Source organism: Pyrgilauda ruficollis, unplaced genomic scaffold, assembly GCF_017590135.1.
Source record: "Pyrgilauda ruficollis isolate IOZ18807 unplaced genomic scaffold, ASM1759013v1 scaffold14, whole genome shotgun sequence".
Taxonomy (NCBI): domain Eukaryota; kingdom Metazoa; phylum Chordata; class Aves; order Passeriformes; family Passeridae; genus Pyrgilauda; species Pyrgilauda ruficollis.
The window spans coordinates 11,030,031-11,101,934 of NW_024512543.1; the positions used below are offsets into that span (position 1 = coordinate 11,030,031).

General features: G+C 45.5%; 1 protein-coding gene across 2 annotated transcripts; it reads right to left on the reverse strand.

The window, feature by feature from the left end:
- Positions 1-19,341: 19,341 nt before the first annotated feature.
- Positions 19,342-57,804, reverse strand: CD82 (CD82 molecule). 2 transcript variants are annotated; one of them, XM_041460105.1, is made up of 9 exons: positions 57,728-57,804; positions 38,842-38,923; positions 33,620-33,692; positions 30,173-30,297; positions 28,955-29,029; positions 24,207-24,314; positions 22,364-22,555; positions 21,986-22,069; positions 19,342-21,497 (listed from the first exon to the last, which is right to left on the reverse strand). In XM_041460105.1, exons 2-9 carry the CDS (start codon positions 38,902-38,904, stop codon positions 21,420-21,422), a joined length of 798 nt encoding a protein of 265 aa, XP_041316039.1. In that variant the 5' UTR covers positions 38,905-38,923; positions 57,728-57,804; the 3' UTR covers positions 19,342-21,419. The 2 variants fall into 2 exon arrangements, with proteins under 2 accessions (XP_041316039.1, XP_041316040.1); XM_041460106.1 differs by lacking the exon at positions 57,728-57,804 and adding an exon at positions 45,376-45,510.
- Between the last annotated feature and the right edge of the window lie 14,100 nt (positions 57,805-71,904).

Here is a 71,904-nt window from a genome sequence, read left to right on the forward strand (position 1 = left end):
TTAACAATCATAGAATCATAGAATGCTAAGAGGCTGGAATGGACCTTAAGGATCATCTAGTCTCACCTGCCCTGCCATGGGCAGGGACATCTCCCAGGCTGTGCATAAGACTCAAGGCCTTATCCAAACAAGTTCACTCTTGAGGCATGTAGAATAATGGACCATAGCTAGATAACTCCACTGTTAAATGGTCCCAATGGCTAAGAAGGAGATTATCAGAAAACAAATTATAGCTGTGTACTGCAGTCACTGGGCAAAGCTCAGCGGGTGCCAGCTTTTCAAGAGGAACTGGGAAAAATCAAGGAAATACCCAAGGCTTTTGATATGTAGTCCTATGTTGCAAGGCCAGAGCAGGGAGGCACCAGGCAGGGAACATCCATGTCCGCACTCTGCTGACTTCTACTGCTGCCCAGGGGGACAGCTGAGGGTCTGTAGCAGTGTGGATACAGTAAAACCAGTGGCTTTGGTGAACTGGGAGGCATCTGAAGTGCCTGATTTCATACTACGTGTCTGTTTGCAGTGTTAAACAAATGAAATACTCACCGCATAATAAACTTTCTTCTTCACTGATGCACTTCTAACTGCTTCTTGAGTTGCTGGTCCTGCTGCATCTGTATGGAACTTCAAGCTTCTCCCAGGTTCATGCTCTTGGTATTTAGACCTTCCTTGTAGATACAGGCATGGACCTTATAATTGCAGTCACACAGAGCCACTCACCCAGACTCTGCTGCATAGAAGAGGGGCTACAGAGACAGAAGTTCTGTGCCTCTCCCCACGTACTTATTTTGGCAAGATACATATTAGGCTGTGCCTTTGAGCTCCCATCAGTACTTTTCCCCAGTCCTGTTTTGACTGTAGAGAATACCCTCAGTGACCAAATAAGAATGGATAAGCTATCACACAGAAAAAGGAGATATTTTCCCACCTTTTATTCCAAATATCTATGATATGGATGTCATGCACAGCAGATTACATCTGTGCCTAAAAGCAGCAGGCCACTCTAGTGGAAATTGCACTAATTAGGTATACAGGCTGATTGCTGTCTCACTTAGTTCCTGTCAGTTCTGCCCTGAAACAGGACACAAAGAAGAGACTGTGGAGACTTCAAGAAGCGTGGATGAGTTTTTCCCACAGTTTAGGATACTTGCATGTTGGAAAGTCAGGAATCAGTTCAGTTGCTGTATTCTTCCTCCCTTACCTGCTTCATCTTAGAAGTCAGGGCCTGTTACTCCAAGCACAGTCCATTCAGTCAGTGTGGCGGGAACACTTGGCAGTCAAGAGAATCTCTGAGCAGCAGGAGTTCAGTCATCCCCAGGTAGCAAGCTACCCCATTTGCTGATTGGAAAAGGACACACAGATTGCCCCAGTGGTGCTAGCATCAGAATCTGGGAGATTAGGTGGAATGCAGAATATGATAAGGGCTTTGGAAGCAAGAAAGGGAATCACAGCCAGAAAATCCCTCCTCACATAGCCTCCTTCTATCTCCTCCAGTGGCCTGTAAGATGCTTTTGTTTCAGCCTCTGTTTTCAGTCTCTTTGGTCAGAAAAAGAGCAGCAGCTGGAAAATACTTTTCTAAAGGCTGTGGTAAAGTAAGTTCAGCCCAGCTCATATGAAAGACAACCAGAGTAATTCCTATTTTTTGCTGGAAGGCTTCTCTCACATGAACTGCAAGATCTCTAAAGTGCTGTCAGTGTTATTTGGAAATAAAAACTATAAGGAAGTTCTATTTTAAAACACTCCATGTGAATACACATGCAGAACACTGTGAGATTGTACAGTTTGTATTGTACAGTTTGCATCACTCATTAATGCATTGGGGCTGGGACTGCTGTTAACTGACTTCCCATAAACTGAATACATTTAAACAATCCCACAAAGGACACATATGACCTCTCAAAATACTTTATCATATGGAATTATTTTGAAACAAATCATGTGCTACTGGTGCTAGCTGGTGGACTTTGAAATTGTGATATTATGTATGAAAAGCCGATCTTGTCTTTCAAATGTCTCCCTCCATCTGATGTAGGCTTTTCCTTTCCCTGGAAGCTTGAACACCACCAAAAAAGCTTGCCTTAGTACAAAGGAGGTGATCAGTATTCCAAATCAGACCTTTAACCTCTTGGATGCGTTCCAAAAATACAGTGTGGTGAGGGATGCTGGTTTCATTAGTACAAGCCTGGGATGCCCTGCGTATCTCAGTGGTAGCTCTGCCAGATGCAAGGTGTCAGAGCAGCAGGAGAGGCTGCTCTGCAAGGGCTGAGGGTGACAGCAGGGCAGTGCTCCCACCCACAAGTGCAGGGCAGCAGAGCATGTCCAGTGGCTTTAATCAGGGCTGGACTCAGGCCAGCAGTTGCCACACAAGTCCAAAGGCAAGGCAGCTCTCAAGCCAGGCTATGAATTCCAGTCTCTGGGTCAGGGACCAGGGGGTAGAACATGGTCAGGCATATCTACAGCATAGCTGCAGTATGGACAAAGGGCCCGAGCTCAGCAGTGCCTCTCACCACTCTGCCAGGCCTCTCCAGGGGGGGCCCTGCCAAGGCTCCACACAGATCTCACACAGCTTGTTTCACAGCATCTCACCCCAGGTTACAGCTCACACCGCAGGCCTGCTCCTGGGCACAGGCAGCCAAAACCCTTGCTAGGGGTAGGGAGTGGTGCAGAGCCTGTTGGTGCACTCTGACATAGGAAGACAGCTCTTCCTAATCTCAGGAAGTGTTAAATGTGAAATCAGTGGATTCTATACCTCCACCAACTAGTGTCCAGTGCCTGAGGATGAGCTATTTTATAACAATCTGGAAAACAATACAAAGCTGAACTGAACAAAATGTCCAGAATAAGTAAGCAAGCAGAAAAACATCTGTAGCATGTTATGGAGACACTCACAGAGTCACCCACATCCACACCCATTCACACAACACAGCTGAGGTCATTACAGAATCCTATTTGTTTCTGCAAAAGAGAAAGAGAAAAATGTGTGAAGTTTCCTTCTTGATGCATGTTTAGCATCTCTGACTCAACTTCCTCCCACTCTCCATTTGGTTTGACTCAACTCAGTAAACCTTTCTCCTGCATCAACCATTTAAGTAGCATAACAGCCTCTGCCACTTCAGCACACTCATCCAGGACACCTAAGAGCTACTAAGAAAGCTCCTGTAGCAAACCTGAAATCAGAGACGGCCTCCTGATACCAACACGATAAAATACAGGAGATATTCCAATACACCCTGGACACTAACCCTGGGAAAAATTGTAACTAGATGCAGGCTGGATGCTCAAGAGTATCTTCTTTGCAGCAGGAAGAAAATAAAACACAGCCCTTACAGAGTATATCCAATCATTCTCAAGCAAAACCATCTGGCTGAGTCCTTGTCATTGTGCAGACAGGACTTCAGGAGTGTACATCAGCACTGGTATCCAGATTCAGAATATTTGCCACTCCTGTGACACCATGCAGGCAATATCTCTCAGGTGATGGCACAGACAGACACTGAGAAGATGAGGAAGTTAATTAGTGACAAGCATTAATGCTGTTTTGTCACAGTCCCTTTGCAGACTCAGATTCAGATACCAAACAAACTCAAAGTCAAGTGAGACTTGGAGATAAGCATCTCCCTGTGTTATTGATGTGTTTCACATTCAAACCAATAAAACTGAAACACTCAGCACTCCAGACACATAGCAGATTTCTAGGCTGAAGAAAAAAACCTGAAGGGAGTCACAAAATTAATCTCTTGTCAGAAATGAGAAATGTTATCAATTTTGTCAGTGGAAAAACCCATCTAATGCCTGCTCAAACAGCATTTGACTCTAGCTTGTTCCTTCCAAAATTTTGAGATAATCTTGAAACTATGCAAAAGAAAAGGCATCAAGAAAGAGAAGTGGGAAGCAGAGCAGTGGTACAAATTTAATCTTTTGGTGAATAATATCTCTGTGCAAACTCTGACTCCACGGCTGGTGAAGTAGCACACTATGGCAAGAGGAAAAGGGACTAGAAAAACAAGAGAAGGAAAACAAATAGTCCTATCTCACTCAACACCACCAGAGACTATAAAAAAAGGGAAGAGGGTTCTCCTGAGCTTGGTACATCCCTCTGTAGTGGGAAGGTCACAGGACAGCTTTTGAAAGTTCCTGACCTGGAGGCCTTCCTGCTCTTTGAGGGCCTCTCTTTCCACATTGTGCTATTCCAGAAAACAGAGGCCATGTCTCATGGTTGCCTTAAACACTAAGATCAGGGCATTAGAAAAGCTGTTAAATGTTAACAAGAAAAAATGTTTAGTATTTTTGGGTGTTTCCTCGACTTGGGAGGGGAAAGGTTAAATTAGTAGGTTCACTGATGAAGAAAAACCACTGTCAAATGTAGCCTAAAGGATTAATTTACTGCTAATCAGGGATTTTATTGTAATCTGAATTAAAAACACGCTGCTGGATATCAAAGCTCACAGGCTTTATCGCTGAGCAGGGCTATCTGTAGTAGGGACCAGAAGAACTGAAAAACAAGGCTTCAAATGTAAGGCTTATTCTGTCCAATTAATTCAGTCTACAGAAGAGAAGTTTTAGAGGTGACATAATTGCTGAATATAGGGATTTACACACAGAAAAGCATTTAATAAGTGGAGGAGGCAAGCAGACAGGCGTTTCAGTCTTTCTGTCAGAGACATAATGTGAACCAACAATTGCAAGTTCAACAAGAAAAGTTCTTTCTTATTTAAATAAGTTGTAATTTCTGGGAAGTCAGAACTACTACAGCATAACAGTGGAGGTCACCATCTTTTGGAGTCTTTATGACAAGACTATATCTTTTCTGTGTAAAAACACATGCTTATTACCTAGCTTCAGGGGGAAAACTGCAAAGGGCATGTTCAAGTTGGCTCCTTCCCTCACAAAGTCAAGACACCTCTGTGGTGCATTCACCCTTCAAGCCATTCAGAGAAGTTTGGGGTGGGGCTGGCAGCAGAGCAGCCTGCAGGAGCACCTTTTTTACGACTGCCAGCAAGTGGCCCAGGCGCTGTGGGAGCAGCCAGAGCCCAATGCCCCAGCTACCCTCGCCCACGTGAAACAGCAGACCAGCAGCTTCATGCCACAAAGGTCTAGAAGGATCTTTACATCAGCTCAGAACAACTCACCCAATGCAGGGATCGTGTATCTCCCTCTGAAGCATTTGGCAGTGGCCAGAGACAGCATACCAAAGGAGACAGCCTCCTGGGCAGGCACAGTCTGGCAGGCGCTGCAGCCTTGGCACGGGCTGAGCAGCACACAGGGTGTCCTTGGAGGTCTCCTCTGCATGCAGCGACCAGAGCTGACCCTTCCTAATTTATGAGCTCGTCTGAGATCACAGCCTCATGTATTATGGCTCCAGGCTCCACTGAAATGAACTTTATTAAAATAAATTCCAGCTGCTTGGAAGGAGTTACAGAAATGACAAAAAAGAAGGCAAACTCCTCCATTCCCATACTCACTGACAGCAGAAAAAGAAATAGTTACTGGAGACTGAGCAAAATTCAGCTGTCTCAAATTGAAGGGGCATGAGAAAAAGATCTAGTCAAAGAACATGCAATTTTGATAAATTGAGATGGTTACAAATGCCAAGGCAGAATTCCCAGCTAGGCAACAGGCTTAAAGCAGAGAGACAGAAGGACAAAGGGTCAGGAGGGCAGCTGATAAAGCTTCTGACTGAAGGTGGGATACATTTTAATAAATCAGATTCATTCGCAAGGGGTCTTGAATGCTTGTACCTTTCCTGTTTTGTCTGTTCCCTGGCCTTTGGTCTGCTGTATTTCCTTCCCCAGGATGCCTGTGGGCCGTTAATGGAGAATATTAGGGAGCAGCACCAGGATGTACCTCACTCAGCCTGTTGTTGCCAGCAGCCTACATGCTCATTATTGTCCCCTGTTCGGTAGATGCTCTTTTTATCCTTGCTTGGCTCCTGGGGAATTTCAAAAGGATGAAATTTCTAATGAAACCTGGCATTCTTCCCCAGCCACAACTAATCAGAATTGCAGTCTGGTAAGGATCTCAGAAAAACTCCAGTTTTCTGCTCTTTCATGGGTCAGCAGTGAGGAGATTAGCTCTAGACCCTACCAGAGCAGCAGACTTGCTCTCCTTGGACATAGGGTTGCCCACTCCCACCTCAGGTATTGGCACTGAAACTGCCCACTGGAGTTCCAATAGGAGCACCCAAGCTTTCAGGAGCCAGGGGCATGAGATGTTAGCAGTGCTTATGTGACCTTGTCCCCATTCCTACCTTTCTGCTTCCCAGCAATGAGTTCTCATGACCTTCTCACAGATTGCCCCAGTTTTAACCAGCATTGCCAGCAGCCTGCTTTCCTCAAGAAATTCTGGAGTCTCCTTACAATCATTTTTTGATTGTGCTGGAAACAGCCTTTTTCACCTCATGCCAGGCATCACAGGCAATATGAGCAATATTTTACCTGAGGTTCCTAGATCCAAGCCACCTACAGTGCAAAGAAAAAAAAAAAACAAAAAACAAAAAAAAACAAACCAAAAAAACCAACCTCAAACCCACCCCAAACTAGAAGCCTGGGATCAGTGAAATTAGTTAGTTAGTTCAGTGATGTGGAAAGAGCGCATCTCCAGTATACTCAGCAAAGCAAAAACATTTGCCAGATAAATCCCATAAATCGGGAAGATTTGCAGATCTTCAACAGTTTAATGGCATGCACTGCCACTGAGGGAAGGATATCACACCTCAGTAAGAACAGGTTCCACTGAATGAGATGAGAACGTTCTGTTTCAGCAGTAATTTCACTTAATGTCAGCTCTGTAGCAGGGGTTTCATGTGAATAGTGTAGCTGAAAGCCATTAGACTTCTCCCTCATGCTATCATCAACCACTTTTGGCAAAGCCTGTTAAATGGAATAACTTGCAGAATGAGCCAGAAATAGGGCCTGTGGAACAGATTCTTCAGATCACAAATGTTAAACCGTGGAAATGGATTGGTGACAAAGAGGGTGGAGGGGAGAGAGAAGTTTCCACACACATGTGGTCTACACCCCTACATATGTTTGCCACAAGTGTAGCCCAAGAGACATTCCAGGTCTTACTCAAGAGCTGAAACCTGGAAGAACCTGCCAAGTGTGAGATTAATCAAAGGGCAGGGTAACAGTGTGTGGTGAGTGTAATGGAGTCACCCATGCTCAGTTTCTCCAGACAAGGGGCAATGGCCCTGCAGTAATGACTCTGAGTCTGAGGCTCCCTTCAGCAGCTCTGAAGGGCTCACCTCCCAGCTCAGACTAGGTTTTCAGCTGTGACTAGGCTGTCAATTTAGGCCCCCCAGGTGTGGTCTCAAAGTTAGAGAGATGAAGCATGCTTTGGTGAGCACCTGGCTTTGAAAGAAGGTTCTTACAATTTTATGGCTCCTTCCTTTCTTGTCTCTACTTCTCTCTCCCCACTGCCACTGGATTGGTTTACCAATTTTCACAGAAACATTCTGAGCATGAAATGAAATATCTCTTCACTTAGCAAAATCCAAAGTGTGCCAAGATAAATGGCTGCTGAACAGTGAATACCATGTCAGGTCATGTCAGATCAGAAACAAGGCAGCTAAATTTTTTTAGCAAAAAAGAAAAAAATTAAATACAGCAAGAGGGACACGATTCTTCTGCCATGCTCATACAATTCTTCTAAAAATTAAAGCTATACATCTGTGTTTCACAGAGAGATTTAGGAAAAATAAGTTTGTAAGTTTGACAGACTTGGAGACATATCTTTAAAATTCCTGAGAAGATATTACAGAAAATCAGGAACACAAATGTATGTACTAACACATTACTGGTGACATAAGTTAATTTAGGGAGACCTATTAGGAGAATGAGATAGTTTATATAAATGTGTTATTTTATTTATCACAAATGTTTGTGTACTTGATTTAAAAGACAGCTAAAGATTTATTGGGCCTCGGGATTTTTATAAAGCTATAAATGAAAAGGGAGAAGAAAGGAGAAACACATTTCAATTTTATATACCCAGTACTGAGACTGGAGCTAAATACGGAGTAACAGAACAGTGCTCCCAAATAGCCACAACTCTGTCACATGGGGGCCTGACAGGTAATATATGGAATTGTTAAATGGAAAATGACCCACCAATTTTTGGCTTCAGTAGAACTTTTTTTCCCAATGGAGTAAGAGCAGTAACTAAATAAAAATTCATGGAATAGGCTGAATGATGCAGGTCCATATCTTATCAGAGCTGGTGCCTATGTTCAAATGATGAATTAGTTTTGGCAACTGAATTTGGAAATTTATTGCTGTTTTTATTTTCCTTCAGTGGAAGAAAGACGAGCAGTTGGAAAGAAAGCCTATAAATCTTAACATTAGAGAGGGGAAAGGGCAAGGTGTTTTACATACATACAGGGGCTAGACAAGAAATTGTTTTTTCTAGACACAAAGAGCAATGTGCAACAGATTTCTTTTGAAGATTTTTCATTTACTGAAAAATAGAAAAAATATTCAGCACACATCCCCTTTGTTCTTTTAATTCCAGGTTTTATTAATTTTCACCGAAGAAAATCTGTAGGCATTTCAACATGAATAAAAACCTATAGCTTCTTTTACATAAAAAAACAGTCACAGATTTTTGCCAGAAAGAGGAAATCACAAAAGAAAGCAAACCTCTCTACCTCTTTGGAGGATGACATAACCAGAGTTTTCCTGAGATGAGAAAATTTGGGAATCAAAACCCTTATATGAAGTGTCTGACCCAAACAGTGGTTTGCTGCTCTCCGCTATGGATCACACGTGGGAAATGCAGAGTCCCAGTGGGGAAATAGCCAAGTAGAACAAGGCTGCTGAAAGGGTGATGGGAGCAGCAATTGTAAAAAATAAATACATAAAAAATCCTGACATCAGTTGAAAGCAGTCTGAGGAGCTCCAGCCTGCACAGGAAAGAACAAGAAGATGCAGCAGATATTTAACTGTTCTCATAAAACTTTCCACTGGCTATTTGCAGCGATTCCTCCTATCCCTGGGCAAGACGAAGAAAATTGCCTAATTAAGTCCACATCTTTGAATGCCCCAATTAAACCATCTCCCCATCTTCTCTTGATGAGAGGCACCCTGCATTCTCTGATTGAAGCTGGTGGCAGCATTTAATGTCGTATGCTGAGAGCTTATGGCTAAAAGTTAGAAGCTCTGAGAATCTCTCCCATGCCTGCGAATTTGGGATGGAGCTGGTACGCAGCAGGCTCTAGAAGGAACATGGACACTTCAGTTTGAAATGAGCCATTGAGGAAGTTCATAAACTCTCTGGTAATAGCAGGTGATGAGTGTAATAGGGGCTGGCAGTAGCTTCAGAAGAGGTTTGCCTCTTACGTTGGCAAGCACAAGGGGAATTCCCTTCTCTGCCTCCTCTTTCCCCTAAAAAAAACCCCCCTCAGAGCATTTTGGAAAGGAGTGTTAGTGCACTAGGATGACAAGGCATTCCGCAACATGGGTCTGAGCAACTGCTTCCAAGAAAGAAATCCTCATACACACAGATCACAGGAACTTGAGCCCTTTTCATATCAAAGCAACTTGCTCAAGGGCCTTCAAAGTGCATTCTCCATTCCAAGGCCTAATGGAGTTGGAAACCTTCACAGAATGAGAAAAGATAAATTTCTGCCAAAGAGCCCCACTCCCTGGATTTTTAAGAGATCAAAAAGTTTCCAGCTGCTAGGTCTGCAACTAAATATGGGATAAAATGGGATAATTTATCCCATTAACAACACTGCCTTCACACTCCTTTTTCTTCAAGTCCCTAGTTTAAGAAGGATTCGAGCAGTGGGAGGTGAGGGAGGGAGAAAAAGTACTGAAAGGAGAAAAACTGCTAAAAGACAAAGCAATGACATTTTAGACAATGAAAAACTGAAATTAAATATAATTGTATAATTGGAGTAAGGCAGGATCAAATATTTCTGATTTATTAGACAGATTGACTTTTGATTTCCAAGGAGTAGAATCAGCACTCTGATATATTTTGTGGCTCATAGAAAAACAGTTTCAACTTGAAACTGTAGGATAATGGTGACAAGATCAACAGCTGATGACTCTGCAGCACCCCATATAAGCTTTTGGGGTGTGATTTCCACATTGAGATCAGAAGAGCTTATGGCTGAGGTGAAGCCCCTTAGATCATGCCAAAACTTTTTTTCCTCATCTAAGTTATAAATTCAGTCCAGCAACCACCCATCAAGCCTCATGCATTTGCCAAAATCTTCACCAACCTTTCTCTTAAAACTACAAATTCTGGATAAATCCCCAAAACTCCTTTAAGTCCTCAAGCTCTCCTGAATGCTTCCCAAGCCTAGCCTCACTTAAGGCTGTCCTGACTGGCACCTAATATCCATGTCCCTTCTTGGAACCAGCCTTTATTCTTGCCCTGTAGGCAAGGAAAGGCAGAACAGAATGATAAACCTTACTCCCAGCCCAAATCGTGGCTGCCTATCTGGTGGAAAGACAGCAAGCAGTTCTGTCACCTGTGCCAAAATTCAAAGCAGCCTTACAACTCTGTGCTCCCTCTAAACATGGGAGTTAGGAGTAAACGCCCTCCACGCTGACTTGTATTCATAGACCCATTTCAGTGGGCAGCCATCAGTAACAGCCTAGAAACTACCCCTACTCTGAGACCTCTGGACTTAACAGAGCACAGGTAAGGCCAGCATTAGGAGGTTGCAATAAACAGATTTTACTGCAATGCCAGAGGGCTTGCAAAAACAATGAGCCTGTTGTGAGCCAGTGGCTCCAGCTGAACTTGCACAGAGCCAAGTGAACCCCAGGGTTCAGGCTGGATTTATAATTCTTGTTCCAGAATATAGGCATCAAAGAGTTTCAGCGGGACTCCTACATGTAGGTCTCCAAAAGTCAGTGTAAGCACGCCAGAAAGCTCCTCCCAAGCCATGATTACTTTCAGGGGTGCAGTGCCTCAACAGCCTTCAGCTAAAATTAGATTATTAACAGAAAGTAACTGGAGGTCTTTCTGTTTGTGAATCCCAGAAATTTCCACAAGCAGGCAGATAGGGCTCCCAGACTTGTGCTTTATTTGACCCTGCAACATCAAACTCTTCTGAACACTGGATCTATATCTGGGGTTAGACTTTGCTTTTGGAAAAGAAGTACAGAAGTACAGACCACGACCAGTTCTTATCATGCCCTCAAAGCTTGCAGCAAAAGAAGAAAACAGCAACATTCAAGGGCATTATTTAGATGACAGAAGGTCTCAGCAGTTATGGTGTAGCATCAGGGTGTGCAAGAAAAATTAGGAGAATGTCAGTTGTTTTTACATAATAAAAGACTTCCACGGATTGTGGACAGAACTACCTTCAGTTGGATCCTACAGTTTGTAGGTATTCCACTGACAGCACACTGTGACACAGCCTAGGCTTAGGAAGGAATCAAACTGAACTTCTCTCCTTCCTGACCAAGCAATAAAGTACTGGTAGCAGGCTAACCACAGCTGCTGGTTTTCCAGGCACAGCCCTGGAACATTGCTGTGCCATGAGCGCTAACATTGTAAAGACTGTTCTAGAACCTTCTACCCATCTGGCACCAGAATGTTTTATTTACAGTTTATTTACTGTCTAAACCTAAGCCAGTCAATAGGTTGACCTTCTCAATTCATTTCACCCCACAATCATTGTTTCCTTTTCCAGTGTTAATTTTTCAGAATACAGCAGCAAGAGGTGTTCTTAAATCTGTTCTATCCCACAGCTAACAATTTTAGCCATATATTAATACGAATTTCCAGTGCCAGAAGTTTTCCTAAACTAGAATCTTCTTGCATAGCTATTCACCCTTCATGCTTAAACTCATGTCTCATTTTATTCCAGTGAGCACGATGTTACTGAAGCCAAGGAGTCCTATCAACACCAGCCTTCATTCATTCCTGAGGAAAGGGCAAACACCAGCTTCAGCATTTCTTGTTCCAGCCCTCACTGTCTTTGTAAGCAACTCTGCAGAAAAAAACCCAGGGTTGTTAGAACTGCATTCTCACTTTATATTCATTACCATACACAGTGCTCTTCAAAATGCTGGATAACTCTAAACCTGATGCAGCATGTCAGGCTGGTCCCCTTGGCATGTCTGATAGCAGCCCTGCTATCTGGGCAGGCTTCGCCTCAACAGCACAAATACAGGTTTTTATTTAAAAAATGGGGACAGACCTTCTACTAGGACCTGTTGCAATGGAACAGGGGTAATGGCTTTAAACTGAATGAGGGTAAATTCAGATCACATATAAAGAAGAAGAATTTTTACAGTTCTAGTGTTGAAACTCTGGAACAGGTTGGCCAGGGGGGTGGTAGATATACCTTTACTAGAAACATTCAAGGCCAGGTTAGATGGGGCTCTGAGCAACCTGATCTGGTTGAAGAGTCCCTGCTCGTTGAAGGGGGTTGGAGGTAGTGGACCACCAACCTAAACTACTCTATAATGATTCTATGCAATATACTCCTCCTAACCCCCTAACCAGACTATCAAGACATCCTCTGCTTCTGTTACCAAACTGTCTGCTATAAACAGGTGAGCTTCACACTTTTAATAAACTTTCATTTGTCCTTGCACAATTCCTAACCATAATCTTCCACTGTCAGTGAGGCAGCACTACAAGCCTTCCAATACCCTGAAATATAACATACTCCCAACCTTCTGATGCTCAGCTTTTATCCTTACAGGAAACATCTCTGCATATTATAAACCAATTACACGGGCAAGTGTAGCTCTCTTCCTGCAAACAACAGTTAGCAAAGCTCTTATAAGGTCCTGCTGGCAGTAACACAAGGATGTGAGAGAAGTTCTCTTAGTCTAGGAGAATAAAGAGTTGAGCATGAAACAGTTGCTCAGGAGATTCCATCATTACATCAGAAGCTATCAAGACTAACCTTTCCCACCAAGCTGAATTCAGGGTAGAGACAAAGGGACTGCTTCCTCCTCTACTTCTGCTTTACCCTCCCCTTTGCTACTGGAACACAGGAGTCCACAGCATGGCTTGTGAGCAATTCAAGAGGAGAGGAGAAGATCTCATTACCATTTTGCTGCCTATTAAAGAGTGAGACAATCGAGTGGTGGTAAAAAGTAAATAGCTGTATGCAATTATGAGAATCGCCAGACATCTCATTTCATGTCAGGCAAGACTATTGCCTAATAGGAAGACAATATAATCCTGCTGTTGCCTTGCTCAGATGAGAGACTTGAGCTAATTAGCTTCCACTACAGCCAGGCATGAAATTGCCAACTTTATTTTATGATAGCCATCGGAACTGTGATGTGTTCTCTGCATCTTCTCATCACATAAAAGCTGGTGTAACCAGCTTCACTACTCTAAAAAGTGCAAGCTCCTCACTAATGACCACAGGGATACTGAGGGAAATCTAAGAGAAAACAAGAGAAGGTTCCCAAATCCCAGACATACCTCTGCTGTGGAGCCTTGGTCCCTGGAAGGACATCTTCCCACTTCTGCTCACAGCTCACCTGTGTGAGGAGATTCCTTACAGCCAAGAGCCTGGACCCCACAGCATTCTGCAGCCAAACCTTCTCATCAAGTTTTGGTATTCATTAGCCAAAGCAGGAACTGCTGGGGACTCCAGGAAGAGGCAGCAAGCGTGAGAACCAATGTTCAGTCTCGGTGTTACAGGAGGCAGGAGATTGTTTTCATAACATCTGTGGTGAGAGTGTATAAAGCAATAGACAGACTGCCAATACTTGGAACTACTCAAAAGGCAACTCTGGCAACCTCACAGATTGTTTTATAAACAATTGGTTTCAAACTGATCCTGAAGTAAATGGGAAAGGCAACAGAGTCGCTTAAGGATAAAGGTGCTGTGGTTTCTGCATTCCCTGCTGACTACTTCCACAACAGCAGCCCGACACTGCAGTGCACTACAGTGCAGACACTCAGGCACAGAGGTTCTGTTCATCCATCTCTCACTGCTGGCAAGAACCAGGGTGGCAAACCTCACTGTCAGGTGGTTTTGACACCTCACTGCAGCTGAAATGCAGCCTACCTGCCTTGTAAGTCCCAGTCCCCTGAAAACAACTCTTCCAGAAAAATTTTCTTCCTACATCCCCCCATGGCTGGCTGCAACTCATCCTGCCTTCATGGCCAGACCACAGCTTGGAATTTGCTCAGCAAACCAACCTACCTGGCCATGCTGGCTGGCTCCTCAGGGTAGGACACTGCTCTGTGGGGCCCATTCCTGTCACTGCCTTGTCAGGCCAAACCCCACACCAGCACTCTGTCCCAGACACCTCCCTCACCTCCAGACCATGTGCCAAGGCCTCCCCCTCCTCCTTAGGCAGTTCCTTCCTAGGAGTACACCTCACCTTCCAGAGGCTCCCACACTGCCCCAGCCCACCTTCCACACCTCCTCACTTCCACAGGTTCATACAGACCTGGTACTCGTGCATTTCCACGTAAAAACCAAACAAGACCGAAAAAAAAAAAAACAAACCAAACCCTTCAAAAACACCCACCAAACCTCACACAACCGTAGCAGTGGCTGCATCATTTCGGTTTCTGCACCACCTCTCCCCAGCCTCACAGCACACAAGGAGACCTTATCTCCCACCAAGCACCAGCGTGGCACAGGGACACAGCTGCTGCCATGCAGCACTGAAGTCAAATCCTGTGCAACACTCTGCTCACTTCCCAGGTGACTGGGAATGCACTGCTCTTGGGGAAAGGCATCCACTGATTTCTCCAGGCAGCTTCCCTCATACACCACATGGAGCACACCTCACTTCTGCTCTGCCCTACTTTGTTCTGCAGCTCTGAGGAATTGCCCACAGCAGTCTAGAGAAGCCACTCCGAAATGAAAAGTGCTCAGGTGTCAGGGTCTTTGCCCAAGTAAAAAATGACAGGATGAGAGGAAACAGCCTCAAGTGGCACTGGGGAGTGGGGAAGAAAGGGGATTAGATTGAACACTAGGAAAAACCCTTCACTGAAAGGGTTGACAAACATTCCTCAGTCTATCCCACCTCAAAAGGCCAATACACCCTGATTTTAGGTCACAAGTTTAGAATACAGCTTTATAATCCTATTTTGTTCAATCCCAAGTCTTTTACATAATTTTTACTATGAAGTAACCACTGAGCAGAAGAAATCCCTCAATCAGAAGTCATTCAACTATTTTCAGTCTGTTTATGCAGAAGGAAAAAAAAATAACAAAACCACACTTTGTTTTATAGGAACTTACATCCTCTAGGGAAAAATGGTTTTGCCAAAAAAATTCCCAATCAGTGCTTACCAGAGTTAATTACAACATCATATTAAAAGAACAACTTACTTTTTGAATACTTGAGAGTATCGTGAAAAAACCTCTGCCAAAATTAAAGGTCTGCACTGTGCTGGGTTATTGTTCCAGGCTGTCTGCAGACATCACTGCATGAGTTATACTATTCTGACATCATTTTGCAAGTTCAGTGCACAAGGCACATGCCTGTACTATAACATGACAGGACCTCACATTTCCACCCTAGTAAACCCCAAATAGTTTCCAGAAGTGCTATGCAGAAAATACCCGGGAAGCACTCTGGCTAAGCCATTCAGATGATCACATGCTCTGGGATTCTTGCTGTCTCTGAAGAACTTCCATATGTCCAGTCTATAACTCTAAGGAGGGCAAAAAGAAGGAAAGTTAGTCTGGTGCACAATCCTCTGATCTCCTGCACTGTCACAGCTGTTGCTTTGGAGCTGGTTACCTGATGGTGGCAGACAGATTCCAGAATTGCAGACTGACAATCTCCAGAAAAATTGTTTGGACAAGGAGAGACAACATGGAGAAGATTCAAGCTTATAAACAGCCGATAACACTGGCCAGAGACACATGATGGAAAAGGTCTGGCATTGTGGTGACACAGTGAGGATCTGGGGTCCTGCAGGAGGCCTAGGTCTGATGTCAGTATAGCTCCTAACCTGGTGAACACTCACAGAATGAACAGCAATATCAGGATAATCCCTGAGCTGCTGCCATTGTTCAAAGAAACATTGTGAAGGAATGGGAGTTCTGACATCTGGACCCTATAGATGCTCTCTTGTTTCCTAAAGATAAGGCCTGTTGTAGCTACAGAAGCAGGTTTCCATACTTTCTGCTAAACTCTGCATTGTTGAGGACAGAGGAGTTACTCCATGATGCCATTCATCAGTGAGAGAGTTACAGGAAAGAAGATACCAGAGAGACATTTAATTGAAGTGCATGAAAATGCCATCCTTGGGGCCTAAAGCAGGATTTTCCCTTTCAGATTCCATACCTCATAGAGCACTTACATACTACTTGGAGCATTATCCTTCTCTAAAGCTCCTATTTTAAATGGAGGTAATATTTTTGCCTAAAGAGGTGAGAGTAATTTTTCTCCTGGTACCCAGCAACCAATATTCCCCTAATCCCTCCCCACAAAAGCCAAACAGCACACAAAGCCCAGTCAATTGTATTATTAGGAGCTTAGAAGAGAGAAACCAGACAATTTATACCTGTGAGAAGAAAGAATTCATGGCCAGGGTTACAGAATTTACTTAGGAGAAGGCAATTTCCCATGTTTGGCAGAGAAGATTCCTGCAACAAGGCAAAAAAATTGCATGAACTCTGCCAGCACACACCTGCTAGAAATTGTTTATAATGGCTAAAGCACACTTAGTAGCTTTACTAGCAATGTAGCAATGTTTTACTAATAGCTTTGGTTCACTAATTGCATATTTTTTTGCTAAGGGCCTTTTGCCAGTTTACAAGTGTTTGAAGACTTGCATGCTAGTAGACTTTTAAACTGACAAGCTTTTAGCATCAACCTGGTTTAAGATATCATTCAGAAATCCTGGCTGCTAACTGAGGTTTATCTGTAATAAAAGGCCAAGGCTAGAGCAGAGTCTCAGAGGCTAATGGGGTAGAGCCAGCCCATGAATAATTGAGGGTATGTTCTCCATCTATGGCATTGAGTGGTAGCATTTGGGAATCCCAGGGTCCTCTGCTTTTCAGCAGTGAGCCCCTATGGCTGCCCATTCCTCACTTTCCTCAACAATGTCACAGAGTCTGACACCACCACTTGCAGTCTGTCCTTTGGCAGCCAGAAACCAGGCTTCTCTGAAGTCTTCCACATTCAGCCTAAATCCTGAACAAAGCTGGCAGGGACCAGCCACACCACCACACATGGGAGACTTACAGGGAAAAGAACAGCTGCCACATGTTAAATTTGAGTACGTTCCATACAGAAAACAAGATGCATTGTACCTACAGACTTACCCTTAGCCACTCTAACTAATGCAATTCCTCTTCCCACTCTAGGAAAAAAAAAAAAAAAAAAATCAAGAAACACCTAATGGAAAGAATTATAGCAGCTCGTGAGTGCTTCTTGATCACACAGAACAAGAAACGTCGCCAGTTCATTACTAGGGGCCTTGCTTCAGGCCACAGGGTGGTCACAACTCTGCTCTTGCAATATGAGTTATTGGCCTGGGACAGCTACAGAGCAGCTCATCGGCTGTGCACAAAATGCTTCCATGTGCTGAGCTTCTGCAGAGGCTGCCCTGGGGGCTTTGCTAGACAAACACTGCAGCTCCCAAGCACTCTGAGTGCTAGGCTGATTTCTAGTTCCAGCAGCAAACCTCCACCTCAGGAGAGGAGCTGGGAGCCTGGCCCAAGGAGCAGCAGCAGATTTCTTAATCACTGAAGGTCTGAGGACTTCCTGGAATCTTTTTTAGATCAAATTTATAAGTATTCAATGCCGTCTCCTTTCCTGCAGACTGACAACTCAAAGGAACTGAGGATTGAGGGAAACAGGAAAAAATGGGGACAAGAAACATCATGGGAATTCCCTCATGCTGAACTTCCAGAGCTAGGCAGAGCAGAAACACAAGGAAAACACAGCTCTCATAGTAGTGGAAGACATGCAACAAAAGATATCCAACCGTGTGCTTCTCCAAGAAATGGAAAGGAAAATTATCCCTAAAAATGCCAAGCATGCAGCACAAATCGTTTACGAGGAGAATACATCTGTAATTACAAGTTAATTTAGCTACCCTGCTGCCAGGAGTAACTGGGAGCAGAAGGAAGCGATCAGTGTCCTCTTCTCATTCCCCTGGGAGCAGCCCGGGCTGGGTTTTCTTGGTGGAACACCTCCCTCCAGTGGCCAAAGGCGAGTGGTTTCCACAGAGCTCGGGCAGCTGGGGACCCAAGTGGGGACAAGCAATTGTCCTCAAGTCCCCTGCTTTCTCCTTCCAGCTCCACAACAGGCTGAATGGAAACCAGCAGCGTCCTTCCCCACTAGGAGCCATCTGGTCAGGGCTGGCAGTTTTGCCAGGAAGTGTGGCCCTCTAAGTCCTGGGGCCCCGGGAAAGCATTACCACCTGATTAAAGCAGGGTGCTCTGCGAAAGCAACCAGAAAGGGGAGACTCCATGTGACCAAGAACCAAGCTCTCCTCAAGCACAGCCCCGGGCAGCCTAAAGGAACAAGCTGTACTCACAGGTAGGGCAGATCATTGCACACTGCTGTGGCTCCACGATCCATTTAAGCCCCTCTTGCTCTGCACTCATCTGGTCGGGGTTCCTGAAATCTTGACTTTGACCAGTTGCCACCAGTGTTTGCTGGTAGCACCCCAGTACCTTCTCTGCAAACTTCATCCTGTTTCTTCAAAACATGTATGAGGACTTAGGTCATGCTTACTACTTCCTAAAGCTGCAAAATTCTTTAGTACCTTAGATTCTTCTAAGCCATTTCATATGTTCAGATGCACCAATATGGTGCAGGATCTGAAAGAATTTTGAGATCTAGTTCATATCCACTTCTGAGCTGCTTAGCTGAGAAAAACAAGATTTTGTATAGTTGGTCTATCTACTTCTGAAGAGCTTTTCAGTCAAGGCCAGCATGTAGTGACATAAACAATGAAAAATGGCCATCTAGGTTTCTTCCTTCTCACAGTGGCAGGGCAGGGGCTGAGGAATACTACTGAAAGTGAGTAGGAAAAAATGATATAGTTAAGCTTGCAAGAGCTGTATGCACTGTGGGCATAGCAGCAAGCTTGTATTTCATCAGAGTTAGTCCCCAGGGCTTATGACTTCAAGCTGTGCAGATCTGAAGCAACATCTTCAAATACTTAGCTTAGAAGATAGCAGGTAATTCAAGGAACTATCACTCAGTCAGCTCACCCTAAGACAAACGTACTTCATAAAACAAGACAAAGTTTACTTTAGAATACAGCCCAGAAAAATTGTCACCTCCCCCTGCTGGGCAGGATCTTTACAGCCCACACTGGTCTCACACATGCGCATCAGACCTTTTGGTACTTTGAACAAACAAGATGTCAGTGATCTGCACAAAAAGCAGAAAGGGGTGGAGAGGAAGCAAGGGGAAAAGACCTCAATATACAAGTCACAGGCAGAGATATATATTTTTTAGCAAAGTCTTTATTACAGAAATATTCACCCTCTAGACTTTTATATCTGTACATGCATTTCTTCCAGTAGGAAGATGTTGCTAAAAACAGACAAAAACAAAAAAGGAAATCCAGAATGGGCTCCTTTTTACTTGCTGCTCAGCATTGGCATCTGTAACTGAACAAGAATCTTACAAATAAGAACACATTAGAGAATAGACTTTGTGTTACAAAAGCTAGCAAGCTTTACTGCTAAAGGTGCCTTCTGCTATAGAAAAGGTCAGCTTGAAGGATCTGTGCAGGAAGGGGCAGATATCTCAGAATTGCAAAGCCTTAAAAGACCTCCATAAAAACCAGTTGCCCAGTCATTCTCCCCAGTCATTGCTCTGTCCAAAGATGAGGACAGAGCAGGGACCCACTGCTGGGGACCCCGATCCCCTGCACCAGCCTTTCTCCCCAGAAGGAAAACCAAGAAGGTTTTGCCAAGTAGGGTTATTACTACCTGCCCCACCCCTGACAGGAGACAGCTCTGGAACCACCTCTGTAAGGCAAAGGCTCACTCACCAAGTACCTTGTAACAAGTCCCTGGCAAGGACCATCCACTTATCTCCCATCCCGCTTCCTGATGTCACAGTCATTGTACCATGTGTAACAGCAGGAAATCTGCTGTGCCCAAGACACCTCTAAAACGGAGGAATTGCACCCAGCTCTCCTATGTAAGCAGTTGGGGCAGTGTTTCTTGTGCATTTCCTACCTTCTTCTGGTCTACACCACTCCTTGCTGCTGACCACTGGCTCAATAGAACAAACAGCCCAGCCATTAGCACAGAAACCTGCAGCCTGCCCAACTGCAGAACCTGCTACTTATCTGCTGCAGTGCTGGCACTTGAGGCAGAACTCAGGATGCAGCCATGGCTCCAGACCACAGTGGAGTTAGAAGAATGGACAACTGAAATAAAAGCAACTTATTCCTGCATCCCAGCTACAGAACCTATACTGCGCACTGATATCAGTGGTATTCCCAATATACAGCATCAGCAATCCAGTTGGATCCCTCCATATTCACATCTAAATCCACAGCTAACAAATTTTATGTTCATAAAGGAGCAGGGGAAGAATCAAATTAATTGTAATCTCTATAAAGTTGGCAACCCAAGAATGCAAACAGCAGAGCCAGCCTGGGGCTGAGTCCACAGTATGCAGCAGTCTCTGAAGTAACCTCCAAGCTGACAGGAGCCAGGAAAGCAGAGCTAGGGGGAGAGGAAAAGATAGAGGCAAATGGGAGAAACACGTAAGCGTCAAATCCAAAACCCAAGGGATCCATTCCAGAAGCAGCTGAGCACCACCACCACAATCTGCCAGGTCACACTATGAATAAATAGGTAGGCTTGGCTCCCTCCTGGTGGCTTCTATCACACTCAAAGGGAAGAGCTTCACTGAAGGCAAGGCATAGCTGACTCCAGAAACAGGAGAAGCGAGTGTGACAGTAGCACTCTGCATTTCAGATGAGAACCTAGGCTGGAAGATGTATAGTAGGAGCTGAATCAGGTCAACTGCAAGGGACGAGAAGGCCTATAAAGCATGACTAGTTACCACCACAAGTCAGTGAAGCAAGTGAAGCTACCAAAGCACTGGAATCTCAACAGAATTCCTGGCTCATGGGACTTCAGGGGGGAGGTGAAAAGATGTGCAGAAGAGCAAGGGAGAGAAAAGTTATTGTATGTTAGGTCCAGTGGGTTGTAGAATGAAGATATGAAGAGTATTGTTTAACATGGAGCAGGCAGCAAAAGCATTGTCCCCTCAGGTTAATCGGTGTCTCATGTGGCACGAGGCAGTTTAAGTTCTGCTTCTTGAAGGAGAAATAATCCAGAGGCAGGATGCAGGTGGCCCAAGGGCCCTATTGCCAGAAGATCAGGCTGTGTTGCAGCTCTAACAGTTCTTAGCAGAGTGGTATCAGAAATGGGATGTCACAGGAATAATGGTCAATGGTTGGACAGTCTGGGTATGAGGCAGGAATGTTCTGTTTGCTCCTTTCTCTGTGGTGCCGTAGCTCTGGAGTCAGCCAGCTCAAGACTTGGGCACTTTGGTGTAGTCTTCGCTGTGTATGTTCTTGCAAAGTGAAATGGACAGTATCATCCCCAGCAGCTGGAATAAGTATGAAGAATGGGAACAAAATCAGCAACCAGACAGATAAGGTGGGAAGAACGGGTGATACAGGGGAGCAGAATACAGTGAACATCTTTCAATGACACCATACAGATGAACAGAGTTAGTCTGCAAGGCAAATAACTGAAATGACAAAAATTTGGCTTTATAACGATGTGACTTAATCTGGAAACTATGTTATGGACTTTTTAAGGCAACAAATGCGATTTCACTAAAGTGGGATTTTGCTTGCCTCAGTATTCTGGTTACAGAATTGCCAAAAGTCATATACAGCAGGCAGAACCACAAGTAGACAAGGCTTCATTAGATTTTTGATCCAAACAACAAAAGCCACACTTAGGCAGACACAACCGAGAGCTAGAACTGCACTGCCATTAAACCAGGTGTCTATTACTTGAGAAAACAGCTTTGTCTTTAAAAAGTCTCCATGATAAGACAATATAGGTTCATGTCAGGAAATGACTTACCTCTATAACAGCAACACCAGTGCAAACCCCAAGAATGATACCAAGGTTGTCCTTCAGCCACTCCTCTACACCATCCATGCATCCCTGTAGAGAAAACACAGCCACAAAGTAGAGAAGCATGGATCTAAAATTTTCAAATCTGTATCTAAATATCTCAAATCATAGCATATCTTTGCATGCAGGAATTATCCCAGTTACATGCTATACCACGTTTCATGGAAGCTTTTGCAGAAAAGGGCAGGATCCCTGTGACCCTATCCCTCCTTGCCCCGAATTCCACAGGTACTTCAAGCAGTAAGGACATGAAAGAAATGCGCTAAATTTTATGGGGAACAAAGACAAGACAGCCTCAGTGGAAGCTTCACAGGGCCCACTCACCTGCTCATGAACAGGCCAGTCAGCATATGTTGCAGTGCCATTGAGAGGCTCTTCCAGACTACAGAAACCTCTTCCTTCCACTAAGTCCTTAGATCTATTAGAGCAGGAGCATGGATACTCAGTATTGCTTTTGTTCCTAAGAATCTCATTATTTTCCCATTCCTTTGCTCCAGTCCAGCCACAGCAGGCAATCTAATAACGAGAGAGAGATCATTACAGTCTTACACTTTGCACTGGCAAGATAACTGCACATGACAATAGGCAAGTAGAAGTACTCAGGAGCTCTCCATACAACACCAGTCAGGCCATACAGTTTGGATGAATTAGCTGCACTGAACACCACCCTGGTTACTTATGTATAGAGCTGTCCAGAACACAGGGACATTATTTCCTACTAAAGAGCCACTCTGCTAGCAAAACAAGAGTTCAAGGGCCCCGGTCTCAGTTGTGGCCCGGGGGCAGCAGCAGCCACCACACGATGGCGTCCCCATGCCACCAAGCTCCAGCACATCACCGCGCACCAGCGTCCGCCTGGGCGCAGTACGGACCAGCTGGAACTGGGAGAGGGAAAACTTTCCATCCAAAGAAACATTTACATTCCTACACGGCCGCGTGATGAAGCCGTACTTGCTGAAGGGAAAAGCACATCAGGAAGTCTAGCAAGGAGTAAGATCCTAAGCATGGATGCCAGTGCTTGCCCTGTGGTGCAGAGCAGAAAGGCTGTCTATGTCAAGGTAGAAGTTTAGGGAAAAGCCTTCTTTGCTCGGAAAGGAAAAGTAATGTTTCTGCTATAACAAACATGAGACACAAACAGCTGAACATCCACATCAGGACAAGCATTTGGTTTCCAAAAGAGTGCTGTGAAGACACAGCTTCCAGAAGGATCTACATCTCCCTCACAAGAGGTCTGGACTTAAACTCCCAGTTTACAGAACCCCACCCCCTTTCAAATGATAACTCCAGTGTGTGAGACGAAGTAGACTCTTAACTCTCAAATTCTTCATCTCTGCAAAACCTTTTTCTTCCGCCCCTACATAAAGGAAGGGCTCAAGCAGTAGCCTCTTTCCACAGTACAATCAGGCTTCTCTTGAGTTCACTACCAAGGAGTTGCAAGTAGAGTGAAAAAACATACATAAATCATTCTCCAAGGAGGAGAAATACTGCAGGTCAGTGTTTTGCAGACCAAAGAACAGACAGAAGACAAATGCTGTTACTTGTACTTACTACACATCAGTCCCATGCTGGCTGTGTATTTAACTACCCCAGCCAGCCAGCTCTCAAGCTTGTGGTTTGGCAGTAAACAGCTGTCATGACTCCAGTGTGCTTGAATACCCTCTAGCTGCTCAAGAGCTGACCCTGATGCTAAAACAGAAACCATGGGCAGCTGGATGGCTCCCAAGAACGCTCATACTTGCAGAAGAACCAGCACAATAAGCAAGCAACATGCACCAAGTAGTAAGGCAGGTGGTGCTGCTGACTTGCCTGGCAATAAACTAGGGATTTTTTGCTACAAACATCATGTGCAAAATGTTTTTTTTTTACACACATTAGTATTCAGGAGGCCCAGCAGACAAAGAGAAGAGTTAGAGTGCCATTTGATAGGCTGAATATATTAGGCCACACAGCCAACACTAGCGAGCTCTAACACCCAGCAGGCAGGAATGGTTCTGACACAGAAGCAGGACCATTTTCTAGTCTGCAGGCACCAAACCTCACAGGCCACTTTGTAGACCAGCCAGATCAATGTGCAATAGTTATTTCTCTGTCCTCAGCCTAGCTTTAAAGGTCATTGCCTGCACTGACAAATAGCATAATCTACTTCTTGTTGCACCCCAGGACTCACCTGTGTCTGCACATAGTCCCATGCATCTTGCAAGTTCCTCTTATCTTCATCCGAAGGGTCATACTTTTCAATCAGGTCTACAACTATGTCAGACAACTCAACTTTCAACTGGCAAGAAAAAAAGAGGCAGGAGAGTTAGATATCAATTCTTGTAGCCTTTTCTTTGGTGTTTCAGATAAAGCTACAGTCACTCACAAAAGCTGGCTGCAAATAGTTGACAAGTACAGATAAGGGCAGCAGCTTTGCTGCTGTAACAGCCAAAGCACCAGCAAGTTCTTGCCTGGACACGAGGAAAGCCTACAAACCAGATGAGCACTAAGGAAACAGAAAGGGTACGGTTATCCTGCTAAGACACAGGCTGAACAACTAACTGCCTGCTCCAGACAAGACAGATGTGCAAGCTGAAGGACAACACTGCCTTAAGGACTCACAGGTTATGTGTTTCTAACTTCGTACTGCAGATGAGACCCTAGTCCAGGATCTCGGCCACTGCAGTTCATCTCTACTGCTCAGGGAAGGTGTAAGCCACTCTGCTTATGAATGCAGACCGGTTTTCTGATACACAGCTGATGGAAACTTGCCTTTTTCACAAGGTGTTGATCTACCTCTCCCCAAACTCCCACAAGTGCTGTTTCTATATTTAGACAGGAAGTATTACAACTACCTAAACTGCTCATTAACAGTCTTATCACAAAGTTCAGGTGTATCAAATCATCCCTTCACCACCATTCCTTTTCCAGAGATATTTACAACATCCTTCAGTTTGATGAGAGGTGCAAACTACCACTTGGCAGACTCCTTCACCTTCTTCCTCCCACCTCCTTCCAAAGCTCTTCTTAACCAGCCTGTAGATGAGGACTACTAAGGACAGACCCAGATGCACAAGAGGTTGGAGAAAAGTGCCATTTGACTGCCTGAGGGATAGGACAGAGTTACATCTGCCCAAGCACCAGGATGTCCCATCCCACATATTACCCTTTTGACTGATAGTGCTACAGCATATTTCAAATCAGTGAAAATGGGTTCTCTCTTTTCTTTTACTATCAAGCATTTTCAATGACCATGGAAAATACCAGGACACTCAGCAAAAGGAAGCACTGCCTACTGTTGAGAGAAGCTTCTCTACATCAGCAACTCCTCTTCCTAGGAAAACTGCAGCTCAGTTCCCTGGGATCAGCTGTGTCAGGCCAGACAGATGGGAGCTGCATGATCTTTCTTCTCATGATGTCTATCTCTTCCCCTTTTAATTACTTCACTTCCCCTTTTCCTTCCTTTCAAATCAAGGCAACCTGACCTGGTTCTCACTAATGAGATTGGCCGTGGCTGCTGCCATAAGCCTTATCAGTTACTGAACCTCTGAGCTCCCACCCTGACCCCTCCTGCACACTGCTGCTCCACATGCAGAGGGAAGCAAGGAGAACTGGGTTTGTTTTCCTACCCTGGGCCCACCCAGCTCCTTAGCTATTGGGTCAGATGGAGCCTACTGCCACTTCTGCAACAATCCCAGGACCCCACCACAAACAGACAGGACTTGAACCTGATGTCTCCAACCACAGCTACATAGGGAAGCTGTGTGTTTGCTTTACCCTTACTCTTACAAAAGAACGGGCAAGAAGTCCTGCAAACAGCTCTTGTTTCAAAAAGTGAAGCATTTCAAATTAAAGAATAAAATTCAGGCATTCCTAGGTGTTTTAACAAGCAATCTGAGAGAAGGGGAATATTATGCAAACAATGGCACAGTTCTGGAACCACACATGCAGCTTGCTTGTGGGTTTAACCCATAGGGCAGCCCAAAGGGAAAACACAGGCATCTGCAGCTGTTCACCCTTAAGCACCTGGAAGAGGAAAACCGAAAGAGCAAGAAGCTAGAAAGGCACTTGGAGCACGCAGGCTTTCAGCATCCTAACCATCTTCACCCATTTAAAGCTATCAGGACTTAGCACTGTGTGAGACATGAATGCTTCAGGAAATGGCTACCCTTGCCTTTGGGGCTTCTTGCTCCTTCCCAGCTCTAGCAAGCCCAGTGTCCAAAGGCACAATCCCACCACCTCAAAGCAGGGGAACTTAGATCCTGGGCACCAAAGCCACAGCTCACTGCCAGAAATCAGCAAGGCTGTCAGTCTCCCCCCAGCTACTGAAGAGGGAGATGGGGAAAGATGAATGCCAGAGGCAAGACCAGGTCTTTCATCACACAATGGATTGTGCAGGCTTCTTCCCCTATCAGACACTGGCAGTCATCTATCCTGTCCCTGTCAGATGCAAGCTAGATCCTTCCCTCAGCACTTATTAGCATCTAGCCTGCACACAAAAGCAGGCTCAAAAAACAGAAAGGAACATTCCTCTGCCTTGTTACTTCAGATTCTGAAACTCATGCATAGTCCATAACCCCAGACAAGTCACTGCATGCAATCACACAGGCCTGTTTGCTGCAAACAATAGCTAGCAAGTTGGGCTATTCCCAAAACACCACCATCCTCCTTTACTCAAGGCACTCAGAGCCAAGCTGCACAGAACTGTGTGAACTAGGCCAAGAGAAAACTTTTCCAGGCTCTCACACATTTAGGGGCTTGTGACCCACTAGATGTAGGGGATAGCAACATTCAGTTCACAATGCAGAATATCATTTGCAGCATTTGGAATGTTACTATGTTGTTGTCCATAAAAAAACCCCACCCCACAGTTTCAGTCACCAACAAGTGTAGGGAAACAAATATTGTTTTAATATTGCTTTCCAGAAGTACTGGGCAATTCCAGTCTGAAGGGGCATTCCTCTAACAATGCCCATGGGAGAGGCCTTCCTGTCAGAGGCTCAGCCTTTTACAGTTACACTATTTCAGTATACTTTCATTTGTCAGTGTGGGGGAGGATTTTGACACCAAGAAGGAACAGATATGCCAACAGTATCTTCAAGTGAATCAATAGAAAAAAACACTTCAGTTACAAGTGAAGGAGTGAGGATCACCTTGCTACATTCTGGATCCAAAATCTTTTCCTTCACCCTTGTTCTTCCTTGTTTTATATCTAACCAAGTTCCTGAAGTCAGAAAGAAATAAACACAAAGAACACAATAGATACATCTAGGGACTGGCTGTTGAGCAGTTTCAGTGTGCCTCACTGTGCTCCAGGCTGCCCTGGGATGACGTACAGCCAGTGAAGCAGAGCGACTTGCACAGCAGCACTGAAGCGCAGCCCCAAACCACTGTGCTGGAGGTTTCAGCCAAGACCTTCCTCAGGCAGTTTTTCTTAGTGCTCTAGGCAGGTACTTTGGAGGATCCCTGAAAAGAGAATGGCTCTAGAAGAGCTTTTCCATTAATTTTGTTCATTAGGGACTGAACAGGAGCATCTGTTCAAAGCCCAGCTTCCCTGACCATTCTCCCAGATCTGTAAAAGTGATGATCTCAGTCACTCCAACAGCTGTGCAAAACAACCCCCAGCACTTTTAAACTCCCCCTGGTTTGATGAGGTTTAAATGGAGAGCTACAGCTTAAAAGTTGGAGTTTTCTAGAGTAGATTGGCAGATGGAGGAGAAATGCTAACAAAGGTACAGAATTTCCTGGTCTGAAGTCACACTTCCCCATTGCAGGGGAATGCCCATCCCCACACCTCCATATCTGCATTAGTCAGAGCTGTTTGTTGAGAATTATCTTTACACACCAGTTTTAGTCACTGTTTTAGTTTCTCCTTCAGCTTCTACCAGCCCAGAGAGCAAGCTACAGTCACACCACATTTGGCAAGGAACCCAGCCAACAGCTGCTCACTCACCACAGTACAAAGCCTACATCAGTTGTGCTGGTGGCAGGCACCTTCCCCCTGACCCAAACTTCTCCACCAGGCCCCATCCATAACTTCCTCAACTGTTCTGCTTTCTGTAACCATCCAGCTAAAGGATTGGCTCAGGAGAGGCAAGGACAGCCATACAGTGGTACATACAGCTATGCAGCAAAGGACAGGGTTACCCACAACTTGTACCAGAAGTGACCCCACAGCTATAACTTGTTTCCACTGCATAAATGCAGTAGCTGAAGTAGCTGAAGGCCTGATCAGGCACTGCCTTGGCCAGGGAGCCTATACCCATGATGAATTGTTGCAATGCTTAGGTAGTTCAAAAACAGGTAGTTCCCTTTTACACTACGAAGCATACTGGAGCCCTAGAAGCACACACTGAAACTGCCTTCCTGACAAAGGGATCCACTTCAAAATATTAAACCACTTGGCTTTAAAGCTGTAGAACAGGAACCATCAGATATTTGGGGTTGCTTCTGTGGAAAGAGGACAGTTATTCCAAGAAGAGTTTTACCCACAGATGCAGAAAGACTGAAAGGACAGAACAAGATGGCACAAGGAAGAAGACCAGTCAAAAAAGAGCCCAGGCTGGTAACTCCTCAAGGCACCAGCGATGGCAACATGGTAGTAACCACTGCTACTGCATGCCTAAATAGTTGTCTACAGCAGGATCAAGAGGAATTGTGGTATAAAGCATTTTAGGACTTTTTTTTTTTTTTCCACTCTTCCCACTGCCCAAAAATACAGCCTCCATACCAAATAAAGCTTCATAATCCTTGAGAAAGCAGCACTATTGAGGCAAATACAGAAAAATCAAACAGCAAAGCTATTGAGCTGAGGTAGAGAAAAGGAGAATCCATTTATGCCTGCTAACAGGATAGCCCAGTTTGGAAGAAAGAATTTCTAGGTATCACTCTTCTCCTAAGCCAAGACGAAGGAAAAGATGCATGGTAATAAAGACCTACCGTTTCTTTCTGGAAGTAGATGACCAGTGCAGCAGCAATCTGAGCTAAGAGGATTATCATCAGGCAGGTGAAGTACTGCAAACAAAAAACAATATGTGATCACTGTCAATCGTTTGAAAGGTCTGAATATAAAAGTTAATAAAACTCTCATATACATGAGAAATCACAACATGAGCCAACGTCTTCTTGCCCACAGACAAACTCTGCTATCAACAATGCTTTCCCAGGAAAAGGCTGGGACCAACATCAGACCAGTGCAGTTCAGCACTTCTCCCATTAGGCCAACAGAAAGCCTTCAGGAAGGAAAGGGTTTACATGCACTCTCTGCTTGTGTCATCTCAACTGGGACTCTCTCTCCCACAGCCAACTCCATTCGCAGACCATTCCAGCCTCAATCAATCAGCTGGACTCTGCCTACCTCAAGTCTCAACAGGAAAAAAAAAAGAGTCAATTTTACAAGCCTAATTTTTTAATGTGCTTTTTTAAAAAATCAATTACCCTTTAAAAAATACGATTTTATTTGTTTGAGGATCTAAATTTAAGATCCACCAGCAAACTGCTGAGGTTACTTTTAAATGGTGGCAGGTACTATTGCTAGACAAGGAGATGCTGCTAATATCAGGACACACAGTGTGTGCCATGCTTTGTTTCCAATACATATGTGCTCTGAATAAGATAGAGTCATGTAGCAGGCTGAGGTGTATGAAGCTGGTATGATCTCACCTATCACAGACAGAAAGCTTCCTATAGATGAACTGTTTGAATAGAGGCCCTGACATATAGGATATTCCTAATTGGGTCTCTCTCGACTCTTGCACTTTCCACAGATGTCACATAACAGGACACTGTCACTCTTCCTCTTTTCTTTCACTGCCCTTGGAACTTGCTCTTCCACCACTGAGAGCACAGTACTAACTGGGAAGTCAGGATGAGGGGGACAGGGTACACTTCTCAGTTGGCAGTCCTCAACCCACTGTGTGCAAGTGTCAGTGACATCCTCTCCCATTCACAGTTCTGAGCTTATCAGTAATGTCTGAGGAGCTCTGCTGCAGTCTGCTGACCGCTGGAGAATTTAATGTGTGCAAATTAAGAACTAGATCCAAGTTGACCTAGCAGAAATAACATCCCCAGGAGACTGAAGCCCCATCTACAATCCAACAGATATTTTGCAGGAGATGTATTAAAAGCTGGCTCTAAAACAGGCATGAATACTCTCACCAGACCCAAGAGACATCGGATTTCATTGACGGCTCCAAGACAGCCCAGGAAGCCCATCAGCATGGTAAGTGCCCCAACACCAATGAGGATGTATGCACCAGTCTTCAGGGAGGGAGATGACATCTCTGTGGGAGCCAGGAGAGGGAACAACATTAGCTACAGACAAAAAAATATGTCTGCCATCACCATTTATAGAACTGCATCCTTATCTACTGATAATTGTCTTTGTCTGCTCCAAACAGACTGCACAGATGTGCACCAAACACGGTGAAAGATAGATGCCTCTCACTGTCTTCTGATGAAAGTAGACTTAAAAGCCAACCTGCAGTTCTCCAGAGTCTAGAAGACTCAAGGTCATGCTGAACAATTGAACCTTGTTTGGAGAAAGTTATCTCCTTACTGGAATTTTACTCCCTCATGAATGTACTTCAAGTAACAGTAACATAAAAGATGATCTACTCCATAACTACTGTCCATTTGCTTCAGTTCCCTTTGCTATCTTCAGGGAAGCTTTCTTCCAAGTCCTAAACCCCATTTTTGGATAGTCTTTTCACTTTGAAGCACTATTTCTTGTTGTAGCCATTCTGTTTTCACTTATCCACTTGCAGTCAACACTGGGACAAACTAACTCTGCGGAGTGAAACATGCAGCAAGCTGCAGCTAGTGTTGCGCACAGATGATGTGACAGGTTACTCAGCAAGTCTGGGTTGAATGGCCTGTGGCCAGGCACTTCCCACAGGCTGTTGCAGCACCTGTGCACAACACCCTACAAACAGATGCTATTCCAGGATCAAAACAGATATAATACCCAAATTAGCTACTCTTAAAAATCCACCTAGATATCCCCTGCTACTGTTTCTAACGTCTTCTAACTTCTGAATGCTCAACAGTTTTTCAACCGAGTTTAGGTCAGATTATTTCAGATTATGCTGGTGATGTCAGCCCTCTCCCCTCAGCATTTAGTACTGCAAGCAACAGAAGAAAAACTCTTACATTTGAGCTGGTCAGCTGACTATTTCTTGCAGACTATTTCTTGCATTGCAGCACAAAAGTTGAAGTAATACTCTGTCTAGAAACAGTAACTAGAAACCTCATCATTAAGAGACATTCCTATATCTGCAAGCTACAGGGTGTAGGGGAATTCTGGATGTCCACTGATTAATGAAAATAACATTTTTAGAGCTCAGCATTTAGTTTCCTGAACTAAGGAAGTCTCAGGAGGCAAACTTCCTCTGAGCTTCCCCTGAAATATGTTAAAGGAGGATAATCAAGCCCAGACTGATACTCTCCCCCCTAATATATACTTCCCCCTGCTTCTGATATGTGGCACAAGCCACCAGCTTCTACACTTTTTTTTTCCCTAAAACATGCTGAACAGAAGAAAGTTCAGTTATCAAGAAGTGAAGCAGACCCATTTGCCACACAGGACACTTCAGCCAGCCCTCCCTGGCTGGACACATGCCACAAACCCCAGGATCCTGCTTCCTCACCAGTCCTGTGACACTTGCTGTGCGGGTTATGTGCTGATACTGCAAAGCATTTACTGAAGCAGCAGCCTTACAGGAGTGGTCTTCACAAATCTACCCTATTCCCTCCCTCAAAATCAGCTCAGCTATCATGCAAGTCAGTGTTCAAGTTGCAGCATGTCCACAGCGCTAGAAAGCAGTTGCTTCATCAAATTCCTATCAGAAGAAAGAAAAAGGTACTTTCAACTCAAAAACCCCTTGGAGAACTGATAGTGTCACGGGACAAGAGCCACACTTGCAGCTCTCATCTGCAATAGTCTTCTCATCTTGCAAGAGAAGGCTCTGAGGGCATTCAACTCCTGCCTGTTTGCCGTCACTCCGTGTTTTCCCCTGCGCTGGGCAGGCAGCCAAGCAAGTACAACAGGCTCCTTTGGCAGCAGATGGGTGCCCTCCCTGATGCCTAGGTTACTAAAGCAGAGGGAAAGAGGGGCAAGGCATGGGAAAGGAAGTGAGGGGGCAGGGAGAGAGCTGATACTGGAAATCTCCAGGAAGGAAACTAAATTCTTAAATGCTCTGTTAGCAGAGATTCCAAGTAAATGGGAAGAAACAGGGCCAAGTTCAGGGACTTATCCCTCCACAAGTGGCTGTAACACCCATCCACCTGAGGGAATCAGCTACTGACCCAATGGTACTAGTCACACCTCAGACTGTGAGTGGTACTGCAAATAGCCAGGCCATGACAGGCTCATTTAGGCTGAGTGTACTGCTTCTGCTCATGCTCCCACTTTATTAATGAACACCCCTTGCTGTGCTTCTTGACCTTCTAGTACTGCAGTAGCAAGCCCGATGCCACAGCACAAAAGCAGAATAAGGAGCAGATCTGCATGCATGGTATTAGCAAGGGTGTCTTCTCCATCCAGCACCTTTCAAACCAGGTCAGAGTGCTCAGCAGGACTTGGGAGATAAAGTCCTTTGTGGAATCAGTGTAGCTGGGAACAGGGCTATGAATGCCATTACTGTTCATTCCCCACATGCAGGCAGCCCTCCTGCACTGTCTGAGGCTGGTGTCCAACTCAGCAATTCTGAAGGTAGTGACAACAAGTAACCAGAGCCACCAAGCAGAAAAGTTTGAGGTGTTTCTAGGAAAGAGCTCAAAGGAAGCAGAGCTTGTGAAAGATGGAGCCAAGGTACTCATTTGCTGGAAGTCCACTCACAGTCCTCTGAAGCCCAGACTCTGCTAAGCCAGCTCAGTTTTTGGTTTTTGCAGAAAGCAGAGCCTCAAGACTCAAGTCAAAGTTTGTGGCTGACTTTAGGGAAAGAAAGCTAAGCTCCTTGCACAATACAGAACACCTCTGATGCCCAGGGTAAGTCTCATCAAGCATAATCAAGAGTATGTTTTAGTAGTCAAAGCACTTCAAACACACACACCCTCCAAATCTGCTTCCTCCACTGCTTAGCAACAAACACACCATCTCCTTTCAATGTAGATGAAGCATCAATAAAACCAGGTACTTACTTTCTTTGGCATTTAAAACATTTAAATTGAAATAGATCATTACAGAAAGAAAACAGTGGAGGACTCACACAGTGAAACTGCATTAAGGCATTGGGGGCCTTTGCACATTATGGTAATAAGGAAATCATTGTGAAAATACAGAGCATGCAGTGAAAATAGGATTAAATACTGGACCCTGTGTTTAAGACAAAATATTTGGATTGCTGGTTGAAGAGGCAGTAGTCTCACTCAGTCTGACCGTGGTGTTTCAATCAACAAGACTAAGAGGAATGCTGTGTCTCCAGGGCTGCTCCCTTTCACCGTGCGCCTGATAACAATCCCATCTTGCTAAACACCATCTTACTGCTCAGGCTACAGACCGTGCACAAAAGTATTGCTGTTCCTAGATAACACCACGGTCAAACACAACCCCAGAACAGAGCCAATTTAGAAAAAGAAGGAAGATGGAAAAAACCACAGTCTTACGGAGAACTGCAATGAAACTCGTTTTGTCGGCCAGAATCCATATTCCAAATCCCAGGATCACAGCACCCAGAATCTGAAAGAGCAAGAACAAAACATACACGGTTTTGTGTAAGTTATAAGCTTAGATTCATAAGAGGAGGCAGTCACTATTATCCATACTTCCAGTTTAAAAACAATCATTCCTTGGCTGTTCCCACCCATCTCCCCTATGGTACTCCTCCCAGGGTAAACAGGATTAGCACAACTCCAGGAAGAATGCCTCAGCCAACTGCACAGGAGCCGCAAGATCTGCTTGGCAGTTTTTCACACAGTATTTTAATAGTACATAATGTTGTATAGGAGGACCATTCAAAACAGTCTGAGGAAGAGACACCCTGCTGCTAGAACAATGCTTTCAGAAGCAAAAGGTAAGTACATTCCTTCTGTGAAGAACGAAGGAAAGACAAACATGATTTTAATTTTTTTTTTTTTTTTTAAACAGAGAAACCCAAGAGGCTTGGCCCCTACTTTCTGGTAGAATACCTGAGCCTCAGCAGAGTCAAGAATTATGAAACATTAGCTGTGGCCTCTGCTTTGCTCACCACACAGTCTTATGTAGGGCAAGGATTAGTAGAGCAATACGTCCCTGTGAGGACTCAGCTGAATCCAGACACTGAATTCAGCAGCCAAGAAATGCTAAAATTTTCCCATCCCACTTTGAAAGGTGAGGGGAAGCATGCTCTGTTTTAGCCTTCATGTATCAGCAACTCTTCAGGTTTGATAAGAAGCTGAAAATTGTGCTGTTCAGACAGCTAGGATTGGAAAACACTTGTGCAAAGGTTCAAAATAGGCTTTGAAGAAACAAGGAGTGGACAAGAACTGCAAGTGGACTGCAAGCAGCTGTTCTCACATCAGCAGGATTTCAAGATAGGATGAAGTGAAATAAACTAACAGGGCTAAAGAGAAATTGCAATTCTGTACTTCATTAGATAATGTTTCAATACTTGGGAGACATGGAAAATGCCAAACCACCACCCAAAGCAAGCTGACAGAGAGGGTTGCATGGACAGGCATTGGCTCCACACTTTGAAAGTTTACGCTAGGCTTCAGCTGCTCATAAAAAGAAGCTTTTCTGAACAAAGATAAAGTCACAGTCTGAAATAAGCTGCTTGCAAGCTTTCCTGTCTTGGCAGAAGGTGCATAATGTAGTTAGCTCTGGAGACAGCATTAGAAAGTAATCAAGCAAGTTCCCACCTACGAAGGATACTGACTCAGCTACAGAAAGAATGTAGCTGCTGTACCCCAGAAAAAAACAATTCCCCCTTGCCTTATGTCCCAACATGCTGCTCACAATGCTTAGTCTGCTGATCAAGCCAGAAAGGCCCCTTGAACATGCAACAGCTGGGACACCTAAAAATTCCTCTCAAACTTGGTAGTATCAAGAACTGTTGAACTGACAGTTTAAGGCAGTCTCACATTTCAACTATAGCTTTAATAAACATTTGTTTTAACAAAGATGCAAACTGAGCTGTATGTGATATCCCTTTTGGTTCACTGACCCTGATATGTCACCTAAGTTTTGCTGTTGTTGACAAAACACAGAAGGGCTGCTGAGCAGAGTTCCTGGGAAGTTATTTGTTATGAGGTGCGCAGACTATCCAAGGCCTGTTTTCACTCTGATCTTTGCTCCAGTCCACAACTTGTGCATTTGCCAGGAGCTGCTATGGAAAACACTACAAGGGGAAGGCAGGAAGACAATAACTACAGGCAGGGAGAAAATACTGTCCCATTAACAAGAGTGTATTTACTTCCTATCAGGATAATCTCTCTGCTCAGCATCTTCAGGAGTTTGCACTGTATAGCAAGGCTGCTTCTGCCACTGGCTGGGTTTCAGACCCTCCATAGAAGAAATCACATCTGCTTTCCATGGAGTTTAATTCCTCTGTTCCACTGCTGTAAACTCCTGAAGTGGGGAACAGATGCCTCCCCTCCTCGCTGGCGGGTGGAGGTTTCACCCCCAGTTTCAGCAAAATGCTCTGCTACACGCAAACCAGAAGGATGCAGATCCCTCATTATAGGGTCAGCAGCTTCCCACAGAGAGGTAGTCAAGAGGGGCTTGGAAAAACTGAGCTGTGATGGAGCTGACTCATCCTGCTGGAAAGAGCAGTTGGGGGTTCCCAGCTTTCCTTCCCCAGCGCTGCTTTCCTTCATGCTCAGATTGTGTGATGCAACACTGAATCTGGCACAGGGGTGAACAGAAAGGCTCTAAAACTGCAGGCTTTGCTTTAGGTAGCAGCCTTCTGCTGCATTTACTGAAGGATTAGGAGCAGGAAAGACAGTTATATATTCCAAACAAATAGTTTCCAGAGACTATTAAACTTGTCTTGCAGAGCTGTCTTCCCTTTAAGGAGAAGCATGTGCTGCAGCACGTGTCTGCTAGCCAAGAAGGCAGACGTGTTAAATTCTGATTAGGAAACTAAGATTATACTCCAAGCTTATCTGGTATCTTTTCTAGCAAGCAGGCAGGCAGCCCAAGTAACCTTCTTCCCTTCAACCAAAGCAGGTCAAACCCCTCCCTGAAATAAATCTCCAATACTGCAAAATACCACTAAGTCCCTGAACTACTTCAGCTACAGCAAGCGACCTTCTCACAGACCTCGAGCTGTAGAGAAGTGCTATTTCAATGACTAACTTCTAAAAAGACTCACCAGCATCTCTCTAAAGGCTTCAATCATCAGCAAGGCTGAAGAGCACACTTCAGCCAGTCAGGGCTGGCCTGTATGGGGTGCAATCACATAGGCTCAGCTCAAGGTCCAGAGCAGACATAGGGCTCTGTCAGCAGCATTGGTGCTCACCTTTGCTCAAGCACGCTCCTCACAAAGCTCAGCACCTTCAGGAAACCAGCAGAAGGCATTCTGTGCTGAGAGCTCACAGCAACTCAATACAAGCAGTTTCTCTACTAATTAATATAGCTCTAACACACTGTATAAGGTCAAAAATCAGCAACTACCCTCCCCAATTCAGACCCTGAACAACAGTAATGGAAAAACATCTCAGGTCACCTACTTCCTATGAGATGGAGAGAGTAATGTATGCCACCTTCCCCAACATCTGGCACATGCAAAAAGCCTGCCCTCATTCAAGACACAAGCACTCCCAAAATCTTCACTCTAGAGAAGTATCAAGCTCAGCCAGAACACAGCGGCTTTGGATACCTCACTTTGACAGAGCAGTCCGAGGGAAAGACAATGTCTGTGCTGCACAGCAGGGTTAAAGAGCTCATTTAAAGCAGCTTCTCCCTTTAGTCAGCACAGACCTTCTCACAATACATCCTACTCTAAAGTTCTTACTCTCCAGGTGCAGCTCAGTGAATCAGACCAGCTTTCCACAAGAGGGAGGGGTCTGGGTGCTACACCAGAGGAGTTGGCTTGGAGCAGGGCATGCACAAGACAAAGAACAGCTACTTCCAGTCACTTGCCACCCAGATAGGAGTACTCAAACTGGAGTTCTCCAGGACCCAGAGAGGGATTCAGCGCCTGCCATCCTCACAGTCTTGCAAAATATAGGAAAGTGCAGCGTGGATGTGGGTCAGCCCAACAAAGCAGTTCAACTCTGCCTCCTGCGTGCATACCTCTCCCCACAGGCTGCCGGCAACCATGCCTGGCTCAGCAGAGCAGGGAGAGAAAGAAAACGTAGAATAAAGATGCCACAATGACCCTAGACAGCATACAGCAAAAACAGTGACAGTGTTTTAAGGTACAGCTGTATTTCAGGCTGTCATCTTCCTCCTTTCCTATATGCTAGGCTGGCTTTCTTGAAGAGAACGTTCTCTACATTAGCTAATGAACTCAGACCGAGGTTTGGGCATTAAGGAAAACTAGACAGTGGCCAGATACTGGGCTTCAGCAAGACTCAAACAAACTGTCTTAACAAACACAGCTCTGCTTCCCAGGGTAGACTGGCTGTTATATGCTTCTTAAAATGTATCATTTCTTCAAGAGAGGAGAGAGACTGAATACTGATATCTGTAGAGGAGTCCTGCACTAATAGGAGGACAGACCTGGACTCAGATGATTTTTCCTATCTTTAAAGTGGACTAAATACTCAGAAAGACCTAGTGGCACTTGAAATACCTCTCCTCTCCCTCCCAAGAACCTTCCTCATGGATGTTCTGAGCACCCCTGACTTCGGACCATTAGACTGCAGTTACCTACTCTTGGGATGGAAGGAAACATAGAGAGCAAAGAGCAAGCACAGTAAGCCAAGGGAAACCAGATCCAGATGTGCCTCAAGTTCATCCTGTGTGCTACCAGCACAGGGCAGCCATGCAGGAAGCAGGAGTGAAGCTGTGTGCAGGGACAGAGACCAGAAAGCAGTGCTCACCTTATCATGATTCACTCCCCTCCCTTCTCTCCCAGCCTGATCCCTCCTTTTCCTTACACATTGCACAAAGAATACCGATATGAGACAGGCTATTTTCTTGCTGACATGTGGAAAGCTGAAACCTTGCACTTCCCCAACACACCATTCCACTGCAAGAAGGCATCACCAACAGTACCATCACTGCCCACAGGACATACAACATCCAGGCAGCAGAAAGATGCATGCAAGAATGTGTGTGGCCCTCCCAGACCCAATCTGTTCCAAAAGGAGCTAGTCTTTTGCTATACCTCACACTTGAAAATAACTACACCCAGTGGGCTGTTTTATTTCCCCAGACAAGCCTGTCCCAGTCTCCCCCACCTCCCAACTCCATTTCAAACAGGAGACTTGGACTAATTCATCTTGTCACAAATCAAAACCAGCCGTTGGGACTCAAACAAAATTAGAGCTGCTCTTTGAAGCCTGGCTGGCCTATTTAGGAGGGCACTGCCATTACTTGGCAGGTTTTGTAGCTTTGCTGCTCAGGGACAGTTCAGCTGCTGCTCCAGATGTGCCAGAGAAAGTAGTTACAACTACTCTCCTTCCAGAAAGGACCCATAACTCCTGCTTTCCCTTCCCAATGCAGGAATGGAGCTGTGTGCACTGGAGGCAGCAGATGGCTACTGGGAGTGGAGCTGCTTGGCATACCTGAGACTAACACAGGAGCTCTGACATCCCCCAAATTCAGGAGTGCCCTCCTTCCAAAACTCCAGCTATTTGATTTAATGAACACACTAGGCCAATATCCAGAAAAAAAACATCTTCTGGCTAACTTTGGTCCAGGCCTTCCTTCTTACTCCACAGATGCTCAAAATACTTACAAGGAAGAGGAGATTGAAAAGGAAGAGGAAGTACTTGGTGACTTTTAGACAGCCAGACCCCATCTTCTTTCACTTACGGGACCTAAGGGGAAAGCAGAGAGACAAGGAGTTATGTTACACACAGGTCCTCTGGGCAGCTTCAGAGCAACACCCTTACCCTGTGCAGAGCTCTGGGCTGTCTGGTGGACCTCAGAGCACGTGCACAGACAGCACAGAATACCAGAGCTGCCTTTTCAGGACAGTAAAACAGGGCACCAGCACCACACTACAGTCACTGCTGCCAAGATCTCCTGGAGAGTGACACAGAGCTATCAGCAGTTACAGAAGAGATTTAATCACAAATACACTGCTAATTCCATCACTATTTATATGGACTTTGCAATAGCAGCATCAATCAAAACACCAACCCTAGCTACTCCTTCTGGTGGTGAAAAGTGATGCAAACTACTTCAATTCCCTGACAGCAGTAAAAAAGATGCATGGAGCTTCTGGAGCAACACAGATTATTAAAGGCAACAGAGACTATTAAGGGGATGGAGCACCTCTCTTCTAAAGACAGGCTGTGAGAGCAAGACCTGCTCAGCCTAGAGAAGAGTTGACTGAGAGGGGACCTCATCAATGTCTATCAGTATCTGAAGGGAGGGTGTAGAGGATGAACCAGGCTCTGCTCGGTGGTGCCAAGTAACAGGACACGAGGCAACAGGCAGAAACTGATGCATAGGAAGTTCCACCTGAAAATGAGGAAGAACAATTTTGCTGTGCAGGTGACCATACACCAGAACAGATTGCCCAGAGAGGGTGTGGAGTCTTCCTCAATGGAAATATTCAAGAACCATCTGGAAGCAATGCTGTGTCATATGCTCGGGATGACCCCGCTTGAACAGGGAGGTTGGACCAGATGACCACAGTGGTCCCTTCCAACCATTCTGTGATTCTGTCAGCTTTCCTGCTTCTCCTTCCTGGCCCAGAATCAGTTGCTTCCCACATAAACAACAGAGAACTTTTAAGTTCCTTAAAATTTGCTCTACCCAGCTCCTTGCTCCAAACACACCATGCCACTTTAAAAATCACCAGCCAGAGGAAGAGCAATACCAGGCTGCGGTCACCAGCCTGGCCTGGGAAGAAACAGCCCTAAGAGAGAGCAAGGTCAGCAAGGTTCTCTGCTGTCAGCCTCAGTGTACCAAGGATCACCACAGCCCAGTCCGTTCTTTTGTTCCAATCAAAGGCTTTCGCTTAATCCTATTAAATATTTAGGTTAACTCTGGAGCCAAACTGGTATGTGGCCTTGTTGTAACTGGCTAGCCTTCACAACAAGCAATGGTCACCCTCAAACTACCAAGAGAGAACACAAGACTGAACTCTGTGGCTCAAGCTGCTGCTCTAACTTCAAGGAATGCCATGGCTAGAGACTGTGCTAAGCTCATCACTGCACAGCACCTCACAAGATGTTATTGAGATGGGAAGCAGAAGAGATATAAAATGTCAGCCAGCTGTGCTGCAGGCTGGTCTCAAACCTCATCTGTATAGCAGTCATTGCACCTAAGGAGCTCTTACTGCACAGCCAAGTTAGCAACATGTCAGTTTTTCTTCAGTTAACTCCTCAGGTCAGAGGCCATAAAGCCAGTTGCACCCAAAAGTAAGTCCTTCAAATGAGCCATGGAAAAGTCCTGTAATAGTTTCTGGTCCATATGTACACCAAATATCAAACACACAGCATTGCCATTTTTGGTGCCCCTGGATGCAGCCATCACCATGATGCACTATACAACAGCTGCAACACTACCAACCTAGGAAAAAGTGAGTGAAGGCTCTCTGTTAGCAGAATTCCTCCTTTCCTCTGCAGCAGAAATGTTCTCTCAGGCCACTAGTCCTGGAAGGTACCAACACCTAAGGCTGCACTTGGAGAGGTTAACTAAGATGTAAATTTTCCCATCCGGCTGGCTTGCTTCCTGGCTTCACCACGAACACATCTCCTCTTAATAGGATCACAAATTGGAGCCTGGCACTCTAACCAGAATGCAAAGGCAGCCAGATCCCTAGGTGATGATGAATTTCTCTTGTGGGAGTTACAAATGTCTTTCTCTTCTTTAACCCAGCCAAGAACTAAGCTAGGTAACAACTTCCTGCACAATGCACTGGACTTCTTACCTTAAGACATCTGATCCCAGGTGCAATCCTCCTAATTTTCAAACTGCAGGGGCAAGTTCCAGTACTCACTGACTTGCTTTCTAGCACTAAAAGCCGTATGCTGCCTATTTAAACTCTGCCCACATTGTTTTGATTTGTCAGGAAAACAGATTTGCAAAGCTGTTAAGATCTTTATAAAAGTTATTTCAGCTAATTAAGCAGAAAAGCAAGTTTACTGGGGAAAAAGATATGCCTGAGGTAACAAGAGTAAAATATTGCTTTCAGGGCTCTTCTACTCCTAACAATTTGTTAAAGGCATACCATCTTCAATGTTTATTAAAAATACAACCCCAAAACAAACATCAAACCCCAACAGCATTAGAGCAGAATGCACTATTCTCTTCTTGCCACAGGGCAATGTATCTCTTTCATAGCTCCTAGCCATAAAGTAATTCAAAGTACAGTTTTCATGTCAGAAGAGAAAAAGCATCTTAAGGTTTTGCTTTGAGCTTTTAAGATACTTTAGAGCTTCACTGAAATAGTACAGATTTTCCAGTTTTCCATTCTTTGCAAATTAACTTACTTTTGTCCATGACATCAGTGAAACCCCTCAAAACTCCATCTTCTAAAATTGCACAGTCATGAGACCAACAACACTGTCATACAGTAGAAGCAGAAGCTCAACAAAATTTGAGATCGGGCAGGTTTGGAAACAGATGAGCTTGGAGTTAGCACAACCAGGCATATCCAAATGCCACTCGGCACCAAAAATCCAACTTAATGGTGCACCACAACAAAGTACCATAGCTAGCGCTGCAGTAAAAGCTGAAGTTTGCCTTCTGAAGTTGGTCAGGATTTGAGCCTTAATGTCTTGTAGCAATGCATGCAGAGGTTAAACACATGAAGTCTGCAGCTTTCAAATACCACTGATTGTCCACAACTATTTGTTTTTCCCTCTCCCTCTCCACTGCTACTGCTTTGACCATTTGAATTTTCATCCCCAAGCAGCAACACCCACTTTTTTCAACAATCCTGTATGTACACATCCAAATTTTCCCTGTCATTCTCCAGACTGATGCCAGCTCTGTAGAGGATTTCACAAGATGCCAGTAGCTTGCAGAATGGCATTTCTTCCAACCTCTCATTCTCCATCTTGTGAAGATATTCAGGACTACTTATGCAGTGTGTTGCTTTGAGGCACTACTGCCACAAAAACTTGGTTGCCAACACAGCCTGGTCAGCTGCTGTGAAGTTGATCCAGGGTGTTTCTTAGCCCAAGGCTCAGACCCAGGACCTGAAGGAAGAACTGATTTCAGGAAGGCATCAACTGATCCAGAACTCAGGGGTTTCCTACCAGGAAGGAACAGAACAGGTCTTCACAGGCCAGACTGGCATCAGGGGATGACTTCCTGTCCCCTCCATGACCTCCAGGGCTCAGGCCCATCATTCTCCAGCAACAGCAATGACAGCAAGACCTGCATGTGGAGCAGGAACATAAAATCCAGGACATGTGTGCCTGATGAGATGCAGACAGAGGCCTGCTTTGTTAGCAACTGCAGAGGAGTCCCACCACAGCTCAGAGATTAGCTTATTTTTGTTACAGGAGCCTGTGAAATTCCCAGTCCCCCTCCTGTAAAAGGTGACCACAGAGAAGGACAGGTGATTTGGGGAGAGCCAATACCTCTGCCTCCTGGCCTCACCACTGGCCACAGAGGCAAGAAGGGGAAAATTCATATGCAGACATTATAACCACATCAGTCAAGGGGCAGAGAGGCTAAGTTAATTTTTAATTGCAATTCTGCTCTATCCAATTAGATCCTGTACTGCCTCACCCAGCAAGCACTGCATGCTTGGTGCTCAGTGAAGTTTATGATATTTGGCCCAGGCTAGTTCTGTGCATGCCTGGGCCACGCAGCTCTGCTGGGAAGGGCTCAGCCCTGCTCTGCAGCACCATCCTTGCACTCACTCTGCAGGTTTCTCCCTGATGAGGTCTGGCAGCTGAAACACCTCAGCTGCCAAGTTACTGTGCAGCACAAATAAGGGGCTCATTTATGAATGCAATGAAATAAAAGAACCACAAAACAAACCAGAGCAGAACAGCTGTGGAAATCACTGTCTCAGCAGATTTACAAAAAAAGTGCAAAGATCATGCAAACCCTTAAGGACAGCACACATGTTCCCAAGAGCACTGAGCTCTGACAGTCGGTCCCAATACTCCAGCTCAGGCAAAGAGCATTCACATTTGACTGTACCTACATAGCCTGAGGATGCTGTCCCCTCTTCTCCACATCCTATTGCTTAAGGACAGGAAATGATTGGTTACAAAGAAGCTGCAGGTTGTTTCTGCGTACTTTTACCAGCTGCTTCCCACCAGCACCCCTCAGGCTCTAACACCAGGGGATATAAAACAAAGGTAGACCCTACAGGATGCACTACTACCAACTTTTACCAGGCTAGGATGAGGTCAAACCACCAACAGATTTGGCTTTCACAAGCTGCTACTTCCATTGCCCCCACAAACACCTCCAATGCCCTGTAAGGTCGGCATGATGGCTCAGATCTGCTATCCCTCCTGCCTCCTCAAGGAGGAACTTCCAGTTTGACAGATGCAGAGATGCAGCAGCCAGCGCTATGAACTAAGGTTCTGCAACATACCCTAAGGCTCCTGATCCTCCTTCACATCTTGCATCTAATGTGGAAGTGGCGGAATCTTTGGGTGAAAGTCCAGCTGATGCACTGAAGCAAACTCCAAAGCAGCCTCAGCTGATCTCAGGCACTGTGGGTGCTTCTTGACACAACAAGCAAGCACCACCTTCCTCATTTAGGTTAAGTCTCACACATTGCAACAGGTCATTTCCCTCAAGATATTACAAGGCTGGACACTAAAAATACCTAAAGCTGTCCCTGATCCAGTCTCACCTCCCTGTCTTTTCTTTCTCACACCACAACACTGGCCAAAGTTAGCTGGATTCATTTGCAGACAGATTGACCAAGAAATCCTGGAGACAGAGCTCCCACTGTGGTGCTCAGGTTGCACAACTGGCTCCCTCTGCCCAAAGCAACTAGCAGGTGTCCCTAGGAAGGGATCAGCATGCTGCTGTTCCATAAAGATTTTTATCTGCACAGTTATTTGCATGAGGTTGAGGCCATTTTGAAGGCCAGTGCAGTTATTTTTTATGGTATTATCCCAATCCAGAAGCCAGAAGCAGACTAGACGTATAGCTGGATAGAGACCCACAGAAGCCAGCACACTAGAGTTGCTCACTAAATGGCCACTTCCCAGCTGCAAAGCAGACATCCCCATGCAGGAGAGACTGGGGAAGGGGCAGCCCACAAAGCCATGGGGCTGAGGAGGTCATTCTTTGCAGGATTCTGAACCCTTGCACCCCAAAGCCCAGCTGCTTCTCTATCCATGCACATGCAGAGCAGACATTTGGCAATCAGAAAGTCTCCTGATCATGACTGATGAGACAAGACAGCTTCACACAACAGTACCAGTTAATGAACAATGACAGAGTTACTAAGTCTCCTGTTAACCAGGTACATCACTGCCCTCAGGGCAGGGACTGTAAGTTACAGCCCCATTAACATACAAAGAATATCCTAAGGAGTTCATCTTGTTGACGTTAATATACAAAGGCCTTGGACTTTCAGTACACCTGGGAGGTACATCTTGTCTCTGGCAAGCAAATAACCACAGAGCTGATGAATGACCCAAGTCTGAATTCACTGAACTTTCCTTTAAGCTTCACTGAGATAATACCAGCTGCGTAATGACCTTGAGAACATAAACAAGATGATGTTTGTTGTGGAGATTTTCCAAATAGCATCTCTTCACAAGTTATAAAGGAAGGATTGAGGGAGAAACTGGATCCTAAAAATCAAGGTACATATATTACATATTTTATATATATATATATTTATATGTGCATATCTTAGTGATATAGATACAGTTTCTTTTTGTAAGAAGGAAATTGTCAGTACAAGGCAGAAAAGTATTTCTGCATATTACAAATTTTGAAAAGAGAACAAACTAGACCCTCTCTTATTCCATCTGCTACTAGAGAGTTTCTCCTTAAGTAGAAGTAATTGTCTCAGTGGTAGAGGAGATGGTCTGAGGGCTAAGCACAGAGAGACCAGCACAGCTACATCAGCCTGCAAACTGCAGCATCACACTTAATTGTCTACAAACCTCAAACTACCAGCACAGACATGTACAGTGAGACCCTGACAGCATCTGCAAGACATCTGCAGGACAGAGGCTCAAACGTGCATGCAGTCCCTCCACATTTGCTACTCCTGGGGCAAAGGGAGCAGACTAGAGCAAGGCAACAGCTGGCTGCAGGTACTGCAGAAATACCACTGGAAAGAACAGATTTCTCAGCAACAGTTTCTGAGGGAACTTACCAGCTCACAATGCAAAGGCAGACTTGCTCCTGGTGCACCTGGTAAGACATGCAGCTTTTCTGTCTGACTTCTACATTATCTGACTAGCAACTGCATTCCCCAGCAAGACCCTGGATTAGAAAGCACCTGTAGGACTTCCTATGATGGCACAGATTTTTCAGCATGTTTTATCACAGCAAGCACACGTTGTGTATTTCGCAAAAAGGAAATGTGTATTTTAGAAATGTACTTCTGATGCTTGACGGGAAGTGATCAGATATTTATAAACCACTATCGTATCGTTGAAAAGAAACCAAGCTCACAGTTCAGTATCAAAGAGCAGCAGAGGTTTTAGAAGTTTTTATCTCTATGTTTACAAGCAGTGTAACAGATTTTGAGAACATCTGGCCTTAACACTTCAGTTTGAAAGCCAACATTTAAGTAGGTCTTCAGTCCCTACAACTGGCAAATTGAGAAAGTTCTTTGCTATTTTCAGCCTACACACTCATGCTTGCACAGCATGACAGTATTTGCAGGACAGCGTTTCTCTGATTTAAGCAAAACTTTCCATACATCAAGACCAGAGATAGAACTGCCAAAAATGGGAGGAAAAAACCAATCCCAAACCCAATAAACTGTCCCAGAAGTCATTTGATTCTCCTCTCCCCCTACAAAAAAAAAAAAAAAAAAAAAAAAAAAAAAAAAAAAAAAAACTCACATAAAAAAAAAAAGAAATTAATCAACTTACCAAAAATAGCAGACAGAAGAAATAGCCAAAAGTACAGTTTAGTGGACTTTCTCTTTTTAATTACCACGTATTAGAATGTTAGTTGTGCAACAAGCTCTGCAGGTCAGGTCCAGAAAGAGGTCTCCACACTGACTAAAGCCAGCACACAAAGCAGTAAAAATGCAGAGTTTTCACAAAACTGGTTGGGCAACTCTGTCACTTGACTACATTGGCTCTTTAATCGCTTCAACAACGAGACCAGCTCAGCTTTGTTTTCTGCACTTGGAGCTGCCAGGCTGCAAACCTAACCTCTGAAGGATGTGCCCACCAGCTCCCACTGCCACCTGTCAGTGGCACCAGTGTGTCAAAAGCAGTCCCCCTGCTCTGGCCTGCCCCACACCTCCCCACAGAGGAGCAAAACTTGTGAGCAGGACCTGCACTCCAAACTGCAGCAGGGAGACCAGCAGAGACAAGGGGCATTCTGCTTGTGCTTACCTGCTTACCTGACAAGCCTCTCCCCAGCATGGTTCTACAGCACAGGGGATGTTTCAAAGTGTTTCCCTGCACCAGTCACCAGCCTGGAAATCTCAGGGGCAAGTACCTGCACAGGACAGGCTTCCTTCTCATGCAAGCAATGTCTTGGAGGTCAACAAATTTCCTCCAAGGAGTTGCACAATATCCCTCCCAATGCCACTTGGCTTGGAGACACCTTCCTCAGACTCCACCAGAGCACCCAAAAGCTACCACAATCCAGGCAGGAAGAAAGCCTTTTTTTCTGTATTATGAAACAGCAACACAGACTATGAGACTTAGGTAGGAGCTAGGTAGTATAACTGATTTTTATCTTTCCTGCCTCCTCCTCCCCCCATAAAATGAAAGAGGTCAAGGTCGAGGACTTTTTACTGTAAAGTTCCTTTCAAAACAAACCGGTTTTCAGTTACTTTCATTTTCTCAGATGCTAGGGCAAATAACTAGTGGGTGGTTAGATTCAGCACACCCAAGACAAACATGATGCTGAGAATTTACAGCATCTGCTTGACCTGGGAAATGAGGTTTCCTACTCTCTGGGATCTTTTCAGGAATTAGCAGAGAAAGTAGTTTCATTTTAAGGGCAGGAAGTTTTCCACAGCTTAGCAACTTGCACAACACTTTAACAAACAACTTCTCTCTCTACGTGCCCTCTGCTTATTGAGCCTTCAGACCTCACAGCTCCACAGACAGGTGGATGGGGCTGAGCAGAGCCTGGCATCTGGAACCTGGCACAGGAAGGAAGCTGAGCTTACTTAGCAGCACTGCCAGTCATTGCAGGTTCTGCTGGAGCTCATTTCATAGCTGAAGACGGACACTTCTAAAAGTCAAAGCACTAGAGAGATTGCCTATTCCAAAGGGCATAGGGCAATGAGCACTCCCTTGTCCTTCTCACATTAAACCTCTGGAGGAGCTCAGACACCCTGCCAAACTGTTCTGACTCACCAGAGCAATGAAGTTCCTTGCATCTGACAGCCCACTGGAGAATGGAAGTGTTCTCTGCCACCAGGATTCTCCCCAAGACCTCTCCCCCTAGAGTACATCCACATGCTCTCAAGTGGCAGAAAGGAAAAAAAAAGAACAACAAACAAACCAAAAACCCAATACCCACCACAAAGCAAACAGAAGAGGCCTCTGGCTTGTTATTCCAAATGACTGTGAAGCTTTAGAATTAAGTGATCTTCCTTGAACAACAGAAGAGACAGGCTAATAGTCTACTTTAATCACATGACATGCTTTGTGTGATAGCAAGGCATTGATCTAAAGAAGCTGAGGCTTTAACCCTTTAGCTCACAGATTAAGTAGAGCTGGAAGAGTACTGCAAACCCACCATGACTGGAAGGTGAAAAGAAGTCCTACTGGCACAGGAAAGTGCCTCAGACCACAAGGGGATACATCTTTTGGCTTGTTATCAGAAACAGTCCTTTCACTATTTGTAATTTTAGGAAACTTTGGTTTTGCCAAATAGACATTTTGCTAAAATTCAACTACTTAACCAGGCTACTGTGCCCCTGGTAGTACATTGGCACTGCTACCTGGGATTCCAGAGCAGAAGAGCACAGATCAGCAGCTGTAACAATCACCCCTCTTCAGCTTTGTCTGCCCTACCATCACCGTGGGCCTCCAATGTGAAGGCCCCCACTGCAGTACCTCATGATCTTTCCCAGGTTTGCATACCAGGGCAGACAAGGGAGGCAACTCAGCCAAGCCATTTGTTACAAGCAGGCAGGGCCAGCAGAGCCTGGGGTCTCCAAACCCAGTTGTACAGAATCACACACACTGTGTGCTGCCACTGCGTGTGGCAGCAGTGACACAGCCACAGAAGGTTACTCCCTGACCCAGCCTCTGCCCCAGAAGAAGCTGTACTTCCACCAGACCATGCCAGGGTCACAGGAGACCTTGTGCCCTGCTGGAGCGTGGTCTGCCCTGCTGACGCAGGGAGGGAGCGCTGTCACAGACAGTCTGAGGATGAACATTTCACAACATCCTGAGTTTCACGCCACAGATGCCACTTGACACTACCAAAGGGTATGAATGAAAAGAGAAAGCTGGAACTATAAAAAGCTCCTGAGGAAGGGATTCTGTCTCAAGCAGCCCCAGTTTCCAAAATTATAACATACAGAGGGCAGGAGGGCAAGAAATGCCCTGAAGTGCAGGACTTCAAATCACAGATATTTTGAGTCATTTCTTGCTACTCAAAAACATTCACCTCAACCATATTTTCCCTCTCCAACATCACAGTAAATAATACGAAGAGTTTCATTTTATAACTGGCAGTACCTGGCCACAACAGCCAAACCCCTTGCTGCCCTGATCATTCTGAGGATGCAACACAGAAGCTATTTCAAACCTTGCTCTGGAACAGTCAGTCCCAACAGGGGCTGCTGTACAGTCTCTCAGATGTACAGCAGCATTGTCTAGCACTTTTTCCTTTCACCTTTAGAGAACACTCTCCTCATGCCAAGCTCTTCTGACAGGAGACAGAAAATGGAAAAGAAAGCAACACTGTACAGCAGAAAAGAGCAACGCTGTGAGGAGCAAGAATAACACAGCATGAGCTGTTACAGAAACTGCAGTGAAGCTGCTTTGTTCCCAGTGTAAGCATTTCAGGAAGTGAAATGCCACAATAAGAAATCTCAGCAAGACAAGGCTGGAAAGCACAGGGGTCCTCTAGAAAACACTTAGCCAGCTGGAAGAGATAGCCAAAGACTTTTGGTTGCCCTTCTGTGAAGATGGTCCTGAACTCCAAGTCTGGCTGCAATACACAGAGGTGTTTTGCTACCCTGATGATTGTTACATTACGATGCAGTTAATCCAAGCAGAGTTAACTGGAGCAATACAAAAACACTGATTAGTGACAGACCTGCCACCTGCAGTTAAGATCACTCCCCCAACACCACCCAAAAAAAAAAGAAAATAATCAATCAATCCTTCTAAGTAATACATGTGTAGGTTCTGGACAGAACTGTTTCAAGCCAAGAAGAACAGACATATGGGATAGGTTCCCTAGGAATTTGGCAGTTAAAAAAGACAGCAAGACTTTGAAAAGCTGGGTCTGTTTTGGGAAAAAGAGGGGCCCCCTCGGAGTCTGCAGACCTATGCACAATGGTCTGGAAAACGGGTTCAGCTGAACCTGAACCAAGAGAGAGGCTGGGTGGCCTTTTCTTTCCTGAAAAGGTCTCCTTTTCTATATATAGAGCATAAATATTTCTGAAGACTATTTGATGGAGGACTGCTAGAAGAATAAGATGGAAAAGAGTAGTTCAGAGGCATTTACTTTAAAATAAGAAAGAACTCAGAATAACTAATTTACAAATAATCCAATGAGTCTCAGTGCATACATAAATGCTCCCATTTCAGGGGGGAAAAATGCAGGCTGTTCCATCTTTAATCAGTAAATCATGATTGAGGCTAAGACTACTTTTTAGTAGGATTGCAGGCACAATTTTTTCTTGCTTGCCTCTGTCCCACCTCATTATTGTCTTTCCCCTCATAACCCACCTGGTTTTACTTCACATCAGCTCCACAATTTTTAATCAAGCCACACTCACCAGTCACCTAGAACTACAGCAAAGGGTCTCACGCATGCTACCTGGGCAGGCTGTGGTTGTCACAGATGGCTCCCTCTGCCCCCAGCATACACATCCACCCCTCGCTAGTGCAGCAGCTTGAAATCCAGCCCAGCAAAGCCCCATTGCCTGCTCCCCTCCCACCCATCACAGGACACCAGGGCTGACATCCTGGGCACAGGAATAACCTGTGGAATAACCATCAGCCAGCACCACAGCAACAGAGCTGCTGACCTGCCTCAGCTCACACGTGGCTGCACAGGCTGCTCTTCCTGACAGCAAACACCCTGTGGCACAGGCTGTCTCTCTTCTGGGCAAACAGGGAGCAACTGTATACGTTCCCATGGGGCAGCACCGGGTGCATGGCCACCTACTTGCAGACACACCGGTGGGTCTTCCCAGCTGACAGCTGGGATAGGAAGAGGTTTCCTATCTGCCTGAAGCTACACAAAGAAGGAACCTAGTGTTTTACTACAGGATCAAGTCTAAATCGCTGCCACAATAGCCTTCAAAGCTGCAACATGATGGACTGGTAACGAATGCAGAAGCACTCAGGCTCTGGGGCCACTAGCAGGACTGCAGCACCAAATCAAAGAAGCCTTTGAGGTCTTGGACTTGGGAATTAAAGCAACTTGCCATTCCTCAAAATAGCCCTTCCTTGAAATAGTCTCTTCTGCCAAGGCAGCAGCCAGTTTGATGCAGTTTTTGACATTAAAAAATTCCCAAGAAGTTTTGGCAACTGCCTTTTTGTCACCTCAGTTTCATTCCAGGAAGCCCTGAGTCAGAACACCTCCCCCAGCGAGAAAGGGCGAGAGGAAACTCTGACATTTCAGGTCCTCTCACATCAGGCAGGAGAAGCACCAGCAGTTGTGGGCATCACCAACCCCTCAGGAGCAGCCAGGACCACCCCAATTATAGCTGCACTTGCACAAGGTGTTCTCACCCTTGGAGGATCTGGTGCAAAGGATCTGCTGAGCTTCTTTTGAGCCAGCGACCCCTGCAGCAAGTCCCACTTGGAAGGAGGGGCTGGGCTCACTAACAAGGCTGATCTATCACACAAGGCTCCAGTTCCCCACACCACCATCCTGCAGGAATTCCTCTGGTACCTGAAGTCTCTCCCCCCACTCCTGTGCAGGCTCCTCAGAGGGGTGAAGCAGACCCCATGAGAACCAGGGAAGGGCTGTGCCTTTACCTTGTTTCACACGGCTCACCAGGGCTTCTCCACACAGCTGTGGTCTAGCACTGTTCCACACAGCAGTTGCTGAGCAGAAGTCCTCTCTAATTAAAAGAGCTTCCTTGGGGAATAGGCAGATTTACTGCACAGCTCAGAGCACTCTTTAGCTATTCCATGTGCATAGCTGCAAGCCGGCATCAGAAAGGGACCTGAATGCAAAGAAGAGTCCAGCAGCTTCTTAGACTGTTGGGAAAGTACATTTAGGCAGCTGGAGTTTCATCTGGTCCTCCCTCCCCTGAAAGACTTCAGAGGTGAGAATAATTAGAACTCCTGCCTGCCTTTTAAGCCCCAGTTTCTTCAATCATGCAGCACAGATGCTGCAGAATAGTTCCCATATCTGTCAGTGCAAAACACAAGGCAGCAGCAAGAGCAAACAGTCTTGCTAACCTGCAGGTCCGCAGTCTGTCTCCTTAATCTGAGTCCTGCTCTGCTTCTGTGTTTTACAGGGATCCTAGCTCCATGACACAATAAAGGGAGTGAGGGGACCAAGAGGCCGAGGAAGCACACTGGGAAGTTGAGGACATTCCAGCAAAGCCACTCAAGACTGACTCATTACCAGCAACTTCAGTCCACGACAGACACATGACAAATTCCACAGCAGGCAAGAGGACACTTTGGGCCACAGCACCACATGAAAGAAGCCCCAGAACCAATGCAGCCCTGGAGACAGTGTCCTGTTGCCACACCAGCCAGAACAGCACCCTTTTATGCACACAGTACTCTTCAAATTGATTGATTACAAGCAGAGAGGAGAGGAGCAGAGCAGTCTGCATAGCAGCTTTTGAAAGCAGCCATAGCTCTGGGGACCAAAGTCGAAAAAAACCCTTAACACTGTCACCACTGAATACAGAACTTCTTTTCAATTTCTTTCCACACACATTCCAAGTAATGCTAAGTAAGCCATTTGCATGACCAAAAAGAAATCAGAAAAAAATCATATACGAAGGGAATAAGACACTCCCGACACAAATATTTTTTCCTCTATTCCTAGAACACTCAGAAACTGAAATGCCACAAAAGGTATAGAAACCTCCCTGGAAAGGTCTAACTAGACTATGTTAGTACACATAACGTATTTAATTTAGACTTTGCAATTGATTCCCAACAAAACTCCTAACCATCTATCACAGGAGACATACCAGCTCTGGGCATTTAGGATTTGCATATTCTTATATTATGGGATGATAGTAGCAGCCCTTGAAGTCTTAGTCCAGTGCCAAAGATGCCCTTTCCACACCTGCCCTGCATGCTATTCCAGAAGCCCTCCACCAGTACAGCTCAAGTCACAGCCCCACAGCAATCCAATGCACAAAACCCCAGAACCAGGTTGCTCGAACCTGTGCCAGTCTGGTGCACCAGCCCAAGCAAACCCAGCATCCTGGAGCAGCTTGCTTTTAAAAGTAGACAGACAAGGCGCTGCATGATGCCTCTCCTGTAGAGGCAGGAGCTGAGGATGGCATCACATTCCTGTGTAGTTCCTTGAACCCATCCTGGTGAGGGCACAGAAACCTCACAGATCACAGAGGCAGTGACCCAAGCAAGATGCTGGAGAAGAATATGTTTAGATCCAGTAACTGTAACCCCTTTTCCAGAACAACTATGGGAAACAGCCTCCTTCATTCCCAACAGGTATAGCTACTTAACAGCATGTTCAGTCTCTGCTGTGCAAACCCCTCTGAGATAATTCCTTTCCTTTCCCAAACTATCTCATTGAGAATGGGAACAGGAGGGACCAAGGGCAGTTCCCATCTCCAGCTGTGGGAAGATTAGCTCATGGTGCATGGCTGCAGCTCATCTGTTCTTTTGCTTGCGTATGAGAGACTGAAGCAGATTTGTTTTGCCTACAAAGGAACCCCCCATTATATAACTTCAAAGCTTCAGGCTGCTGGATATCCTAATGTATACAGTTTGTCCCCGATCAGCATTTCTCCAGTACACATGGCCATGGGATTATCATCATACTGGAAGAGATCAGCAATCTGCTTACAGCTCAGTAACAATTTTGTAGTAAAGGGTAAAGCCCTTTCATGATGCACCTGTCTCAAGGCTGTGCTGCAAAGCAACTAAAATCAGCAGCACAACAGCATCCTGAACAAATTGCACCAGTACTTCGCTTTTGTGCAAGGTTCTTCCTCTGGTCCTCAGCTCCTGAGCTCCTTAAAGACAGTCAGGGCACTTACCACACCAGCAACTTTCAGATATTAAGTACATGCACTGGACTTTGGTTTGACTTGCTTTTAAATGGTGGTGTCCCAGTAGGTGTTGTCCCAGTTCTGAAGCTCCACCAAGGAGACAAAGAACTAGAGCAGTCAGCCAGACAGCCTGTGCACACATCTCTTCCCACAGGACAAAGCCTGTCCCCAGCTTAGTCTCCTTCCCTTTTTCCCCTGTATTTACTTTGGATGAGCCACAAACCACCCAGCTTCCCTGTGTTCAAAAAGACACATGCTTGGGTTCAGAGTTGGCAGTCTCCAATCCCTGTTCCCATCCCCACAGGCTACTGTTTTATTCCCTTTTTCTTCTCTGATCAGCCAGACAGTCCCTTCTGCAGAGCTGCTCACAGTAACGCCTCATCTTTCTTCCAGAAAATTAGCTAGCTTTGAATCTGACAGCGCACACAAGAAGGGATTTAAGCAATCTCCACTACACAGTTCCTTTGCTTCACTTATCACCCCATCTAGACTGAAGCCAGCCATTAACTGCTTCAGTGTTTCCAGGCCCTGATAGCCCAGAGAGCTTTCAGCAAACAGGCTGTGCCACAGCCAACCAGCCGTCAAGGAACCGCTGGCGCTGACTGTGCCTCCTGTATTATTCCTTTTACCATGCCAAGACAGCCTGTAATTTTTAGCCTTTCCTCCATTTCGTTCCCTCTAAGAATACAGAAGAGCCAAAAAGACACAGAGGTGGTTAGGTAATGATTGCATTTCATTAGACAGTTGCTAAAGGAAAGGTGGCTCACTCAGCCATCCCCTCACATGTATGTCATTAATCAGTAGCCTGTAGAAAGCTCCAATCCCACATTCCTCCAACAGATGCATTAGTGCAAGGACACAGTTTATTTCTTCGCCCATTTAAGCTGACAAGCACATGGTGGTGGGCAGGCTACAGGGCCCAGCTACCCCTTTGCTGCACAAAAGGACTCCAGGACTTTGGATGGCATGATCCATGTGCAGAGACAAATGAAGGCAGGGAAGGAGAAGGGGATACAGATGTAATGCTCCTGTTTTAGAGAGGTGAAGTTAAGGCACTCTAGGGTGAATGCCATAATTCTTGGCAGTAATGTTAGGTTTGGTGCACGTAAGTTTTTCCACAATGGAAACTGAGGAGTAAATGCAAGAAGGCTGTGGCTCCAATCACCCCTCGTTACACAGGCCCACTGGAAATAACTGCTACCTCCTCCAGCCTTCCAAGCCACTCAAACAGAGCCTGAGACCCGACAGAACCCACCCCCTCTAGCACCTCCCACTCACCGGCCAAGAGAAACCAGACCAGGGAAGAGGTGGCTGCCATACCACAGGCACCATTAAAGTAGAGCAGTAATTACTGCTTCAGATAGCATGGGGCATGATCCAAGTCCCAGCCTCCGCCTGGCATTCCCACAACAGACCCTATCCCATCAGTGCCCAAAGGTCTTTGCCAAAGGCTACGCCTTTTGCCTGTGCCATGTGCTGCCTGCTGTAGCAATGCCAGCAGGCACCAAGAACCACAGCCACGGTTTGAAAAGTGCCCTGGGGCCTGTGGTTACCAGAGGTCTCAAAACTCCCACCTGCATCCCTCTGACTTAAACATCTACTGGATGAACACCTGCAGTCCTGAATAGACCCTTCCTGCCTTACAGCTATGAGACCAGGACTTGGAGTGACAGAAGAGTGGTAAAACCCTTCCTTGGTTACAGTCAGATGAGAAATTTCATGTGAAACCACCCCTTGCACTTCAAAGAGCTTGAAGCAGAGTGGTGTGAGTAGCAGGAACAAGAAAACCTCCATGGAGATGTGGGAATGCCTTGTTAGAGCATTCCCTGCACCAGCTCACAGTTGTAGGTCACACTACACCTGCCTGTCACCCGAGAACTAAAATAGAGACAATAACAGTAATGAAGAGAGTCCAGATGAGCCACATCATTAAAACCACTAAATCCTCTTAAGGGAGGAGCTTCCATGCAGCAGGACAGAGATTGCCAACAGGGAGGGCTTTCTCCAAGCACTCAGCTTGCGTCTTGCTCTATTTCTGTCACACGCAGGTAGGAAGCTGAACAAACACTGCAAGACTTCACCCAGCCCTGCAGCACAGGGATGAGAATGTCATCTCAGTGGCCCCCAGAGCTCTTGACAAGGATGAAGAAACGCAGCCAAAGAGGGGTTTAGGTCCAAAAAGGCTACACCAAACAAAGAAATTCTGGCAGCAAGATCCTTCTCTAAAAGGGGTGCTAAATGACACCATGTGAGGAGAGGCTACTGACTCCTCTGAGCCACTCCAAATCCACACACAGACTTGCAGAGCAGTTGGCAAAGGTTCCTCTCACCTGTGTGAGCTGCCCAGCATGATCAAACACCCAAGGATTTTTTTCTTTTTTTTTTTTTTCTAGGAGCTCCTGCTCCCACCAAAGGACCAAAACCAAATATAAGTGTTAAAAACCACCTCACTGTTCAAGAGGTTCTGCTATGGAACACCGGCAGGTCTTCCAACGCCCTTGCAGTGACACTGCAGAACAGGTCACTGACTGTACCACCCAGTGCCCTTCTGCCTCATTAACACTTTCTTCCCACTTAGTACTCATGAAGTATTTAGTAAGAGCTGAGTAATTTGTCATTTTTACAATCTGTCATATGCTTGACATCAGCATACAGCAGCACACTACTGAGACTGCTCCTCTCACTAGACACCTCCATCTAGATTGTCAGAGCAGTGTTTCTACACTTTGACCTTGTGGTCCACCAAAATTATTCTAGCCACAGGCTTCTGCTTGACAGTTCTCATGCAGTGAGCAAGCTTCACAGCAGCAGGCTCACATCTCAGGCTTTGAAGGGGATTTTTCTTAAGCCCAAGCTGTCTGAGAAAGTAAAAAAACAACAAAAAAAAAAACCATGGAGAGGAAGTATCACTGATGGTGGATTTCAAGACAGCACTCTCCAGCTGTTCACCCTCGCTTGCACAGAAGCACATGGGTGTTGTAAGAAGCTAACAACCCAGAGACCTCACAAGTGGTGGGATGTGTTACATCCCTGTGAACCTCTACCCTCAACAGCAGCTCAAACACCTCCAAGAGCAGCTCTTATCCCCAGCCACTACCTCTGGGAGCCCTGCAATAGGACACTGTGCTTCCCTTGAACACTAGTAAGTTTCAGGCTCTCATCTTGTATATAATATGCCAGAGCTTGTCCAAGGCATAGGAACACTATCCTAAACTAGCTTTACAGTTTACTGAATCCAATATTTAGATCCTAGGATGGCTGGGTTTGGTTTTTTTTTTTTTTTTTTTTTTTTTTTTTTCAGCAGAGCTTTAATGCTCTGGGGCAGAATCAGCACGCCTGGAGTGCAACAAGCCCCTATCCCCTTATCAACAGATTACAGATTTGTTACCAGTCGAATTACAAATACAATTCGCATTTAAAACATCTGTCCAGCTGTTGAACTGCAAGCGCTACTCTGAGCTGCTCACAGGGATCTTAAAAAGGAAGGAAGGAAGGAAAAAGGGACACAGTAGGCTGGGCCAGCACCAGATTTCTGTAGTCGTAATACGGTAAGATCGCTACGGAAGCATCTAATCCACATCTTGGAAATCAATCAAGACAGAGCCGACTGAAGCCAGCTGTGTGCCCAGTCTCATCAGCAGGCAGCAGAGGCACTGGGCCGATATTCCCACACAGCAGCACCCTGCCGGGCCAGCAGGACCCGCTCCTGCGGGCACCGCGCTCGCTGCACCTGGCCGCGGTCTCAGGTCGCACACAGCTTCGCCAGGGGACCACAGCTCAGCCCCCGGCTCGAGTGCCGAGGGGCGCGCCGGGGAGCGCCCAGCAGCGGGGACTGGCGCCCCGAGCGGCTCCCCCGGCCCCGCACGCAGCCCGGCCGGGAGGGGCGCGGGGGCTCCCCGGGGCTGCCGAACCGCAGCGGGGGCTCTCGCCCCGGCCACCAGAAAGCCCCGCAGAAAACCCCCGGGAAGTCCCAGCCGGGAACGGCCCCCGTCCCTCACGGCGAGACCCCCGGGTCGAGGGGAGCGGGGTGCCCGGGCGCGCCGGGGGTCCCGGCCCGCGCCTCCCCCGCCCGTGCCGCCCCGCTCCCCGGCCCCTGTGGGGCGGGCGGCCGCAGCGCGCCTACCTGCTCCGCTCGGCGGGCTGGGCACGGCTAAGCTCGGCGGAGCGCTCCCCCCTGCGCCGATGTGGCCCCCGGGGCGGAGCCGGCGGCTGCGCTGAGCCGGCCCCGGGGCGGGCTTTGCCCGGCCCCCGCCGGGCGCTGCGCAAGCCGGCGCCTCGCCCGGGCCCCGCCGTGCCCGCGGCCATGGGCTCTTGCTCCGCCCGGGGCCCCGCACTGCCCGCTCCGAGCCCGTGCTGCTCGCTTCTCACACCGACTCTCGCGTTTTCCACTGCCCACCTGTGAGGCCTCGGCCGCTGCCCCCTCCTCTCCACCTGAGCCCAAGCGAGCCCGCTCCGCTCGGGCAGGTGGCCAGGCAGCGCGCTGGCGCCCTTTGCCCTGCTCGCTGCGCTTGCCGTCTCCTCCCGCGGGCCCCTGTCTGGCCCGACAAGTAGGTGCAAGAAGCGCACGCACAAACACCCCTTAAACCCCGTTAAGGCCACGGGAAGCTTGTCTGGTGCTGCGAGGCGCACGCTGCGGCTCCCTGCCCGCTGAAAGCAAGCCGAAAGATTTTTCCAGCGGGCTATTTTGCAGCCCCAGTGAATCCTGTAAACATCACCCGGGCTGCACATTGTTCCCCCTCCAAACCCCGTTAAGCTCTTGTTTGCCCCAGTGCCTCCAGCACTGTGAAGATGGTGTGGCGTTCGCATGCTGTGGCTGCTGTTTACTCTGCTGACCAGTGCCACTGCATTGTTTCCACGGGCTTCTCTGTTTTGTGTCGTGTATCCGCTCTGCGCAACAGGCAGCAAGCTCAAACCACCAGCTCTTTGTTCTTGGCACGTGGCATAATTAGCCCAATGGGATCCTGCCTCTTCTCTACTGGCAGAACGCAAATAAAAATAAAAGTGATAAGGCAGTCTAAGAGTAACAATGTGATTCTCTGTAAATCCTCTTTTCAGAGGTGCTGAAACCAAACCCATCAAGCCAATCCTAAAATGAAGGAAGATCAGGAGGTCCCTCACCCTTCTGAGGAGCAACATTCTTCACCTTCATATATTCTGCTGTCCTGGCAGGAGGAGGACCAGCCAACTCATGCAGCTCAAGGTCTCAGTCCTCATTCCTGGGAGCAGCAAAAACCAGTTTGGCTTTTGTGCTGAGACAGGTGTACCATGGCCACCTTACTCTCTCCTAGCAAGATGCCTCTTGCTCATCTTTCTATGTCTGAAGGCTGAATCCTTACTATGCCACCAGGCTTCGAAGAAAATAATTTCTTTGAAAAGGTCCTTTTCTGGGTTATGCTTTATTAATTGCATTTACTTTACTTTCATTCTGGTATTTAGAGCTCCATCCAATCCAAACCTTTCCCTGCAACTCCCAATCATTTCCTCTGGTACCAGGATTAAACACATCCTTCTTCCCTTTTTCAGCAGTGGCACAGCAGCCTTCCCACTACCTATTATATCCTGTGGACATATTTTCTGTCAGGATAAGCATGTGGCCATGTAATGGGCAAAGCCAGGCCACATAACAAGTCCTCCTTCATTCATTTATAGCGTGAGACAGGAGGGGCCGTGGGAGGAGGATGGCCCTGGAGAGCAGGTGTCACTTGCTGAGTACCACGCACATTGTGCAGCACCTGGGCTCCACGTCCTCCTCCGTGCCACCAGCAGGTAGCTGCAGGCTCCTCAGCTGGCATGAGGGTTTGGCTGGGGACAGGGGATGGAAATGCAGGTGCTGAGGCAGAAGAGGGACTTTAAGGTGGAAGTGAAATTACTCGCTCGGCAAAGGGGTTTTTGTGGGTGTGGTCTCAGCACCCCTATTTCTGCAGCTGCTCACAGCAATACCAGGCTATCCATGGCCTGCGAGCTATCTCATTTTGCTCAGACTCCTTCTTCATACCAAAAAAAAAAATTTGTAAGACCAGTTGTTAGTGTCTAAGACAAGGACAAATTATGCTTGAGAATTATGTGGGGCAATATCTGAAAACTCATTTACAACCAGTCTTGGGCATTGTGTCTTTCTGGAAAGCAGCGGCACTCCAGCATCTCTTTTCTAGCAGAATTAACCTTCATTAAAAACACTTATATCCTCAAATAAAATTTTGAGCACTTTTTCTTTACCTCTTCTCTCTCTGTAATAGTTGTTGTCTTTAATTCAGACATCTGCTCAGGCTTATGCCTGTACTCTGTAAGCCAGAATGCTTACCTATAAAGACACAAGGGTCGGTGGGGAAGGTGAAATAGCATCTGCCTGTTCTTATATTAAGTCTTCCTCATCTCTGTGCCAACAGATTATCCAAGCCTACAGGTACTGAGCATGTAGCTTGTTTCTGATTCTTACAAAAAAATTGTCCTACTTTGAGGAAGGAAGCCTGGGCTCAATATATTTCCCCTGGGGATTAGTGCAAAGGCTGTTTCTTAAAGAAAATGGGTTTTAAATAAAAAGTGATTACAAGGTGCAGTGCAAATGGATTGTGCCAGCAGCTCTGTGCCTGAACTCATTTGTGTCAGAGGCTTTGAGAACAGGATCCATGTTAGCAAGGGCAGTGTGGGAGTACATATGCATCAGTGATTGCATGTGTAACTGGTTATGCTCGAGTGCCACTTGGATATGAACCAGTGAGCCCAGAAAAAGCATTAAGTCTATACCACTGCATTTGCTGAGAGAAGGGAATAGGTTTTAAAAAAGAGCTTCCAAAGTGCCTGAATTTTATTAGAAAGTCTGACGTGAATCATGCTCTTCAGAAGGCTTGCAACAGGGACTTGGCAGCAGAGGAGAAACAGATCTACTGCGATGTTGTAGCTAAGCTGTGCACAGATGGCAGACTAAAAGCCCAAGTATAAACAGCATCTTTTACAATGTACACATCAGGCTGGATTCTCAGCTAGTGATTAGACAAAAGTGCTTGTAAGAAAACACCCAGGCTGGAGAAACCCACCATTATGTGGCGTGTAAGGCCGAAAACTGAATACCATTTCAAAGGCAGCCAGAGACCAGCCAATGGGTCATTGAGCCAAGAAATCTGTTTTTGCCTTGGGCCATCTTCATTTCAAACACAACAACCATTCCCTGTCAAGTGAATACTTTCTTTTTAGGAGGAATTAATCTCTGTACCAAATCAAGTCATGGCCTATTCTGCGGGTAAACAAGGGAAGTCTGCACGGGAGTCCAAGTCCCTGGGATACAGCTTCATACAGGTTCTGATTCATTTGTACACAAGGTCTGTTTCCTCAGGCACAGGGGAATACTAATGCTCTGCGCAGAGCTGGCTGGCTGTGCTTTTATGGCTGCTTGCAGCCTTGCCCAGGGTTGTGAGAAGCTGCACACTCCCCACTACTTTGCAATGACAAATGCAAATATGGCATGGGTGGCTGCTAATTTTGGGTGGCTGCTAAGGATGGAGGGAGCTACGAGCCCCTCATTCTCTGCTAGTAAACCCGTGTCTGGCTGGGTAGGGGCCATCCTGGAACAGCTGGATGCTAGCAAGAAACTTTCCATCATTTTGTGTATAGGCAGCTCTTCATAGCCCTCTGAAGCTGGGATGAAAGGTCTCAGGGTTGTTTGGCTGTAGGCTGCAGAGTGGAAGGTACCAAACTTCTTTTCTTTAGTCTCACAGGGTCTCTGAGAATAAAGGGTTTGAGTTGCAGCTGGCACAGATTGCTGTCCTGTGCTGCATGCACCAGAAGGAGGAAATTAGTCTTTGGCATTAGGGAGAACAGAGAAACAGGAAGACACGTGGATTTCTAGTGTTTGCATATCTATTTCCCTTAAAAAGTCTTTGAATTGGCCTCACATTACTGTGACTCTAAGAGAGGAAGGATTTTTTTGCTTACAGGGCCAAAACATTGTGGCACAAGAGAGATTATTTTAATTTATATTAGGGAAAGACATGTTTATCAAAAGGTATGTTTTCAGGACTAAAATATTTTTAATATTCTGTGTTTTAGGACTTCGAAGTGCGCGGCAGCTTTAGTAAACTGATCTTATTTTCCTGTTGACCAGTTGCCCTCCCCTGGCTGAAATGAGAAATGCAGGCAATTGAAGTTTTCCAGAAGTTGAACCTAGATAAGCTAAAAGCAAACTGTTCTGCCAGAGGCACCATATAACTGGGAAGCAGATTTGTCCGTAGTTGGGTTATTTTGGATCCTGCTTTGGGTCCCTCACAACTGACTATTACAGAGGTGGCTGCACTCCCAAACTTGGTATTTTGCGAGAAAATGATCCCCCTCAATAAGTGCTGGAAAATCCAACACACAGGGATGTATCTTCCTAGGCACTAGATTTGGGGCTACTGAACTCTACATTTTTGTGATCTGTTAAGCCGCAGCAGGTATGGAAGCATGTGCCTCCATACATGCTGGATAACTATCTGACCCTTGAGATGGGAAATTTGCTGGAACAAATCATCAAGATTTACCATCCTGTGCTTTCCATAATTTTTCCCTTTTAAAAACATCCTCTTAGAAACAAATCTCAGAAGGTGTGTGAGCAGGTCACAGATATCTCTGGATTGAGGAGAGTCTGTGACTGTTGCAATGGGCTTGCTCATTTGAGGCTTGCTCATTTCAAAGACAGAAAATTACTAGAAGGGTTTCAGAAATGCATCCCACTCACTAAGGAGCTCTTGCTAGTTTTGGTGAGCTCATGGGCATGCCTGGGTTAACAACATCCACAAAGTGAGGCTTTGGGAAACTAGGTGAATCTAGGACTTAACCCAGTCTTACAATCCTCCTTGTGCCTTTTGCAGTCATCTTTGGCAACCAGATACTAATTTCAAAGACGTAGCATTCAGGCTCAGTCCTTTTAAACACCTGTAGATATGGATGAACACCTGAAGAACTTGACTGTATTCCTGGGGCTTCTATAGTAGACATCAAAATTTTTTTCTTCCTCTTATACAGCAGTATCCTGCTTTTTCGGGTGTGCTCCCTTTCCTTGGAGATACCAGGTGGTTTTTTTGTGTCTTTTGCAGGCATGCTGATTTTGGCTGGGATAGCGTTAATTTCCTTCACAGTGACTGGTACAGGGCTGTGTTTTGGATTTGTGCTGAGCACAGGGTTGATAATGCAGAGATGTTTTTGTTATTGCTGAGCAGGGCTCACACAGAGCCAAGGCCTGTTCTGCTTTCCATGCTGCCATGGTGGTGAGGGAACTGGGGGTGCATGGGAGATTGAGAGGAGACACAGGACAGGTGACCCCAACTGACCAAAGGGATATTCCAGACCATATGGCATCATGCTCAGTATATAAACTGTGGGTGGAAAGGAAGAGGAGGGGATATTTAGAGTGATGGCATTTCTCTTCCCTAGTAACCATTTCATGTGATAAGGCCCTGCTCTACTGGGGGTAGCTGAATGCCTGCCTGCCCATGGGAAGAATTGAATTTCTTGTTTTGATTTGTTTGTGTGCCTGGCTTTAGGTGTTTTTTTTGTTTGTTTGTTGTTGTTGTTGTTTGTTTGTTTTGTTTTGTTTGTTTTGGTTTGTTTTGGTTTTTTAATTAAACTGTCTTTATCTAAACCCTTGAGTTTTCCAGCTTTTTCCTTTCCAATTCTCTCCCCAATCCTGTGGGTGGGGAGTGAGCAAGCAGCTGTGCAGGGCTTCATTGCTTGCTGGGGTTACTTTGAATCCCAACCTCTTGTTCAGAAAACAATAAGAATGTCCACTGCTGTTCCAGGAACCAAGTACAATCTTGTTTCTAAAGGCAGATTGCTGGAGCACAATAAACTTCACCTATAAACTTATTTTGATCTAATATTTACAGACTGAAGTGATAGTCTGGGTTTTATGTGCAGGTTTGCACTGTGAGGTTACAAAATGCCAAAGCACTATGAGATTAGTACCCTCCCACAAGATTTGAGCTGTTTTGCTTAATATCTTTCCATAACAGTATTTCTGAGGCTGGGCTGCCTGGCTAAGTATGTGCATTTTTCTGCATGGTAGGAAGAAGGAGCCAGAGTACTGATAAGATTGCTTCCCTGCTAAGTTCATAGCATGAAGGCAGAGTTGAATGCATCTGCCCTTATCTTTCAAAATATGAAGAAGAGAATTGGCACTAGAAAAACATGGGCATGTCTGGGCAGATCTCATACATCGTTCATTTCTGGCACCCATGTTGACCTGGATCGGCTTCATCTGATAGAAGACTGAATAAATGTTTTTAAACACTCACCTATCTCTTGAAATTTCTTTTAACTTTCTTTTACATTGGATTGAGAGGAATGAACATTGCTGATCCCCATTGATCTGAGAGGGGTGTGTGCCAGGAGAGATGCTCTTGCCTAGGCAGTGTTATTTCCACATCCCACAGCTCCAGAGACTGGTGAGAAGTCATCCTTTTGAGTCCAATTAATGTAAACACCTCAGAAAACCCGAGGGAAGGAGAGCCCAGTTCAAGGTCTGCCAAAGTAAATGAGAGCATTTGGGAGCTGGCACTGGCAGGCTGGGTATTTTCCCAGGGAATTGTGCGCACACTGGCACGATTTACCTGGAGGAGCAATGTGAGTGGAACAAACAATCCTATGACACTAATACCTCTTACATAAGCTCAGACCCACAAAAGTATTTAGAGACTTAATTCCATTCAATTTCATTTATTAAGGCATCCAAGTTCCTCCTTGCTATGTTAAGCCATTTCAAATCATGCATTGGAAAGAATCTTTATTCTGCCTTTGCCTCTCTTCCTTTCCTCACACAGATGCACAAATGCACCCCTGCAGCACCTACTTAGGCACATAAAGCTGCAGCAAACCACACAGAGGAATTAATTCCTTGAGGGCCGCTGGCATCTTGCAATAAGTCATGAGCCTTTCTTCCACTTGGTGTCTCCCTTTAGTCTCAAATCTGGGGCTGGATCTCCAGTAGTGCTGTCCTGGGGACAAATATTTGTTATTTGCACCATATAAAGTACCCCAGAGTTTCAGTGGTGCACCACGACTCCCCCGTCATTAGCAACACAGAGAACTCACAAAATGTGAGACTCTCCTCCCAGCTGTATAGCTTTGCTATATGCTTCCTATCAGTTTTAAATGTGTGTAGGAAATTCAAATATTTATTTTTGGTTACTTTGCCTTTGAGAAAGAAATATATTCACTGTTTAATTTGATCTAATTTTTGTCACAGAGAGCTAGGACTGGTTTGACTCACCCTTTAATAAATGCTAGAGAAGTTCACAGGCATGCAAGAGAAATGTAAAGTGTTACTCCACTGAATTAATAAAATAGTATTTTTTTAAGGGATGATTTCAAAATAACACCAAATAAGAGCACACTCTTTGCCCTTGTGCAAAAACAGAACAGGCAAGGGGTACTTCTAAACTTTCTTCATATTGTAGTGGAAAAAATTCAGCAGGGGGAGGTGATTTAAGCTTTTTTGCACTGGAACCCAATTTTTGCGATATATAAGAATTACATGTAGGGAAATCTGAAAGTTTGGATTCCTTTTCAAATTTATATATAGTGCAAGTCAGTTTTTCAGTGACTAAAGATACACTGGAAGTTTCTGCTTTAAAGACTTCAGATATTTGCAGCTACATGGAAAACACTGTGGCTCATGGCATATATGTGCTAATGTGCTTGATTCACTCCTGTTTCTGGGCCTTTTCTGTTCTGCCAGTTCCTCTGAGATTAAATCTCTGAGAGAAAGTTGTCCAAATCTAACGTGTTTGGCAGATCCCTGAAATAAAAGCTCCTTTCTCCAAAGACTCCTTGGTGTCTTGCTTAATTCTGATCTGGAGACCTAGAGACTAGACTCTCAGCTAGTATAAATGAGGGAAGTATACCACATAACAGCAGCTGAGGATCTGGAAAATAGTGTCTACCAATAACGTCTTACTTCATGTGGGTTCTATCCAAATAATTCACTAGCCCTCCTGTGGGAGAACAAAGCACTGTATATTTCTTTTTATGAGCTGTTTTGCACATAAATGCTCTTTGCAGGCCTGGTACATCTTCACTGAAACCAGTGAGAGCAAGTTGGCAAAGTCTGTGTGCAGCTTATTTTTAAATCCTTTTAAAATCACAGAGGAATGTTCATCAGATTGCAGTTCCCTGATGCAAAATAACTGCAAATTGTGCCAGCGTTTTCTTAGAGCAGATCTGAGATAATATATCATCCTTTTGGTGTGCTTGTGTGGGATGAGCGGGGTGTCCTGGACTTTCACAGCTGTGAGATACCGAGTTTGGATGAGGGTGGACATGCCATCTAGCGGCTGCCTGTCCTGACTGCCTGGACAATCTTATCACAAATTATTAACAGGATCCCCCATTTATCTCTGGAAAATGAAAAAATAGACATTGCAGAGTTGTATCTGAAAATCTTGACTGGTCCATCTCTTCCCTATAGCACGAAGCTGGAGGATTTCTGTATCAGGCTTCATCTGGTTAGCTGGCTTTTCAGCAACCAGTGTTTCTAATAGTCAATCAATCAGGGGTTTGTCCACTGTCCCTTCCTCTGACACAAGAAAAGGAGCTTCTGTCACTTGCTGTGGGTAGAGGTTTCCCTCTCCAGAAGATGTTGCCCGTTTCCAGTTGCAGGACTTTCCCTGCCATGCCCCATTTCAGTCCTACCCGTTTGAGCTGTCTCAGCAGCTCCACTTAGTCCCTGGTGCAGGGGTGCCACAGGGGTGGTAGCACTGCAGAGGAGGCTCTGGAGCAGCTATAAACAACTCTTTAATTCTAGTCCTCATGCCAAAAACTGACTAAGGCTGCTATGAAAGGGGTGTTAGATGTGGGAAAGCAATTTTCAGCCCTCAGGATCCTGCTTGCCACCAGCAGAGTTTCCCCAGCAAGAAGAGGCAGAGAAGCATATTCCACGCTCTCTCTAGACACCCTCCACTGAGCAATCCCATACATCAGGCCAATATCAAATGCAACCACAGAGGAGGCTTTCCCTTATCTTTCAGGACAATTACCAAGCTATACATCACTTGAACAGTGTGGGAACAATGGGAGATTGTGGTTTCTAGTAAAACAGGAAAATCTTTTCATGGTTAGCACTAGCAATGAAATTTGTTGCCCACCTCCATCTGGGCTGAGCCATGGGTGATCATTCTTGGAGATGAGCTTCTCTCAATGTCAAAAGGCAAATAAATAACTAACTATGCATGAATGTGCATTTCAAGGAAAAATCATTGGTTTTTTCCTTCTCCCTTCCTACCCGTCGTTTTGCATTGGAGAAATTACGGGTTTCCTCAGGTCCTCAGAGAGGTTGAAAACTGTCCAAAATGCGCTTCAGGAAAGTGATCACTCAAAGTGAATCAGTTTGCAGTGTCTGCTCACCATCTGTGTGCCTTTAGGAGATTGTCACACTTTCGGCTGGCTTCATCCATCTCTCTAATTCCTTGGTTACAGTCAAAACAGTTTTAAAAGGGTTTGGTTCCCACAGTGGGAAAGTAACTTGGACGCTTCCTGCTAGCATCACTTCACCCAGGAGCAGCTGACGCCTTTTGGAAAACTTTGAAAAACAAATTTCGCTTCTGAGTCAGTTCTGCTGATGTTGCTTCTACTCAGAGAATTACTCTGCTCTTCTGTTTCTATACTTGTAAGGGCACTTGTATGAGAAGAGGATCCTGTTTTCCTGGAAGGATGCACTGCCTTCAGTGAAGTCATGAGCATTTGTGGCATTGGTTCACCCACTCTGAACCATCTGAACTGGCTGATTTTCAGGCAGAAGGAGTCTGATATGATGAGCCATGGTTTTCTGGTCTGACATGTTTTGAATTATTATTCCTCTGTTACATTTTTCATAGAAGTGCCCCAAGCCACTGACAGACTTGGTTTAGCAATAAAGAAATAATCGTCTCCACAGCAGTTAATGGGATGCCAGCAAAGATGCTATGTGGCTGAGTCATTTTCATGTTGCAATAGTGCTGCCCAGCTAGCCACCCTACGAGATTTAGCAGGCCCAGACTTTTCAGCTGGGGTAATTAATCTCTTGCAGTCTCTCTCAATAAGCTTCAGTAACTAGAGGGGTGAAAAAAATGCCCTTTTCATTGCAGAAGACAACTGATGGTCTCACCACCTAAAGTGCTGACTGTTCCAATATGTATCTTCATTAAATTTGGCAGTCAGTAGGAAGGTTTGGGAAAAAAACTGTCCTTTCATTGTCTGAGAGCTCAGCAAATGATCCCATAGCATCCACTGATCTGTTCCTAAGCTCAGACTGTTGGCCCATGGCTGGATTTCTAGTGCACATCATGGCAGCTAAAGAGGAGTTTGAATAATCATGGGGGATCAGGGCAGGATTAGAAAGAGAGAGGAAGCAGGAGACCAAAGATTCACAGTTTACTGTGAATCTACTTGCCTGCTCTCTAGAGGGATAATTGCACCCACCCTGCTGATGAGCAGCACCAGCTCTCTGCTGCTTCCATGTCATGAACATGAATAGTTGTCTCTACAGCTTTCCTTGCCTGTTCTCATCTTGCCACCACTTGCTGCAATGTGAAAACTGTTTGATTTTGGTCTGTTGGGCCATCTGTCTGTGCTAGATCCTCCCCCAGAGAGCAGAGCTTCAGTTGTCTCACTCTAAGTTCAGTGAGGCTCTCTGCATCCTGCTCAAGAGCTCCAGTTTAGCTGGGGCTCTCCTCACTCACCTTTTCTGTGGCATTATTTGTAGACTGGCTTTTAAGATATGACATAAAAAGGCAGCTACCAAGCTGCGTCCAGATCTCAAACCCTTATGTCACCTATTGATAAGTGAGACCACTGCCCAGAGTTGTACCCAGCTGAAGGACAGGCAGTGTGGAGCATCCTGTGGTTGAACAACAGCACCATGCTCCAGACAGGCTGGGTCCTTCCTGAGCAGCAGCAGTAGGTACCAAGCCCTTTCCACCCTATGGGTGACTGGGTGACTAGGAGAAGGGAAGGGACCACTTCCTGGTGGCCCCAGGGGATAGCCTGATTCATCCTGGCAGTGTAGAGGTCCAAGTGGACATTTATCACATAACTCCCCATAAGGGATTTATGGCTTGGCTCTGGCGCAGTGGCAAGCTGCTAAATACTATGAGTGTGGTATAAATTGGTTAGGGCAGAGGCACAAAGCCAGAGCTCCAAGAGCAACACGCAGGAGGTCTTGCTGACTTATGTGTGTGGCAAAATGATGGCTGAGGAGGCTGCTACCAAAAATGTGGATATCACATGTGTTGCTGTAGTAGATGCAGCATCATGTAAACATTTAAGAGGTACAGCTTAAAATGATATTCTGTAAGCACAGGGTTGTTTCCCCTGTAAAAGAGGCCATCTCTCTTTTGCAGTACAAGAATAAATAAGTGCATCTCCACTCCCATTTCACTTTGCCCTGATGCACACTAAGACAAAACTAGAAAAGAGTGGAAAGGGAGGCAATAAAGAGGAAAAATGTGTTTGCACTTCCAGCATGCAAAGAGTTTGAACATTGCAGTTTCATTTGTACTTTGAAGCACACTGTGCACGCTAGCTGAAGGACAGACACCTTTGGTGTGCTTGTCAGTGTTGGGCTGAGGAGGAAACAGTGTGTGGCATTAGCCAGATATATTCCTTTCTAAATTCCCTCTGCTGGCCTGAGGATTAGTGTGCTACAGCGACATGACCCCAAAGCCTAGCAGGGCTCCTGTGTGCTTCTTGGCTTTCCAGCACTTCATTTCAATGCATACTGAGTGCTATGGTGATGGAGGGGAAGGCTCTGGTTCTGACCCTGTTGAGAGCTGAGTTTTACCAGAGGTGATCACTGCTGATGGCTCTTGCCTGTGTGAGAGAAACCACTTGGGTTTCCTCCAAACCTTAGACTCAACAACACTGAGCCCATCACCACATCTGCTTGCACAGCTGTGCACCCCTCACTGGCAGGCTTGGTGGAGAGAATAGTGCTGAAATATGGTGCAAGGACTGATGACACAGTGTCTTTTGTGGAGATAAAGGGAGGCTGGTCCCTTTCATCACTGCTTAAGCAATTGTTTCCGATGTCTTTGCCTCGCTTTTCTTCTGGTCAGGATGGAAGTGGGAGGCTGTAGCAGCTGCAAGACAACCTTTGCCAGAAGGTACAACTCCCCGGATGGCGGGGACAGTTCTCAGTCCCAGTTCCCTGCAAGGCAGCCCCACATTGGGGCATCTCCATCTGTCTTGCCCTTTCTAGAAAACCCTGGTGTGCAGGGACTCCCCTGCTCCTGTCGTTTGGTGTGTCCTGTGAAAAGAAGGGCTCTTCAGAAGGGTTTCTGCTTCTGGCTCAGGAAGTAAATGCTTCACAAAGCAGTGACACTTATTCCCATCTGACCCCCACAGTGGTCCTATTCCTAAACAGACGCCCAACTCTGCTGTTCCCCTCTGCAGTATGGCAGCCAGGAGTGTGGCTGCCGAACATCAAAGTTAATTAGCATCCAAAAGCAAATAAATCAATCAATACATTCCCAGCCTCCTTAGAAAATCTCATTATTGGGAACCGACCCAGGCAGCGACTCCCAGGAAGAACTACAGAGGAAGAGATCCTCCAAAGCTGTAATTTTTAAGGTTGTACCACTTGGAGAATAATTACAACCAGCAAAGCAATGTTCACATCTCACATTAATATAAAGTAATGACTTTATGCCTGTAGCCAGCTAACCACAGAACTGAGAAGAGACTGTCAACTCTTCAGCCCTGCCATAATACAAAGCATCTTGGAAATGCTAACAGCCACTGCACGCCAGCCCCTTGTCATCCCTCCTTCTTAAAGACACAGACCGAGGGCTGCTTCAGCCTCTGAATGCTGCTTGTACAGGAGATGTCGTCACCGAAGAGTTTCCTTTCTGTCTAAACTAAAAATGAAAACTAATATGTTTATAATTTTCAGTGAAGCAGAATTTTAGGACAATTTCAGACATTTGTAAAAGTTTTTGTTTCAGGAAAATACTGCTTCTGGTTTTGGAAATGTGTCAAATTTCCAAATACCATTTTTTCTTCCTTCATTTCTACATTATATTTGCTATCCTTTTTACACTACTTCCAAGTGTGTGTCCAGCATGTGTTTATGGTGAAGTGCAATAAATATTGGAAGCAAGAACATACAAATAAATGAAATGATAAATCAAATCAATCAGTATTTCTGAAATTCCAGAACAATTATTATTATTATTATTATTATTATTATTATTATTATTATTATTATTATAGCCGGGAGAAAACCTAATATTAAGTATTTTTCTATGAAAATTAAAATCAGAAGTCAGGAGTATGAAATCATCTCCCTTTAGACTGAGATAAAAAGCAAATAAAATGTGGCTAGAGTATTCTAGAGATCATGATCTAAAGAGGACACCTTTGTTGCTGGTAGCATATGCTGAAGGGATTGTTACCAGATTATCTGTCATCAAAAGGAGACTGCTGTAAGGTTTGACTCAGTCCCTACTTTTGGTAGCGGAGGAGGTTCGTGTTACCATCTTTGTATGTCAGATTAATTAGCTGTCTTAAACAAAGTATTCAGGAAGTCACACACTATTTTATCAGAAAATTCTTCTGCTGTGACTTGGTTTGACTCTCTCAGGAGATGTTTCATGGGCGGTGCACTCCACTTATTCTTCAACAGCCAGGTTCTCATGCAGGATTTTGGAAGATTTCCCTTTGCTCTCCCTCAACCTCATCTATTGTGTTTTTAGAACTATCCTGAGGACTAGAAACACAGTTGCTTAGTGGTCCTTAATGCTTAAACTAAATAAATAACAAAAGAAAGAAAAAGTCAAAGGGATGTGAGGGCAGAGATTGTGCCAAAATCCATGAAGTCAGCAGAGCTGGCAAGGGTTCATGAAAGATTAGAGAACCACCACTGTGGTTTTAATGAACTGGAGTAAATCTAGTGACAATATTATTTCAACAGCCTGAGTGCAAAATTTTGCAAATGATGTTCTGCAAAACCGCCAGATCAGCAGTGATGGAGTCGTGGTTTTCATTTCCACTGACTGGACACCTGCTTTACCTCCAGGATGAGCTGGAAGGTCTTTGTGTGCCTCTTGCCATCTATTAGCCCAAGCCCTGGCCTGAGGGGAGGCCAGCCAGCATCTTGAACTGCACAAACAGGAGTGTCCCACTTGGCAGCCACTGAGGACATTCCTTGGCTCATCTGCAGAGCTTAACACCAGAGGCGTTCATGCTGTACTTGGGCCAGAGACTGCAGGACAAGGCAACTTCTCAGTCCCTTTGCACCCTTCAAACAGCCCAAACTTTCCTCTTGTCCTAGTGCAAACCTGTCACCATGAGGCACAG

Bases quoted from the DNA above. Each gene is read 5' to 3' on its own strand.
- CD82 (XM_041460105.1), bottom strand. From the start codon at position 38,904: ATGGGGTCTGGCTGTCTAAAAGTCACCAAGTACTTCCTCTTCCTTTTC. The intron at 24,315-28,954 runs GTAGGTCTTTAT...TTTTCTTGCCAG, and splicing joins TCTACTTCCAGAAAGAAACG to TTGAAAGTTGAGTTGTCTGA. The intron at 22,070-22,363 runs GTGAGTGGGCCC...TTTTCTCTACAG, and splicing joins ACTGGCCTGTTCATGAGCAG to GGATGCATGGATGGTGTAGA.